This window comes from Amblyomma maculatum, chromosome 2 (genome assembly GCF_055883805.1).
Source record: "Amblyomma maculatum isolate TAMU_Amacu chromosome 2, ASM5588380v1, whole genome shotgun sequence".
Lineage (NCBI taxonomy): Eukaryota > Metazoa > Arthropoda > Arachnida > Ixodida > Ixodidae > Amblyomma > Amblyomma maculatum.
The window spans coordinates 79,790,718-79,847,062 of NC_139345.1; the positions used below are offsets into that span (position 1 = coordinate 79,790,718).

Genomic DNA, 56,345 nt, shown 5'->3' on the forward strand with positions numbered 1-56,345 from the left:
AACGGCCGTCCTTCATCGCCCCTCGTGTAAGATCGCCTGTCCCTCTGGAGCTAACCGAACAGCGGAGACATGTGCTTAGGAGAACGCTGTATGCAGTGCCGCATCAAGACTGCAAACGAAAGCACCAAGCTCACTTTCTTAGATTGAAAAATGCTTCTTGTGTGAGCAGGCGTGTCCTGCTTAATCGGAAATCAGAACGCCTCGCCTCCAGCATGCTCGACGCCTTCTCTGCTGGCACGGAAGCTTTTAGGGAATGGAGGAGCCACCGAACTTTCGAGTACATGTTGATGACGCGGGGTCGGATCTCCTTGCTGCGCCTACGCGTTCTCTCGTCCCAATGACGATGAGCTTAGTGCTTGAAGTAATGTTCTGTTAAAATATAGTAATGTAATGCAAGTAATGTAGATAATGTTGGGCTAGTCACGTTTAGCTCACAAGGCTGCGCAGGCGTTGCTGTCGCGATGACACAGTGTTAATGCATCTAATACACGTACACTCTTAATCTGGTTCCACATAAGCGTTAAAAATTTCTAATTATAAGTGGAACTTCCACTTATAAAAATTTTTCAGGCAGTCCGCGATGACGAACGGGCGTCCAAATCCAGTCATGGTCTCCAGGCTCGTAGGCAGCGAAGCGCCGTCATAACTGGAACGTACGCGTATGGGGAACCAGATTAAGACTGTACGACGGCATGACGTTTTCTTCTTATCGCCTCTTTGAGCCTGTTACAGAGAATACGAGGGAATACGAGCTACTCTTCCGCAACGTACACCTCGCGAATCGAAATCCTCCATAATTGTACACGTGTGATTGTCTTCCCTTTCTTTGCGAAGGCCACGCTAATGATTATCGCTGCGATGAATAGATACAATAAGATCTCACGCCTTTGAATGCATAAAACACGACCAACCCTAATTTGATAAGTTCTTTGTAAGGGGCCTTACTTGACAATCGGTCGCCAACAGCCCTTATGATGAAGTAGTGCGATTGTTTTATCAAGCAACTTTCTTTGTGTTTTTCCGTCTCGCTTCCCCAGAAATCTATTCGGCCCAAAAGATAATACAGTTCGAAGAGCGACAACAGATCCCGTGAGAGCTCAAAGAGCTATTTGCCAAGCTGCAGTTCACCAGCTTGCAAACGACTTGTCGGCACATGTATTACAGGAGCATCAAATATGGTCAGAAACAAAAATTATTAGAGGGCCTCTTATAGATGTCTCTCACGTAAGAACGGCAAAAGCCTGTCCTACCTCTCCTATCATTTGCCTCTTTCTCTTTGCCTCTTGCCATTTGCCTCTTATCGTTTGCCACTTTAAGAAGAAAAAGAAGAGTGTACCGCTCGTGTCCAGAACGAAAAGGGTTTGTGCATAAGGAGCGAAACCGTAACGAAGAAAACAGGCAAGGTTGGAGCCGAATTATCAGGACAATGGCCTGCCTGACAAAACCAGATTTAGTCATGTTCTGCCCAATGGCGTTAGGCATCGTAACTTATCTGTGCTTACCCTAATACGTTCATTGACATTGGAACAGATGCGTTTATCACAGTCTCAAAGTGGATTTCTAGCTTGCTGAAATCTGAAAGAAAAGGCCAAAGTAGCGAGAACAATGACTCTTGTGCAAGATCTAAGTGTCCGTCTCAGTAAAATTGTATCGAGGTCGTAATAAGGTGATATAGAGGCAGCAGTGACGTAAATGATATGATGTAACGTCCCTTTACTCTCTAGCTGTCATTCCTATCTCGGAAGAACGCATGCTTGTATCACAAATACCGTAAGAGGATGAAATCTATTTCTATTCTCAGTCTGAACACCCACTTCAGAGAAGCTCCTAACACTGTGGAAAGCGGTCATGATTGCTAGGTCTTGACAATACCGTTCATCGTCTTCGGTGGGAAGTGGAGCGTCACAAAATAAAGCTCTTCAGTGTTTTTGTTTTTGACATCGCAGTAGCCGTCTTCAGTTTATTAATGCCCAAGAGTATTAATGCCCAAGAGTTTATACATTCAATTAGCGCAAATGCAGGCGGCGACAGCGTACCGAAAATCACAAATATGTTTCCGGCTACAATGGTGTCATTGCAAGAAAAAGTCATGAGCGTGCCATTGGTAGGCGGTAGCTAGCGAGTGACGTGTCCGGGCACTAATTGATCGGTGGCTCGGTTGAGAATCGAACTCACTGATGCCCTTGGGCTCGAGTCAGAAACGCTGCTCGTAGGCCACGCACGCACGTTTGCACGGCTCGATTAAAGTGGGGCTCAAATTAAAAGATGAGAGTAGCAAAGTGCAAATATGTGAGCGAAGTTCCGCAAGGGGAGCTGGCAAATGGAAACCATTAGCGTACGTCGTTGCGTCCTACCTTCAATGACGGTATCCCTCCATTTCTTCGGTGGAGGGGGAGAAGAAGAAATTGAGCTGGCGCACCTAGCGTTTATTCGCGTGACGTCAATTACACGGAGGGTGGTGGCTGCTGCTGTTCTTCCGGAGCTGGGAATCTAGGGACCTTCGTCGTAGCCAACGAAGGTCACTTGATTCCCAGCTCCTGAAGGACAGGAAGGAGCAGCCACCTCCCACCGTGTAATTAACACCATGCGAATAAACTCTACAAGTAAGCCGGCTCGTGGAGAAGGTTTCTTGCCGCCAGGGTATCTGTCGTGCATGCCGTCGTCACACTCGCCGCTTCGGTGTCTATGCGGATTCTGCGATGCGCGCCCTCCTTTCAATCTTTCTTCTCGCTACTCTTTCAACTCCGCACAAGGCTGCGGTGACGGCTAAGACGGAGTCATTTGAAAGGCCCGTGAATTTTAGTACGAAAGCACTAGTTCGGAGGCTGATATCCCAAGCAAAATCTTGCCTTCCTTGTGGAGCAGCTGTGATTGGTCAACAGCTGCATAGAAACACGTTGCCAATGAATTGGCAAGTACCGCAGTATGGCTCTGCAGTCGTATAGCTAATCAATGAAGGAAGATATTTAATTCGTAACAAATGCGTGTCTCGATCATTTCAGCCAACTGTATAAGGATCTGCGAAAGAAGAGCGAAATCTGTGCAACACCACTCTCGCAAGGTGTTAGAGATTTAGCTGAAATTCTCTGCATGTTTTTTTTTCTTCGTGCTTCAGTCGCAACAACAATTACGCGGCGTGCCTAGGCAAACAAACACGGCGCGCAACAAAATGGCGGTTGCATCGGATCGCGGGCGCGTAATTCCGTCTCCTCAACGGTAGGGTCCCATAACTTCTTTCTCCTCACTGGCCTCTGAGCGGGTTAAACGGCAATTGTTACCGAGAGGTGTCTCTGAACGAAACCTAAAGGTAACATGCACTCACTGAAGGCAGGAAATGATTACGATGAAACTAATTGAATAGTGATACCGTTATCGTGCCGTCACCTCGTGGTTCTGTTCACGGTTGGTTTTGCGGCTATCAAGGATTAAAAACATTCCATAATGCAACCTTAAGGGGAACAGCCCCCCGGAATGATCTTGGTAGCTTATTTTAACGTCGCGTTTTAAAAAAATTACAAAAAGAAATTGCACTTGCAGGATTTGAAGAGATGTTTTATTCGCTCATTTCTCAGGTAAGTATTTTCGATCCATGGCGCCATTGAAGCAATTTTTTTAATTGCATGGAAAATCTTCCGTAAAAAAAAAGGAAAAACTCCACTCACTTAAACTTGTCCATGTCGGAAGTTACCGGGCTGCTTAATACGGGCCCCTAGCCCGACAATGCACCATCATCACAATATCAAAATTCTAGGAGGCAAGCACGTGCATCTAGATACGGCATCCAGTTTGGGGGTTCTTCACGTGCAGCATACACACTCCTCACCAAAGCACACTGCTCCCAAAACACGGATTTGGACGATCTTGGTGACTCTGCATGCCTGTCCATCATGCGGCTTTTCCAAAGACTGCACAGTCCCATTAACCCAAACAGATTGTAAAGCACGACAGTGGTTTTGTCAGGAGACAAAACTCTAATTGTATATGGTGTAATTTCAATGTCCTTTTTAAGAGTTCTTTATAGTATGTCCCAAAAAAACATAGCATCATGGCACAGAATAAAGCAATGATCAGTTGTCTCAGGCGCGTTACAGAGACGACAATTCACCGACCAGGGCACAAACATCTCCTTATCATGAAGAAATATCTTGACCGGCAACGTCGCTGTGTGTAATTTGAAAAAGAACGTTTTTGCAGCTGCCTGAATGCACATTTGCTTAACACGCTTTAGGACAGTGGTGTTCAAAAACCCCCAGATAAGGCTGCCGATACAACGGTGTAGGGAACAGACTCAGTGAGAGCCAAGGCCATCTGCTTTCTCGAGAGGCTATACAGGTAATCAGAAACGCACAGTGAAAAAGTTGAAAGTGTCAGCAACCTCCTTAAAGAATCCCCATAAAAGCCCCTCACGAGCCTTCTCAGTCGGTGCGAATAAGTATGGCAAATGGGGACTAAGACGCCTAAAGAGCACAGCTACAAGAAACGGATGGTTTGGCGATTTGAAAACGAAAAAACGGGAAACAAGTTGATGCATAAACAAGTTGATGCATAAACAAGTGAACAAGGACCACTCCACCAGACTCTAAGGGAAAGAACAAGTTGTCACGCCGCATGGGCTCCCATTGAGAGCGTCACACAAATGTTGCAAATATTTTGTGTATGACTTGTACCTTCCTCCTCGCACAAGGCAGTACTTGAAGGACATACGCAAGCTTTGCAAGCAAAATATGGTACAGACCTGTGCCCTAGCAAACACTGAGAGTTCCCTACCCATCCAAGCCTGTGTTTGTCGACGAATAGGTACGATTTGTGAATCCCAGTAGGCTGCGCTGTTTCGAACTTGGTGCAGCGGACCCTTTAGATACTGAAGAGGACTACAGTCCCAGCATATGCCTCCAAACTGGCTTGGTCTAGTGCCCCAGCGGCCCAACCAAAAGCCCTTGGATTTATCTAAATTAAGAGCCGCGCCTGATACATCGCAGAAATGTTCAGTCAAGTGTAAAGCCTTAAATACACTCTTTTTGTCAGAACACAAGAGGGCGATGTCGTCCGCGTAGGCTAAAATCTTAACTTCACATTGAGCCAGAGAGAAACCAGGGATGGATGCACTGTTGATTATACTGAGACAGAAGGGTTCCAAATTTAAAGCAAACAGCAATGGAGACAGGGGACATCCTTGACGAACAGATGATTCCAGTGGTATTGATTTTGTTAGCTCCTGATTAACAATTAGTCTTGTACACGAGTTCAGCCTTATGCCTTTGAGCAAAACGTCACCAATGTTTGCATGCTCTAAGACCGCGAACAAAACATCGTGCCGAACTTTATCAAACGTTTTCACCAGGTCAATTTGAATCAGAGCTACTTGGCCTTCCTTATCTGATACTGTCTCGATTACTAAACTTGCGATATGGATGTGTGTTTAAATACTGCGTCCTCTGTTACCACATACCTGATGCGAACCTATCAAGTCCATAATGACCAGCTACAGACAACAAAGGACCTTAGCAAAAATTTTGTAATCAACATTACAGAGGGAAATTGGACGATATCCTTCAACATTTTTCAACCAATTAGTATCTTTGCTTTTGGGAATTAATATTGTGTGGCCTGAATAGAAAGTTGGAGGCAGGAAACCCACATCATAAGATGCTTGGAAAACTTCTATCATAACAGGCGTTAGGCCAGGCGAAAATGTTTTATAGAATTCGCTAGTAATACCATTTGGGCCAAGAGATTTTTGGCTCTGAAGGTCTGAAATGGCCGATTTAATTTCATCCAAAGTGATGGGTCCCTCGTCTATTCGAGGAAAGTTCTCGAGTAAGGAATTATAATCGGAACCCTGATTTGCATCTTCACAACTGCCGAACGGCTTTCGATGATAATCATAGAAAGCAGCAAGAATACTATGAGCATCACTGTATGTGCAATCACCATACTGAATTTCCAATATTTCCTTCGTAAGAGCATTCTTTCTTTCATCACTCAGGGCCCGCCGTGAAGGTTGCTCGTCAAGAAACCTTCGAGTCCTAGATTTTATCAGGGTCCCCTCGTATCTTTCCGTCGCAAATTGTTGAAGCTCTGCCTTTACGTTATTAATTTTTTCAACATAGGCACCCGGGCTAACCATCTCTAGCTCATGTAGCTCAGTTAGAGTGCGTCCAAGCTCACGAAGGTGGTGTCTCTTCAGGAACGCGATTCTTGCAGAGGCTCCAATTGCCAAGTTTTTGGTCTCCTGTTTAAACAAGTCCTATTTTTGAAAAATTGGCAGATCATGGCGTGACCATATGTCTTTCAAACAAGTAGGTACAGCACGCTTAAAGATTTCATCTGAGAGCAGACAGTTATTCACCTTCCACAGCTCCCACCGAGGGTGAAGTATGTGCCGACTGTACCTCCCTACCTGAAGAAACACCATACAATGGTCACTGAAGATGGGCCGCACCCAGTAACCAAACACATTTGCTAACGTATCTGCATAAACAAATTCTGTCAAGGCGGGCATTATAGGAGAACTGCAAATGAGTGAAATGAATACTGTTGCTTTTTCCTGCCCCACATTCACAAGATTATATTCACAAGCCAAATCGTTAAGTAATGCGGCACAAGAATCATATCTCTTACATAATACTGATCGATCCTCATCCCTACAAACGCAATAAAAATCTCCCAACAATATAATTTTGCGATCTGTGCACAAATGGTTGACTAATGACAAAAAGAAATCCCTTCTACCTCGCTGCTTTGCGAGGGCGTAAACACATATAATTCGCCACTGCACACTTGAGATTGTTAAGTCACAGCATATAAGTTGCCCCCCGTCATCTATGTAATAAGACATGGCTGTCATCTCTAGCGTTTTGACCAGGAATAACATACACCCTCCGGACAAGCCTCTAGTGTGGCTAACAATAATGTTATATTCCGGCAAAAACAGCTCGAGAGCAGCTTCCGTCTCTTTGTCGGAAGACAATTTTGTTTCCTCAATTGCTGCTACAGACACACTCCATTTCTTTAACAGATGCCTTAACTGCTGCTACCTCCGACGATTACGCATACCCCTGACGTTAAGGGTAGCGACTTTATATGCTGCGACGCTAGCCATTTTTGGTACCAGTGCTTTTAAACATCATCCCCTGGAATGGGGTGGCCCTCCTGCAAATCGATGGCCTTTCGGGCAGACATCGCAATCCTCTTTAAAGTCACCCTTCCAGTGGCTTCTACACAGTGTGCCTTCTGGCCAGCACCATCGATACACACCTCATCATCTACGGGACGCTTCAAAGGCACTGTGTTGCCCATGCCCTCCTCTGAGACACTCAAGGCTTCGGCCCAAGAACCTGAATAGAGCACATCGCTCGCTGCCACACTTACAGCCGACAGAGAACCGGACGCGTCAGAGATCGGCGCCACACAAGGCTCACTGTTACATTCCAACGACGAAGGAGAATCAACGACGAAGGAAAATAGGCGAGCATCCATTGGCAGTATCGTCTCCACTGGCTCCACAGGAGGCATATCCAGAGGTCCTTCAGTGACAGGCGGTTCTTGTGCAGCAAGCACAGCACAGTACTGAAGCAACGAGTACGGCAGGCTTTTTAACGCGCTCTTATTCATTTTTACAATATTTCCGCTACCTGTCGCCAGGTGACGCTGCTCAGAGAACCCTACCGTTCAGCGAACAGAATCTCGCATCGCGGGCACGCCAGCAGAAGGGGATACCTTTGTCAACTCCTTTCGACGAACCTATTGCTAAGTGAGCTGTCTCCTCCTCTTTTTCCTTTATGCAACGCTTTTTGGGTTCACGACCACACCTGGGTTTGAGCATTTAGTTTAGTATACTGCAGCAGTTTGCAGGCTGATTTAAGTACAGATATGTCACGCAGCAGTCTCCTCGCCATATCTGACAGTGAATGGTGTCTATGACAATATTTTTGCTCACCGTTATTAAAATGCGAGCATCTACGATTGACTCTGTCCGGTTGGGTAGAAATATTGAAGTGGAGACAGTAACACTAACCAGCGCTAAAACAAAAGAAACTTGTTCGTCTTCATGATTACTGGGAGGCTTAGCGCGGAACAGACAAGGACAAGAGAGGCACACAGGACGAGCGCTAACTGTTCGTCTTTACACAGTGCTAAATGTCCAAAATGACTGTCACTGGCGACACTTGCCTAATTGCATGGTTGCAGGAAAAAATCGGTGAAGTAAAAGCCGCCTATTAACTTTCTTTCTTTGCTACTTCTTTGCGTGTATTTGTAATGTGTTGAGAATTCCTGGTATCAAAGGTCTTCATCTCCCTCGGCAGTAGCTATGAGCACCCTCCACGGCTGCATCACAAGTTGCGTCGCTTTTCATTTTAGCATCTCGTCTCAGCGGTTTGTTAGGTTTTTACGGCTACCTGTGGCAACAAAAAAGCACGCTTGAAAGTCGTCCTGGGAATGCCGCTGGACTGGAAAAAAAGAAACTTTCACCGACACTAAGCTGCAAAGCGTCGCAGCTCCTTGTAGGTCTTCGTCGCTAAACATTCTGCGTTATCTGCGCAATATCCAGATTCGCGAAGTAGATTTTCGCGGGCAATTTGCATCCAGGCAACGCAAAGTACTTCAGTATGCATGAACTTGTCCCGTCGCAACGATGTCTATCGAAGCAGATCGGCTCGTTTACAACAGTTGCTGTTTCTGTGCACCCTATGCATGAATGTTTGTGGTAGATGCGAGGGGTCAAACCGTATTATGTATTTTGAGTTTCAAGACCGTTCCCTATCATATTTCGTTCTCTCTTACAAAAACCATTGTTAACTGCTGTTCAAGTGTCCACCCCTCATGTAATGTCCCGCCTGGGGGCCCTTGAGATTTTAATAAATAAAAAATAAAACAAATTAAGCTCACCATCCCTAGCGAAAAAACAGTATGAGTCACAATAACCTCATACAGATTTCTCATACTAAACTCACACAAGTCTCATACAATCTCATATATTTCTCATACGTCGAACGACATTTTTCTGAGAATATGTGAGATTTATACGAATGTTGTATGAGTTTAGTATGAAAAACTGTATGAGGTTATTGTGACTAATAGAGTTTTTTTCGCTAGGGCAGATATACAAAATGCAGTGCTCCTCGCATTGCGCAAAATCTTACAGTTGCGACTCGATGAAATGTTTTGATGGAATATCAAATAGCTGGCGAGAAAAGCGACGATCACTGAAGAACTGAAGCTAGCCCGAACTAAGGTATAACGCCTTAAATAAAGCCTGGATACAAGAAAGAAAACACTCCCTTTCTTGCGGGCTTTGCTCTTTGCATAAGAGCTTAATAATTTCCAAATATATAATTCGATAATGAGCCTTCAAACCAAGATGCCATACCATAAAAATTGCTGGAATGGCGACAGCGGCGACAAAACAGTATATTGCGACAATTAAGACAATTGAGTGCGTTGTGAAACGAACAAGAAAAAACCAATAAACGCTTTCAGCTTTTAATTTGTCTTTCGGGTTGACTAGGGGCGAAATTTCATAACCGCAACCCTGCTGGATGGATAACGCACAGGTAGAGAAGGGAGGAAAAATTGCGCAGGTTCAACTCTACTTAAACACGGCTATAAAGAAACAACCGCCACGGTGGCTCATTTGCTAAGACTGAACCGGAGTACCACGGTTAGAACCCGACCACTGCTGCTGCGTTTCGATGGATACGACACTCAAACGAGCCCGTGTGCTGTGCGATGTCAATGCGCGTTAAAGATCCCCAGGTAGTCTAAATTATTTCAGAACCCCCAACTAGAGCACCTTTCTCTTTGCTTCCAATCCTCGTTCCTCCCTTTCCTTACGTTGTTGTTGTTGGTGTGGCTGTAGGAAGAAGGAAAAGAAAATGCACGGGCCTGCTACTGGCTCCGTAGCTGAGCCACCTCCGCTGCCTCGTGCAGACAGAAGAGAATATAGATAATAAAGAAAAGGAAGAGGGAAAGAGAGACGCGCGCCGCAACAACAGCCGTCGTCCACCAGCAGCGGTGGCGTGTGCAATGACGGCATAGAACAGATACAGTTGAATCCCGCTATAACGAAATTCACGGTGCACGAAAAAAAATTCGTTCTCGCGGAACTTCGTTATCGCAAAAATTTGACGTGAAACGCAGAAAGAATTGCCCAAGCAGCAGCAAAGGCGTTTAATGCCAAAAATCTAAGCTTGGTTTGCTTACGCTTCACGGCGAGCAACGCCGTCACGCGATTTTCGCACTCGGTCAGCAAACCCATTGCAACATCGTCGTCTCGGACAGCAACGAAATTCCTGATGACATCAAAAGCGTCCATCACCTGTACGGCGGTTGCCGCAGCCGGCGCTTCCTGTACGTCGTCGTCTTCTTCATCGGAAGAGTCCTTATCATTCCGGGCAGCTTTTATGATCTGCTCATCACTCACATCTTCGTGAACAACAACACAAGCGTCAGCGCCGATGTATTCGTCGAGCTCGAGATTAGGCGGCACGGTTCCTATTTCTCCCAGCGTTTTCCAGGCGGCCGCGATCCCCGGAGCCGGTGACGCCTCTTCGTCGTCGTCTGTAACGCCTGGTGTTAGGCCAGCAGAGTGTACGGGTCGACCTTCGGCAAATCCGGCGTGCCTGAAACAGTTCACAATTACTGAGCGCCCCAGTGTGCTCCAGGCAGCAGACATAATCTGCAGTGCCACGTACAAGTCCACCTTCGTGTCTCGGCCGGTTTCAGTGTTAAAAAGCAGCCGCTGAATTAACCTCCCGCGGTAAGCGCGCTTCAGGCTAAGAATCACGCCCTGATCGAGAGGCTGTAAGACAGACGTGCAATTGGGAGGGAAAAACCTCAGCTCCGTGTTAGTGAGCTTGACTTCGTCGGAGTGATGCGCTGAACAATTGTCCAAAAGCAAGCAAACTTTACGGCCCTGCCGCTTCATGTCGCGGTCGAATGCCATCATCCACTCGGTGAAAATAGCGCGGGTCATCCATGACTTGTTGTTCGCCTTGTACTGCACAGGTAGGCTACGAGTTCCCTTAAAACAGCGCGGCTTGGCACTTTTGCCTATGACTAACGGCGGACGCTTGTCCGAGCCATCCATGTTTGTGCAAAGCAGCACTGTGATGCGTTTTTTGCTGTGTTTGCCGCCGTGACAGCGCTGCCCCTTGAAGTCGAGCGTCCTAGCCGGCAACATCTCGTAGAATAGCCCGGTCTCGTCGGCGTTGTAAATGTCTGCAGGCGCGAAGTTGCTTAAAATTCCGGCCATGTTACTCGCCTTCCTTGCAGCTGCTCCGTCCACGTCTGCTGACATTGACTCGCCGCACAACACTTTTCCAACGATGTTATGGCGGGCCTTGAAACGGTTTAGCCAGCCGATGCTGGCTTTAAAATCATCAATGCCAAGTAGGCATGCATAGTTCAAGGCTTTCTGCTGGACGATGCTTCCGGACAGGGGGACGTTGCTGGCTCGTGCTTCCACAAACCACGCATGCACTGCTTTGTCCAACTCTTCATGGAGGGGCCGCGTCACCTTTTTGTGCTTCGAGGATGTGCCTGAAGCAAGTGCCATTCTCACGCTGTCCTTATTGCCTAGAATCGTTGACAGCGAACTTGCAGGAATTCCGAAGTCTTCAGCAATTGCCGCTTTCTTCCTTCCGCTTTCTGCTTGGGCGATTATTTGAGCTTTTTGCGTTTTTTCACTTGCGTTGCCATCGTGTCCTGCGGATGAAAACTCGTCGTTGTCGAAGAGAAAGGCAGCGAGTGAACAACGCGACCACGACACAAAGCCAAAATGGCGGAACTGCAATCACGTGATTTCATGCTTAATGTGGCTTTGGATTTGACTTGGACTTCTCGCCAATAAAACTAGTTTCGGTTTCGATTTTGAACGCGAAAATTTCGTTGAAGCGGAAACGCTCTGCAAAAATGGTTCGTTGTGCAGAGAAATTTAGGCCATTAATTCTTATAGGATACTCGCGGGGAATAAAAAATTATTCGTTGTCGCGGAAATTTCGTTGTGGCGGTATTCGTTGTGGCGGGATTCAACTGTAAATATTCAGTGCCAGGCTAGCCCCCGCCGCAAGCGGCGGTGACCCACCTGTACCAGCCCCATCCAAATTGTTAGCGGCATTTCCTTACGGCGCGCTTCAGATGTCAACGAAGTACGTGGGACAGTTACGGTGCCTTTCCCATAAACAAGTTTACAGTTACTTATATTGTTAGTCTCAGGAGATTCGCTTTGTTTGACCTTGTTCTGATTTCAAGGTCATTTAGTTGGCGCCATGTGAAACGTTAGGCTGTACATGGAGGGGTAGAACTCTTACTATAAAAATAGTTTTGCACAAAGCAGCCCAGACAGTTCAAAGTTTTGTTAGCGTTGACTGGACACGAGTTCCAGACTTTCGGCGACTTTCCAAGATGCCTGCAAATTCGTCGCCTTGAATGTTTGAAAAATTCTCATTTGGTAGAGTACTAGCAGTGTTTGCATGAATGTGAAAGAAGTTGACTCGAGCCGACGGTTTTTTATTTTTTTTTAAGAAAAGGGTAGAAACATCGGGAAGGAAAGTTTAGGATAATTCGTGTCTTTACTCCTCAAAAAACACTCTTTCTCCCGAAAAAATTGACTCAAACCACATTTCGTTGCAATCGTGCAAGCGCGGCTATTGAAATCTTTACTTGCGTTTTAACCGCGACATACGACGCACGGGATATAGGCGTTCGGTTGCTTAATAGTATAAAGGAACCTTCAATATTAAGCGAGCAACCAGTTTTCGCAAAAAGACAGTATTTTGATACTTCTCGACTTACCTTGACAAATAATTGCTTATGTTTGGTAATATTCGCCAAGAGGAAAACTAAGCATAAACCTCAAAAAGTGTGCATATCACATGTAATTACGTTGGAGTAAATATTTGTACGTTCAAAAGTTATCTTTCAGCACGGACGGACCTGCACACTGCGGCAGTTTTTGTGTAACACTCAATACGTCAAAAAAAAAAAAACTAAACACGTTATAACATTGTGTGCATTGTATTTCAGCAGAGTCGCGCCTTTAAACTGATAAAACAAATTCGACGACTGTGGAACATCACCTTCGGCGGAGCGTGATTGCCTACCCATCAAATGAGCGGATAGTCCTGCATGAAGAAGCCAACACTCAGTTTGAGGGATTGTTTTCTACTTCAAATTACATGTCGGAACCAGTTTCGTTTGTTTTGCACAACAAGTGCATTTCTTATTCACCTGTATATATTGGGCAAGACACTCGTGCCAAGCTAAGTGCAGTACTTGCAGGGTTCGTTGACGTGACAAGAAAATTTTGTTCTCATCTTCCTGTCGATTACTGACATTCGGCAAACACAAGCGCCGGCGCACACTCTGAGTCAGTGGGGCTGTTAACGGAGACATAGAACACAAAAACGTTATGAAGAACAAAAATAGGTTTTAATTGCGTCATGGCTGATGGTGACGTGAGATGAACTGGTTGGCATTGAGGCGCAGCGCGTCTTGTAGTCGCATCAGTACGAATTCCGACTCACGAGCCGTATATACTGAAGGTCATTCTGTCGCACATGTGCACTAGTGAACGTCTACAAGAGGTGACTCGGCACATTAAGTGAGAAAACACGGTGCTCACTAGTGCCCCCTAATATGTGGTACTATATAAACCTGCGACGAGCGTCGTGCTCACAATGTATATCGCGAGTACTTATGCGTACACACTGGCTTGAGGGCTTGCACAGGTACCCAAGGAACGTCGAGTTCCATAACTTGCAGGGCGTTATTTATAGCGCGTGCCGCTAAGTTTCTAAGGACGTAGCGTGAGCTACACTCTACCATACGACACTGAAGCTGGATTGAGACACGAGCCTCTAATAAATAACATACAGCGCGCATTGCTAACTGCGTGAGTACTTTTGTATATCAGAATAAAACAAATCCTTGCTCCTGGACACTCGTGGGTAGAGAAACTAACAAACTTTGATATCAACTACTATTTACAACCGCTTTCTTATTATGATATTTTTCAGTTCCCATTAACAGCGTTATTGTCTGCTCGAGAAAAATAAAAGGGAGTGTGGTCTACCCGTTAATCTGAAACAGTTATGTACTTTCTCTAACAGTGTTCCTCATAGTTTTCAGTTGTGTTGGATTCTACAAAGGACTTTTCTTTTCACCCAAATGTCAAAAACATTGCAACTTTTAAATTTAACTTTAAAACGAATATTTTAAACGATTTATTATGCACTCGTCGTGTTCTCTTTGTGGATGTATGAACCGCATGTCTCCTCTAAAAGGCATGCCGACCTTTTGCAATGACAGTGCTATGATGTGACCTTACCATAAAGCTGCCTCAAAACATCTCCATTCGCGACAGTGATGATTACTATTAATAGTGATAAGCCAACTGCTATTCACACTATTGTGAGTGTGCGCTCTGGAGAATCGTATTGTCCCTTGTAGTCGTCAAATAACTGTTTTACGGCGCCCATGTATTTTTCGTGCAGCATGTCCACTTCTTCTTCCGTAGGGTTTTCGTTCCTGTCGACGCGGATGGGTTTTCCCACTGTAAAATAATAAAACGAGTTCACTATAGGATCCGGTTAACGATAAGAATTAAACGAATGAAATCAGGACACATTGCTCAGCTGAAAACCAAGAGTGACTCAGTCGATACAGCGATGCTTACGTATCTCATTAACCGAATAAAAAAAAATGATTGAGGGTGACTGAAGTCAGTCACCGTGAACAAGTATATGAAAAGAAAGGACTGATTCCTTTCTATAAGAGCTGTTGCAATTACAAGTTCAGAGACTGCAAGTGAATTTCAGCAGATAAACCAAGACAGTAAAATGACAAATGTTCACCTCGCAAAAGCAAACTGAAGATGGTGCCTCAACTAGAAACGAAAAAAAAAAACCTTTTTTTAAGCTAAAAGGGGCGTTGCGAGGTAAGGAAAGGTTTGGCTTGCTTTCTGGGGTTTAACGTCGCAAAGTGGCTTAGCCTATGGGAGCCGCCGTAGTGGAGGGTTCCGGGAAATTTCGACCACCTGGGATTCTTTAACATGTACTGATATCGCACAACACGCGGGCGTCTTGCGTTTCGCCTCCGCCGAAAAGCGGCCGCCGAGGCCAGTATTCGATTCCACATCCTTGGGCACAGTAGTCGAGGTCGAGCGCCCTAACCACTGCACCACCACATCGGGGAAGGAAAGGAACGGAGAAACTAATGTGAGCTAAATTCGAACAAGTGTACAGCATCTGCGGTACACTCGTTCATCTTCATAGCATACTATCCTGAACATGCGCAACTGGTAACCCTGTACCGTCACTCTATAGTTAGGTGCTGTGGTGGCATTTCACAGCTGATTACGAGTACACCAGTTTAACTGTCAGAAACCGCTACTGCACTTATTTAGAGCAGGAAATAAAAAGGGTCCTCGTGCTCAGAAAGCATTTCAGAAATTGCAAATCCATACTCATGTGCTCAGTGACCAGTGCGACAGAACTGAAATACCACGTGAACAAAGAACGTTATTTGCTCAAATTTATACTCCAGTGCGCGGTAAGCAAGATAAGAAGCTCGAGTTGCCTAAGTTAATATTTACCTTTTCACAATGGACGCCTGGCATATGTTGTCTGCGAAAGAAAGAACAGTGCACGGCGAGAATATACTCTATTTTCCTTGCTTTTTTTAGCCTACTGCCATTTTTCTGCTGCAGTGTGTATGCTGGCAGGAGTAGATTTTGTGGAGGGAATGGTTTAGTTTCTTTTATCAGTCATAAAGCACGTGGAAGCGAATCGCGTGCAAAAAAGATCACGCACCAATTGTGACGATTTTTTCCCTAAACGGCACGTATCCCCACGTGTACTGGAGAACTCCGCGTCCATAGAAGATGGCCGGCGCGACGCCCGTGAGGCTCTTGAGCTTCTCCTGCAGCCAGCGCAGCCGCGAGCCCCGCGGGTTACTCATCTGGCGGAAGATGTTGTTCTCCCCGAACGAGAAGACAGGAACCAAGTCGGCTCTGGAAAAGAGACGTAAAGAAAACGAGAGCAACGATTGATTAACCATCGACAGACTGAGGTCCTCGAGCAATTGCAGCTGTACCAGCAACAGAGCATGCAGGCGTCTCACCTAAGGCTGTCAGCAAGTTTTGTAAATAGGCTTTTTTATTTATAAGACCGCTTTTTTGCAGCGTAGCGTTGGTAGTGCATGGGGTAGAGCATGAGCATCGTGCTGGCTAGCAGGTTGGTTAATTAAAAGTATTTTTCCTGACTTTTTAATCATTACTTTTAGACTTCTTGTTCAGAGCTAGGCTTGCACGTAATGTAGGAGACTTGAGTAATTGTGACTAAATATGGGTGATGTTTAATTCTTATAAACCTAGTTTTACAGAGCTAAAATCTCTCTGACGACGACGCCGAAGAGTTGGCGCACTCGGCTTGGCGCGCGCCTCATCCATAGCGAAACTGGAGGACAACGCGCCGACGAATCAGTTTTTACCATAGCCTTTCCTAGCCACGTGGTATTAGAGCGACGGAGCCCGGCGAATGCGCTCAGCCGCGATCTCCGTAGCGATCGATATGACAGCACAGTCACAAACTGCGCTCCGTCAGCTCAAGGGCAAACGCTCACCAGACTTGACCTTGGCAGATGTGGAGCAACAGACCTTTTCGCTCAAATATCAAGTCTGTTTTTCATATCTGTAAAATTATATTCTCGTTGCCGCTGCCACACAATGAATTTTTAAGAGCGAAGCCGCGCTGCGAGAAGCCGCACTGCTGAAGGAACGCATGACACCCTCACTGTGTCGCATGCGCGCTCGTAGGCGTGGGTCTTTCTGGCCGCGCGGTGTCGCTTGAGAATGGCGTTTTCGAAATTCTAAAATTAATGTAGAAATTACTTATGGGCCGGCTTCAAGCATCTGTATTAATAAGGAGCCTAAAAGCAATATACTTACAAAGTTAACTATTTCATATCAATTAACCAGCCTGCTAGTTGGCTAGTTATATAGCGCATGTTGGCTATATTCTGACTATGCACTATACCTCTGGACATACAGTGACACAAAAAGCGCACTTCTAAAAAAAATTATTTTTAAGAACTGTTGACAGTCTTGAGTGAAACCCATCGGGTTGTATACTGGCTGAAATGTACATATTTGTCATCTACCGTCTTTACAACCACTGCCAATATTCTACTACATATATATGCTTGGCAAACTTTATCTGTGATAAATTAGCACGGAAAGCTTGACGAACAAAGTTAAAGTTTGCCAAGCATATATTTATATACGTAATATGCATCTATTTTTCATATAAGCGTCCATATCAAGTGTATAACATATACGATGAGTTTCCAATTATTCAGTACATGCTTCTCGTTTTTTGTTTTTTTTTTTTTCATAAATAGAGAAGGATCCGCCAGTGCGGTCTGTGCAGATGAAATGTACTTCAAGGCGGACATTACTGGTACGGTAGAGTGCAATAAAAAGGCCAATTTCGTTTTTAATTTAAGAATGCAAGCTACATCACGAAGTTGAAGACCTTCAACACTGAAGACTAATCTTGTGTATAAAATTTCTGAATCGGCACCATGGCTTGAAATATCGAGCCATAGCATTCCAAGATGGCCTCGGTACGGTCTCCATGGCTGAAATGGCATCCCTGCGAAACTATTCTGCAACTGTTCCGCAATTCCGCAACCGTCTTCTACGTCATAAAGAACCCAAACTACGTTTGTGTTTCACTCAAGATACACGTAGCGCCATTTTGTTAATATCTAGCTTAGAAAAGCTAATTGGAAGATTTTTAAAAACCCTTCAACGTTCGATGCCGCGAACAATGTGTTGACTCAATATTTCAATAATTGGCTCATTGTGTTTGACAGCCTTCAGCATCGCAGTTTAGTCACGTGCGTTAACATAAAAGATGCGCAGACTACGTATCAGTATCTTGAAAGGTTTGTAAAATATGTATTAGTACTGAATAATCAAAGCGCCCGATATATCGCATTGCAGCCCGTATTAGCTCGAGCTAAGGATGTTGCTATTTTTCTCACCCGCTCTTGAGCGCGCATCGTATGAAACCCTTGCGATTCTTGAGGGTGATGATGTAGGTGTCCTTGTGCGCATCCAACGACTCCTGGGCGCCTCCCACCGCGATCAGAGCTGCGTTGCCTGTGCCCCGCTTGGTCAGAATCCACTGAAGGCTCTCCCTGTCCACCGAGCACAACCCTGCGCACAAGGTGCGAAGTGGATGTTAGTACATCGTCAAGCCTCGAATTTCCCGCGTCGTGTGGGCCAAAGATGTCCCAACCGTTTCAGAAGGTATGACAAGAAGTACAAGTAACTAACTACAATATAAACGATGGAACTGTGTTGCTAATTCGACGCAGAAGCTGTGCACATTTCAAGACATTATCTGTCTAGAAAAAATATCCGTAGGGAACAAAATTACAGAGACTGTTTACAACATACGTATGCATAGTAAAATAAGTTTTCTTTTTTTTTTTTTGTCGATATACTACACCACTTTTCGCAAGTCATCTTTGTCACGTGACACAGATGATGTCATTCATTTCTAATTATAAAATACTACTCCACTATCAAAGTCATCTTGATCACGTTCCTTAAGGAAGTCATCAGTACCTAGTTGCGACATACTACACCACTTTTAAGCCATATGACTTAATATTGTTTATCAATTTCTTGTTACGATATTAATCACCACTTGCAAACCATACTTAGTCATATTACTGAATGAAGTTATAATTTCTATTTACAACATACTACGCCACTTTTGCATGTCATCTTGATGTCGTGACTTTGATGACGTCATCAATTTCCTGCGACATACTATATGCCACTTTGCAAGTCAACTTGGCCCGATTACTGATAACGTAATCATTTTTTTTAATTTATGACGTGTACCACGTTGCAAGTTAGTGTTGATCATACGACACTCTTATAACTTGATCATGACGCCATCACTTTTATTTCTTTGTTTTATCTTTCTATTCCTTTATTACTTCTGTTGCTTTGTTTCATTATTTATTCTACTGTTCTATTTTGTTATGCGTCTCGAACACGCAAACGTTAGACGATTTTGCTAGGCTCAGAAACTGCCGATTAGTGTTTTCGTCCTAAAGGTATGACGGTCGATCACAGGAATTAACTGAATTTAATGTGGGCAATTAAAAAGAAATAAAGAGAATACTGCCCAGTCCGCTTGTCTAAAGAATTAATGTGACAAAGCTGCGACAAGAGAGGACTTTTGCCTTCCGCTTAAGAATGGTAACTTTTATTATTACGTCTTTACATCCAATTCCGCCGTCACTTTTTGATTGTCCTCCTGCGAATTCAGTAACCTTCATATCGCAAACTATATGTGCTCTTTATTTCCAACTAGCGACTATAGCAAATAATATTTCTCTAACAACGTACCGGAGGTTGTGTTCCCTGCCATTTTCACCTAGGAGGATTTTGCATTTTATGATATAAGATCATTTTGTTCCTTAATTTTAGCTTCATATTCAGCTTCGAAACAGAATGCATTCGTTGATACGTCGATAGTTTGACAAATCCTCCTATTCGCACATTACTACTTCCGGTAATTGCACACGTTGCACGAAAATTCGCACACGTCTGTTAAGGTTCACTAGCAGATGTGTTGCACTGAAAAACGTAGTTATTATCTTGCATGTGGATTGATATACTGTTTACGCTGAAAAATAGTTGTATTGAGTTAAGATAGCCAGCGGGAGACTGAAAGCGTTGAGTGCACTGGGTGCCTTCGAACGGCAGAGAATTCTTCATGCGCCTCTTTCTTACCTTTGTGTTTGTTTGTTTGTTTAATTATTTATTTTTTTATTTGTTTGTTTGTTTGTTTGTTTGATTGTTTGTTTGTTTGTTTGTTTGTTTGTTTGTTTGTTTGTTTGTTTGTTTGTTTGTTTGTTTGTTTGTTTGTTTGCTTGTTTGTTTGTGTTTGTTTGTTTGTTTGTTTGTTTGTTTGTTTGTTTGTTTGTTTGTTTGTTTGTTTGTTTGTTTGTTTGTTTGTTTGTTTGTTTGTTTGTTTGTTTGTTTGTTTGTTTGTTTGTAGCATTCATTGCCATTGGTGAAGCAATCTACGTTGCATACTCGTACCATAAACAGCCGTTTATGTAAGCTTGAGAGTGCAACAAAACAAGCTGCAGGGCTTGAAGTAATTAAGCGACAATTATACCTGCGCATACGAATGAAGTGTCCCAAGTGGTGCTGCAAAGTACAAAACGGATTCTGCAGGAAGTTCAAGGATGTTGAAATAAAAAACATTCGCTCTTATAAAGAGAGTAAAAAAATCAATACAAAACTCCAGTATAAAAACTAACAATTGCTGTCAACAAGGTAGTTTAATGTGACAATAGAATATCATGCAAAAGTTACTCTCAGCCGGACACCTAAGGCAGCTATGAAACTAAAGCATCCTAAAAAAAAAAAGTGCATTTTGTTACTTGAAACTTATTCAGAGCTACCTTGCATATACAAACAACGGTCTTATGACTGCGTGCTTTTCTGAAAACGTAGCAGTGAATTTTTAAGAAAGAAAAAATGCATCACAAATTATCCACCGCAAAATGTATCATTACAAAACAAAATTGAGGAAGAGAGTTCTGACCCTCCAAGCATTTGAAGCTTCAGGGGTGTTGTAAACGCCATGCTAATATGGCCCACAAGCAAGCACTATGGCCAGGAATACAGTTGTCACAGCATTTAGCGCCTCCGTCGAAAACGCGTGTTTATGAGCTTACCGTGAGATAGCAGCAGTTCCCTCTGAATGGGGAACATGAAGTTGACATTGAGAGTGAGCACGCAGATACGTATGCCCGGGAATAGTTGAGCGAAGTCGGTGCTCTCAGTGCCGAAATTGCACATAGCGCCCATGCATATGATGCCGTGCGGGTGGTATCCCAGGATGTAGTTCCTGGACGGATCCAGCTCGGCCGTCTTGACTAGCTTCACCGGGTAGTAGTCCCGAACGTACTTGTAGATGATCAAGTTGCGCATCCAGTGCCACTGACGGCCACCACGTTTGGGAGTGTCGCGGTCATACATATACCTGGAGGACAATCATTTGGTGACAGCCGACGCCATGAATGTGTCAAAAGTCAACGAAGTACAACTTGCATTGCTTTTCGGAACTTAGCCTGTTCTTTCAAAACTAAAAAAAGACATGCCTGCTTACAACATTTTATTGTATAAACGCGCGTCTATAAAAGGCTAATTTAGGCCGCGCGTCGTTATCCACATGTTTCTAAAGGCCTTCTCTAATCATCGCTTTCGATTGCTCCCGGTCCAGACTAAGAAAAAATAAAATACGTTCCCTAGCATTCCTTGCTCGCTTATTGCATTCACCGAACGTACAAGTCAAACTTGCAATAATATTTGACCAAAATATGACCATATATTAGCAAAACACAGGTATTGTAACATCAATACAGAACCTTAGTCTCCCGAGCATCTCTTCAATCCTCTAACAGTTGCTGCTGACGAGTCCTTAGACATATGTACCTTAACATTTTATCTATTTTTTTTTTGCTAAGTAATCTGTATATTGCGAAATATCTCTTAATTACTATTTGTTCGCTTGTAGAGATTTCGTGATTCATGGACCTCGGCTTTGGAGCGGTATGTATTGCTTTATTTACTCGAAGCCAAAAGTTACGTAAAGCCTAAGAAGGCTCAAAAGAAAGTATTTGTTAAGACACAGAAGCTAGTAAGCCAGCATTCCCGATATGATTGCAGTGATTGTGCGTGGCAAAGTAAAAACAAGAAAAAGACGCAACCAGTTAGAGTGTACAGGCGTACCAGGCCGCGTAGATCAGGAGTACCCAGTAGTATTCTGTGTAGAAGAAGATGTAGGCTACAAGCAGGCTCCATAACAGGCCTCCACAGAAGAAAGAAGCTGTGAGGTACAACACGGCTGCCGTCTGCAAGCGACGCTTCAGAGGCACATTGAGGGGAGCGAACTCCACACCCAGTACCTTCATGGCGCTCTCTGCACAGAGAATAGATTGATAGACGCAGCTTTATGAACCGGACTCTGGTGAAATTTTTCTTGAGCTGCCGGCAATCGACCGTGGCCACAAAGCACAGAAGATCCGGCCTACAGCAAAGCGGATACAATGTTCTCTTTTTATATAATACCAAACCCATTACACGTTACATAACAACAGAGAGCAGCAAAAGCTGGCGCTGTGAGCAATGTTTACATTTTATTTAACTACTATGAGACATAAAATATGCAATGCATAACGACGTCCCACAGCACAGAGCTTAATGGAAGCTCGACCGCAAAAAAGAAAAGTTCGAGGACACATTGGCGACTAAAGTGATGAAAGACGAAAGCCTGAGTGCTGCATTCTGCTAAGCGACTGTTGCGCATGTAGCGATGAATGCTGCTACGAGTAACGCGAGCGACTACTCTTTCACATTCTGCGAGTGCATTTATTCAGTGAATTCTGCAGCGACGAGATTGCGCGCCTTGTATCTTCGCAGTTGTTCTACGTTTACTGTTGTGTGGTTGATTTTAGCAAGTGTGCGGTATTTGTTAGTAATTAATTACAAATCTGTCAAAAAAGTGTAAATTATAATTAATTAGTCATAAGTAAATAATTAGTAGTTAGTAATTAATGAATAGTTAGTAAGCTCTAATTAGAAAGTAATTAATTAGTTAGTTATAGTAATTTATCAATCAGTTATTGATTAGAAATTAGATAATTATTTATTAGTCATTGATTATTAATTGATCATTGATTGGCATATGGCCATATAAGTCGCACATTCGCGCATACTGTGGTGGTGCTCTGTGATTGGTCGAGACCTCAATGACGTCATCCCGTCTCGGCCAATCAAAGCCGCCGCAAAAGCGTGACACTTTTGCTGACGACAGCGATGAAGCAATAAAGGCTTTCGCCTTAAAACTTACGGTAACTTATTAAACGAATGTGGTGGATTGCGCCACGCAATAAAAAATAATCAGAGGCACTTTAAACCACTAAAGTGGTCTAAAGTGGACAAATCTTAATTGGAAGAAGGTTAAACTTGGGTTTTGTGCAGTAGATACAACCAATTGAACATATTATACTGGAGTGTGGCAGTATTCATCCAGATGTCGATACGAACATAGTCGCCCTATCCGAGCCCCTGGGATTTATAGTTAACAAAGGAAGCATGAACGAATCGGTACAGGTTAAGAAGAAGTGTTTGGAAGATTGGTGGATAAATAGCAGTGAGTGGACGCATGTAGCTAAGTCTAAAAGTAAAGTTGTTAAGGTTGAAGGGTTATCCTAGTGAAAAGCATAAAATAAAAAGGTTGAGCGTAGTGCTGACTATCACCACCCCGTTTCAAAGGAGACGCTCCTAAGTTAAAAAGCATAAAATATAAATGTTGAGCATGGTGTTGACTATCAACACCTTGTTTCAAAGAGGACGCTCCTAACATCCATCCATCCGTGAGTAGAGGCAAAAACCTTTGTTTGAATCGCCGCTGATTCGTGGTTTACTACAGGTCTCTTCGATTTGGCTTGCACTGGCTGCACTAGTTCTGAAAAGTATTGCCCCGCCGGGGTGGTGCAGTGGTAAGACGCCCGACTACTGTGCCGGAGTTCCCGGGTTCGAACCCGACCGCGGCGGCTGCGTTTCGATGGAGGCGAAACGAAGAGGCGTCCGTGTGCTGTGCGATGTCAGCGCACGTTAAAGATCCCCAGGTGGTCGAAATTACTCCGTAGCCCTCCACTACGGCTCCTCTTTCTCTCTTTCCACTTTCCTTCCCACCTTCCTCCCTTCCCTTACGGCGCGTTTCGGGTGTCCACAGAGCAAGTGTGACAGTTACTGCGCCTTTCCCTTCCTGTGAACCAATTCTTCATTCTTCTTCCTGCAGCGGTGCCAGGTGGTCACGTGAGCGTGCAGTGCCAGTTCCGACACTGGCGTGCGGCGGCAGCTGCCAAAACGAGTACGCAAGTGTAGGACTCTGCAACCTAGCAGACGCGTGCTGTAACATGATCACGTCCAGTTTCGAAGCCAGCTGCCGTAGGCCTACAGCGCTCGATCGGAAAGTGACGACGACTAACAGTGACACCAGTTGACCAAATACGTGCGACTGCGCACGATCGTTATATCGGACGGTCTGCGAAGGTGCCATTCATGCGCCTGGGTACGAGATAATTAACGTTGTAAGCAGTTGCCACGATAGTACTAGTTTAAATAATTAAGACTGCCTAACAAGACGTACGCTTGATTGGTTTCCACGAACTTGCTTCTGTCCAAAAGCACTAGCTGACGCACGTATGTTTGTACCTCATTGCGCTCTCAGACATTCTATGTGCTCCGTGGGCGACAAGTTTGATGTCGCATAGTCGCTGCGCAAGCTGTCTTGTGGCACACACACTTGGCACGACAGAAACTCGATCGATCGCAACTGATTTCTGTTCGCATCCACCCGTCTTCCGAGGTCACAACGCGATAAAAAAAAAAAAAAAAAAAAAAAAAAGATACTACATAGGACAACGTGCGCGAAGGTGCCGGATCGTGGCCATATGTGGCCACAACTGCATATAATACCGCTCCTCCATCAACAAAATGCCAATCACCAGCATGCAGCCCAGCTACCTTGTATACGCAACCATTTGCGGATCCGTTAACAGCGAACCGTCCGGGTTCTGAAGGAGACGGACTTTACAAAAGCTATGCAGAACGATGCGCAGCGTCGTCTGCTCTTGGCGAAGCGGAGCGTACGCCATGCTGCACTTTTTTCTGCACCTCTTCTGGAGCGAGTGCAGAGTGAGCGAGAACTCGTGCGGAACTAGCCCTGCAATTGACAAAACGAGGAGAGAAGTGCAGACGGCGCGCGCGGCACTGGCAAAACGAGGACGGCGGTGCTGCACTACTTGAACTAGTGCAGCTGGTGCAGGCAAATCGAAGAGACCTTACGTCTGCTTCTGTACGCTGTGTGGCGCGGCGTTCGAGGAAGCGCCAAACGAAAGGCGCAGCATGGACACCTGGATCGGATGCCCGGTATGGTCAGCTTGAATCGCCTGATGAAGACATTGATTATGACGAGACGTACGTCACCGCCGGTTATTAGACATGACCAGATGTGAACCACGGCGGCTGCGTTTCGATAGAGGCGAAACGAAGTGGCGTCCGTGTGCTGTGCGATGTCAGCGCACGTTAAAGGTCCCCCAGGTAGTAGAAATTACTCCGCAGCCCTCCACTACGGCTCCCCTTTTTCTCTTTCCACTTTCAACTCCCACCTTCTTCCCTTCCCTTACGGCGCAGTTCAGGTGTCCGCAGAGCATGTGTGACAGATACAGCGCCTTTCCCTTCCTGTGAACCAATTACAATAAATTACCGGATGTGACGTCATAACGTCACGTCCTAATGGCCGATGACGTAACCAGGTGAGAATGTCACAATCTCGCGGAATCTCGCGAAGAAGTGTGACACTTCTCGCGGACGCACGCACACATGGGCGGACACACATGAGCTTGTAAAGGATTTCGCCTTAAACACCCTGAGGTATTTCTTCAGAACCTTCTTATCGCTTTCTTCAATATCTTTAACACGTAAATGGCATGTAAACGTACCATTTCGGCAACCTCGTGATGGAAATAGAAAAAAGTTCATCAACCGGCTAACCGCTAACAAAATTGACGCCTGTTTGCCGGTGTTCTGTCTCAGTAGAGACACCAGAACTCACTGACCGACGGATATATATCGGGGATCAGGGATATATAGTTGGGCAAAATGCCGCAGCTTTACGATTTTGAGCACTTCCTATTAGTGACATTTGAGCGCAGTTGACGCTGTGTGCTAATTTGTAAATATATGCTACAAAGGGCAATGTGAAAAAACCGATTAAATGTTGTATGGGACCAACCTAAAAGTTCGCAAATGAGTGTTTTGACCAAAAGACTTGTCTTCGCCTGGGCAGCGTGACCATACCTGGCAGGATTTATGTGCGCTTTAGCTTCCGGAGAATAATAAGAGAAAAGCATACTGTTTAGGCTTTGCTGCTTCGGAAGCAAAAGCGTATATAAGCCCTGGCAGGGATGATCTCCCTGCCCGAGCGAATTAGACAAGTCCCCTTGTCAAAACATTGGGTTGCGAACTGCGGCGCCCTCTCCAATTTTGTTCGGTTCTCTTCCAACTGTGTAGCCATCTGATTCCCCTCGTTCTACCCTGGATACAAGACAAAATGACCGACATATATCATATGCTGGCACCCGAGACATAGCAGGGTGAAAATCTTCAAGGTTTTACCCATATGCTTTAGAAGCCACTCAGGTAGCAAGTGTCCGAATCACGATTAATGCACGCGCACAGCAAGACATGCAACACATTCAATGATTCCGATTCATGGTCGATCATGCCGTGTGCCGTCAAGCTGCGCCTTTTTTTTTTTTTTTTTCCGAGCTATGGACTCATAATGTATTATTATTATCCTCTCCCCTTTACCCAGTGGTGCCTTTTGCGCAACGCATACCACCTCAACTCCATGGTCTCTTTAACCTAATTTCCTTACCTCTGGCGGAACACGTCTTATATGAAAAAGGAACGCTCAGCCAGCCCAGTGAATTATTCACAGGAATACTACCGTTTCTTCTGAAGTGGAAAGTTTGCATGCAACGCTGTGTTCACGCGCGTAGGCAGCATGATTTCTAGGAAACAGTGATAAGAGCACCTAAGTCGTATGGAGGTCTCTGAACGATATGTGCTTTCACCCCAAATTCGAAAGCTGCATAGCAGTTGTCGAGCTGCGGGAGCAGAGCAACTTACATAATGATGACTCGCGGGAAACAATAGCCATAGTGTCTTTTGGCCTGCTTTGAAAAAAAACTACTTAGTCACTATACAGCACTGACGGTCGTCATGATCGGTACTTGGCATTTCTTCAGAGCTATATTTTATTCACATCGATATTGCGTACGTTGCATGCATATCGATTATAGTAACTGAAATTCATACGTGGATTTTTTGCGTATTCGTATAGATATTACCAGTGCTGCAAAATGTCAAGTATCATAGCCTCCTTTTATATTATCTGAAAGCTAAACATTTCGACAGATTTGCCTTTCTGGTTGGGTTGATAACTCCTCTCTTCCAAACCACCGAAACCTCTACCTGCAGTTATCATGCACCAACGGATCGGCCTCAGCCTTCTACGGTCTGGCCAAAGTCCATAAACCTGGGACACCTCTACGCCCGTTTATCGGCTTCCGTTTCTTCCCCCTTCGTTCGTTGTCGGAATTCCTGCACAAGCTCGTGGCATCAATCACGGGGAAAACCGCGACCCACGTCCCACACGCCGGGCATTTCATCGAACTCGTATTCCAGTTGAGCCTTGAGGCCGACGAGTGCCTTGTTTCCTTTGACGTGGTATCCCTTTTCACAAGTGTCCCTGTAAAGATTGCGTAGGCAGTCACTCGAGCTTACAACGCGACGATACACTCAGCGCATGAACCCCACTCAGTGTAGACGAGCTATGCCGCCCCCCCCCCCCCCCCCCCCATTCTGGAAATAAGCTTATCAAACACATACTTCTCATTCAGAGGAGAATTCTACAAGCAAGTTTAGAGAACACCAATGGGTGCCTCCATCTCTGTCTCTGTGGCGAATCTAACTATGCAACACATCGAAGAACGAGCTCTCAGCTCTTTCCGCCCGCCGCCAAAGATTTTTCTCAGATATGTCGACAACTTTTTCTCGGTCGTTACGAAATCTTAAGTCCAAAATTTCCTCTCTCGTCTAAATTCCAAACAACCGGTGATTCAGTCCACCCTATAAATGGAGAAGCGAGACGCCCTGCCGTTTTTGGACGTTCTGGTGACCCGAGAAAACAACCGTCTGCAATTCTCCTTCTACCGCAAACCCACGCACACAGGCCGATATTTGCGCTTCACTTCGGGCCATCTGACAAGCCACAAAACGTCAGTTGTAAAGACCTTATTACAAAGAGTGGAAACGCATTGCACCACAGAATCCTACAAAGCAAAAGAAAAACGCTTGATTTTCAAGGAACTAACCCCGAACGGCTACCGAAAATAATTTATCCGGAAAATCATTCTTCAAAAACGCAACGACAGACCGCGGGAAGAAAATAACAAACAGCATCTCAAAAGTACTTCACTATTCCCTATGTCCCAGGCGCCAGCGAAAAAGGAATTCGAGTGGCGCACAAGCCTTCGAACACTTTGGGGAGCGTGCTACCCTTTCCCAGAGATCGACCGCCAAGAGAAAGAGCCCAAGGCGTTGTCCACAAAATTCCCTGCGCCGACTGTGACGCTAGCTACAATGGCGAAACGAAAAAACGTAAAAGAAAGAATTCGTCAACACAAGAATGATGTACGAAATTTCTCAAGAGAACGCAATGCCGTAGCTGAACTTTTAGATTTCGACCACAGAATAAATTTCGAAGAAACGTTCATCCCAGAGACCGAGACCATTTACCGGAAAAGCGCCTTCTCGAGTCATGGCATATACAGTCAACAGCAAATAATATCAACCGGACAATAGGCAACCTTCCTGCTGTATACTTACAAGGTCTGGGCTCCTTCCTGGCCACTTCACAGAAGAAAAGAAAGAAGCCAACGGGCACACCTGCACCTGCGGCCCCGTGACTCGTCTTAACCCCCCCCCCCCCCCCCCCATCCTTCCTTCTCATTTCTTTCACATGCATCTCACCTCCTCCCCCTTCTTCTCCCCCTCGGCCATTCTTTTTCTTATAGCTGCACGAAGCCTCATGCACCCTTGAAGAAACGTCGAATTTTGTAAAATAAGAGTGATGGTTGGAGAAATTTCAAGTTCCGTGCACTTAATATATAAGCTCTACGCATGAGAAACGGACGCAACTGTAGTGGATGTACTCCGAGTAAAACAATTCTAGAGGGAATTATGGACCACTAAAGTGCGATAAAGCGAAAGCCATATTACAGTGCGGTGGATCGTAGCCTTCCACAACGGCACCTATATCTCCCTCTGTTCTTTCACTCGCACCTTCCTCCCTTCCTTTACGGCGTGGCACGTGTGTCCGCGGAGAATTGTGACAGATACGGCGCCTTTTCTATCATGTAAATCAATTTCAAACGCCGCTGATGCCTGCTGTACTAACGCCTCCTAGACATCTGGGTCTCCTTATGTTTGCTGTGTGGTGCGGCGTTCGAGGAAGCGGCAAATGAAAACCGCCGCACGGACGCTTGGATCGCACGCCCGGCGGGGTAAGCTTCGTATATGCGTGAATCGCCTTATGATGTCATGGTCTGTCTGGACGGTACATCGCGCGCCCGTTGTAAAACACAAGCATCATTTCTTTGAACGCATCGAAGTTCACCGGCGTTCTATACTTAGTTTGCAGGAAAGGAACGGCGCAGTATCGATCACTCGCGGAATCCCGTTATCCTCGCGTTAGACAAGCGGAATTGTGAAGAGCTTTCCACTATGCCACTAGTCATAGGAGTGAGAGTCCTTTGTGGGGTTTTCTTAAGGAAGTTGCCGACACATTCCATTTCCTCATCGTACGATTTTCCTTGGATTACCTATACAGTCTATCCAGAAGACAGATGACAAAAGGTCTTATTAAGACATTATTTCCTGTACCGATGTATTGGCAGCCTTACCTCCCTTCTCTAGGCAATAGTGTATTAAAGCGGGTTCGACGAATGTATGTGCAATCAGCCGCAAAGACTTTCTTTTTTAAACCTCACACATTAATCTTACCTGTCAAAACGTGGCTTCGTGCAATAGGGACTTTTGTGCCACGGTCAGTAGACTGTCGCCTGTGTCAGCAGCCAGAAACTATAGATCATTGCTTTGTGTATTGCCGTGATGCAGTGTTCTTTTTTTTTTTTTTTTGGGGGGGGGGGGGGGGGGGGACATTTTTCAACGAACTCTCAAAAATTACACTGATATTACGCTGTGTATTATAAGAATTTGCCTACAATGGAAGCTTCTGAGACGTCATGAGACCTTTTTGTGCTCATGGGACTTTTTAAAAAACCTGTGGAGGAGCCGCATGACAGATCGCCACGTTCATCGAACTTCTCTGTTCAGAGAACAGTGTGCGGGGGGAGGGGGGTATAGGGGTACGGTGCGGGGGTTATATGCTGCGCAAGATCGACCTCCTGCCTGGTTACCTTTACTACATGCATGTTGGTGTAACTCGATGCTGTAACTCGAGACCTCTATGTTGGTGTAACTGTGTATGACAGACTGTGGGATGCGACCTGGTTAAATTGGCTCGGAGTACTTCCATGCAATAAAGAAAAAAAATTCCGGGGCGTGGCGCAGCCGTAAACCTCTCGGCTAGGGATCCAAGGGATAGAGGTTCGATTTCCGATGGAGACAATGTTTATTAATTTGTTTTTAACTCTCGCTCTCGAAAGCATGACACCTCTGCTGATAACCTTGCTGACAGCCTTCTGTCGACAACGATGAGGCATTAAAGGCTTTCGCCCTAATATGCAATCATCAAACATCAAAAAAAAAAAAGTTTGCTGTGGCTCTAATTGATTCAGCCCAAAGAATTGCGAAAGCAATTGGTCCTGCTTATACATAAACCAACCAGTTCAGCTAAACATTCAAGCTACGCCTAGTTGAGCCAAGCGTAGCCAGGCGGTTCTTCTTCTGTTTCTTCAGCACGGCGCGGCCGCTTGGCTGCAGCAGATCCTTCCAGCCTCGCCTTATACGCATCATCCGACATACCGTAAGGCTGCGCCCCGACTACTGCAAGGAGCCGAGCCACAGCCCCATTTATCCTCCTAGCGTGACGTCACAAACAGCGAGCGCCCTCTCTCGGCTGCGACACAGCGCCGTGTATGGACTCGCCGCCACCATCCGATGGCGCGAGCTGGGGCCTCGTCTCTCGGTCTGGCGTGACGTCACACAGTCACATGAAAATGGCGTGACGTCACCGCTGCGGCTCCTGTAAAGACTCACCGCCACCATCCGATGGCGGGAGCTGGGTCCCCGTCTCTCGATCTGTCGTGACGTCACACGGTCACGTGAAAGGTCGTGTATGGAGGCGCCACGACACACCAAAAGCTCGAAGTGCTAGCAGTATTGCTTTCGCAATAAAATGCTCGAAAATTTGCCTCGAAACTAAATTCGATGTCCTACTCAGCGGCTGACGCCTTTCTGTCACGGTGATCTTCAAAACTCTTATAGTCGCTGTACCCTTAGGTGTTGATGCATAAAAATAACAGTCTATAAGCTATCCACATTGACGATTATATATGCACGAGCAGCCATCTTCAGCGGAGCTTGACTGCTGCAGTGTTCGTGAGGAAATTTTCAGAGAAATGTGAAATATGGCATATATATGCCACGCTAGCAACAAATAGGAATAAGAACAGAAGCACGGAGATGAAAAATGCTAGCCTCTTCAGCGTAAGGGCAAACAAAATGCCTCTTCACAGCCACAATGCACTGCCCACTCATAGCACAATCAGTTCCGCTTATCAGAAAAATCCAGACTTGAGCGCAGTGCTCCGCCGGTTCCGATCGGTTAAGTGCCTTTGCGTACATAGCCTCGTTTCGCGTGACGTAGCTCTGAATCTGTATTTCGCCATAGTATTGAGGAATGACATTGCCGAAATACCAACCTGAATCGCTCTAGCCAGTACTACAAACAATATCGAGCCCTTAAAGGTGCATTTCCATGTCTACAACTCACACCCTTCCGAAACCTCCAGAAAGGTGCGTGAGGTACTGATGCACTCTTTTAATGGGCGCAGCAAGCACCACTACCCCGATTAAAGGGTGCATCAGTACCTCAACGCATCCTTTTTTGAGGGTGTGAGGTATAGACACGTTAAATGGGTGCGATTTTGTTTGGAGTGAAGTCCAGTTTCCTTGGGCATCAGTTTTAGTTTTGAGGCAACCGCAGAATACTGGAAGACACTTCTCTGGCGCATCTTGGGGGGAGTGGTTTTGATTTTGGATGCGTGGCAAAATCTTTTGCTTTCTGTTCACCAAGTTTTTGAGACTCTCATGGAAAGCCAATGGGGAGCGTTTGAGAGGCATTTGATGATATATACTGACTGTCATGTCCTACAATATGTGAAAAATATGAATGAGCACTCATCAAGGGTGGAAAGGGAGCCTTAAAGAGGCATATCTAATTCATAGATTTATAACGTTGGAACCAGCAGAAATAGATATCTCGAAACGAACACTAGAATCACTTATATTCCCTCTGCGCCATAACTACTCGGGAAAATGATCCCATATAGCGTTAATTGTATAGTTTGTTTACAGCATGTGTATACTCTACCCCCCCCCCCCCCCCCCCCCCCATTCCCCCCATCCTCCGCAATAGCATATGCTCCATGGCTTTTTCCAAAAATGTCTCCTTATCATACCTTACTTTGGTCCCCACTGGAATTCTTTTCAGATTGTGTAAGGCGTGGCAGGTATAGTTCACTTGATTTATTATTCTGTTTCTTTTTCGTTATCCCCTCCTTGCTGAAAGCTCTTGATAACCATTCCCCTGCCCCTGTATTCTTTATCAGGGCCTTTGGAATGCCTGTCCTCTTTCAAAAAAGGCGTGTCAGCTTCAAACTTGGTTTAGGTGCTGACTCATCATCCACCTAGCATTGTAGTTCTTCCTTCTGCTACCACTTTTTATTTTCTTTTTCGGACGAAGATATCACCGATTCCAGGCTCAGTAGTTCATACCGAAGACAACATTCTTTCACTCCTTGCTCCCCTCCTTTCTCCCCACCTTCCTCCCCCCCCCCCCTCCCTGGCTTCGCTTCTTCGAAAGCAAAAGCGTATTTAAACCCCCGCTAGTGATGATCACGCTGTCCAAAAGAGGACAAGTCACAAGTCCCCTTGTCGAAACGTTGACTCGGCTTACGAAATGGGGCTCCCCCTCAACCCTTAAGTGCCTCTTTCATACTCTGTAGTCATCTTTTTTTTTTTTTTTCGTTCTACCGGCCCTAATGCACGAAAAATGACGTTCATAAACAGCTCCCTGATAAAAAAATTACTTCTTCATAATTTCTACCTATGCGTAGCAAGCAGAAGATTGAGCAGTTGTCGCCATTTGCTCAGTTGGTAGAACACCGGATGTGAATTTCTAAGGTCGTGTGTTCGGATCCCACAGGCGGCATGTGGTTATTTTCCCCCTTCTCTCTAATAAATTACCTGCATACTGCGTTATTATTTCGCATTGACGAACATAAAACATTGTCCCTGCGATTTCCTTGGTGGCAGTGCATGCTGTTGGCTTCCTTCGCGTGTATCTCATAACGGGCCCCTTATTTCCCCCAATTTGCCGATTAGTTCCTTTAAGAAGGTTATAGGACACAATCAACAACAGGAGACATTTCCCTGCTTTATGTATGGCCTTTCTCACTGCCGCTGAACCTTTAGCAGGACAACTAATTTTGTAGTTAGAAACAAGCATCGTACCTATAAACCAAGACTAAAAAGTACCGCACAAAACATTAGTTGTGCTTTTTTTCCTTGATGCTAGAACATGAGACATAGAGCGGGACTACAGGACAGCCATGTGGTCAGAGACAAATACCTTGACTATATATAAGGCAGACCCCGTGGACTCTCTAAAGTTGCATTGTTGTTGTTGTTATGGTGATTACGATGACGGTTTTGACCTATGCGGAAATAAATGCTTCTTCGTCTCTTGTTCGTCGGTGCTGAGGTAAAAGTGTGCTATTTTTGACGCGTTTGTTCTTGTACAAGTTCTTTCATACTTAGAGGGAAATTGGGAGTGCGTTACCAGCGTGCTTTCCGAACCGTTGCTGCTACCACGAACTGGTGAGAATGGGCGGCACCAGGCACACGTGCAGTAAGAGACTTTGCCGCCGATTCTCTCCAGCTTTCAGTTGCAGTGCTTCACAAAGTGCGGCAGTCAGGCGCTTACATACTCTTCTAAGAATGAAACAGCATGTGCCTCTCAATCAGTGCGGAGATATATTCTACCGCTTTTTGAAACGGCATGTTTAGCCATTGAACACCCGCATACAAAGCCAAACCAATACGAGTTGTCTTCTGGCTGGCTGTACTGGTGCTTAATTCAGTACGTCCGCAAAGCAGGACCAATGTTGTTCATCATTTCAGAGGAATTATCTCATTTATGCGCACGCACTGCTTGCAGATAATGTTTGTTCGCACAAAAGTAGGCGACTGAGCAAGCTGGTATATGGGACCACAATGAAAAAAAAAAAAATTACAGCCCCACCCAAGTAAAAAAAAAAAGCGAAGAACCGCGCAGAACAGTAGTGCGCTTAGCCATGGAAACAAATAATTAGTGCCTCACTGAACCGGATATTATCTCACCTTTCTCGTCGAGAGCTTATCTGACATGATAACAACTCGATATATATCGACATACATGACGTCGAGTGGTGCGAGTTCCTAAGAAAGCATAAAAGTGTACCGCATGGAACGCAACCTGACAGATCATGATAACATAAAAAGTGAGAAAACAGGTACCTACAATCGCTGCTCTCATCCTCCTGGCAGCACGCGTCATCAGACACTCTCGCAGAGCCGGAAGTAAGCAAGTTGGAAATTCGCAGATAAATTAGTTTAGATGTCGTTCTTCTTTTTTTCAAGTGAGCAGCAGTAATTTAACATTTGTGGAGCTACCCAAAGAACCAGAAACATTTAGACGACGTCCACAAATGGCCTCTATCTCGAACGCCATTTTTGATATTCATGAAACGTCTGTGTATTCGCGAAAGATCATCAGTTAGTAGACATCAGCTCGACATGATTTTTACGATATCATCAGAATGGGACCTTATGCACACCGTTGAGACGTTAATTGCTTAATTTCTGTGAACAATCATTAATGGACACTAATTATAATGACACTAATGCTGTTTTGTTTTGGTCGCATTAGAACGGCAAAAGCGCGAACAATAACCAATGGCACTTTGCCCGATTGGTAAATGTCACAGGCTCTCATAGGAGGGCCTCATGTGTGGGATTTATAAGCTCATCGAAATTCATCAATATTTGCGCATGCTCACAGTGCGATAATATTCCAGGGCATTTTCTAGTTCAGGGTGTTTCTGTAGCTCGTTGTTTGTTCTATTACTGATTGCTTGACTCTATAGATGCGGCAGAAATGATCGGTGCCAAATTACGTTAACCTATTGTGGAAACATGGCACCTGTCCCGTCTTCTTTTGATCAAAATGCTCTGAAATGTTTTGTTTTATTCAGAACTCGTAAAGGGGAGCACATATATATATATATATATATATATATATATATATATATATATATATATATATATATATATATATATATATATATATATATATATATATACATATACTCAATTCTACCTTGAAGAAGGACGGTCCACCGTCCGAAACTGTTGGAATAAAATAGATAATCGGGAAAGTTGTGTGACACCCTGTTTGAATTTAACTCTGGCCCATTAGTAACAAGCAATCCATGTCTATATATATATATATATATATATATATGATCCGCGCTTTGCCCAGCTGCTGATATAATTTTGGTGCAGTTTTGCAGACATTCTTCAGCCTCCATTCTGAGGCAATATAGACATCTGTTAGACTTACAATGCACTAACGTGGTCATTAGAAACATCCTCTCTATGTTAAATATTACGGGAGGGACAATCTGTGAATGTATAGTACAAAAGATCTAATGCGGTTGTCTCGGTAGTTTCTGGATATTTACCAGCCTGCACAAAAATTGCAAAGGGACCCCATGACCCACTTGTGCAGCGAGCTCTTCAAATACTGCAGCTGCCAACTGGTGTACAGTGTTATAAAAAGGGGTGTTTAAGAACCAAGGCTTAAAAATTTCATCCACTAATCAAACGGCGGACTTTCAGATGCGAAAGGTTATTCATCACAACCCACATTTGTCTCCCCACCAACAAGAGGCGAGCTGCTTTTATCGAAACTTATATTGTGCTGCTGTTTTCTCATGTTTGTCGTCAAGCGGGATAGCATGTCAAAACGTCAAGATCCAACCGTCATCATCAGCCCGACTATACCCACTGCAAGGCGAAGGTCTCTCCCACATATTTCTGTTATTAACTCTGTCTAGTGCTAGCTGCATCCACTTGAACTCTGCAAAATTCTTCACCTTATCTATCCACCTGATTTTCTGCCGCCGTAGATCCAAGTTTCATTCTGTAGTGGTTAAAGTCCCGAAGTGACACATCGGCTCTGACGGACGAAATGGGGAAGTTCACACACAAAAAAACTATGAGACTCTAATAGGATATGTATGAAGCTGAATTATCGGCAACTACAACATAGCACGCTTCGCATTGCCTGTACCAACGAAAACTCTGAGCAGTCACAGACATGTCCTCTTGTGTAGAATAAACTTAGTGGCCGAGGCCTCTGTGTTGAAGGCTGTGCACATCGGCCATGTGCGCGTTGCCACGGGCGACGCCTCAGCTTTGCGTGACAAACTTTTACTGCGTTCGCGAATATTTTTCGCTATAATCGTTTATTGCTCTCTAGGTCTCACATGCAACCCAACTGAACAGAGCTCAAAAAATGGGCGGTTCGTTATTCAATAGGCGCTCCTGTTATTAAACGAAAATACAAATCGCAGTCTGGAAAGTCATATGTTTCCTCCTGCACGTCCCCTTATTCCGTCAGAGATATGTGAAAATGGCGCGCTAAATGTGTAGCACTACACATTCAGCGCACAATTTTCACATATCTCTCCAAAAAGACGCTTATATACGTCAGGAAAAAAAGAACGTCGGTCACGGCACACGCTTGAGAGTTCGAGTCAAAAGAGAAAACGTACATATTCCGCATGGCAGTGCTGCGTCCGTACGGAAATTTTACGGTCCGTTGGTGGTATATGAATGCTATCTATGTATGCGCGCATGCAGTTATGAAGAGCCCGGAAGGATCTGTCTTTCTCTTTAGATTTTTATTTTCGGACCTTGCGTACGCGAGCTTTAGGAACGCAGTTCACCAAAGCCTGTGCATGATGCAAGTCCACGGACATTACACGGAAGCATCTTATAGACCTTTGCATTTTGGGCTCCCTGGGCGCTGCCATATTGTTCACTGGACGGTCGGCCCAGTCAAAAAAAAAAAAAATTAAGCGGGTCCAATTGGGAATTTCCCAATTGAAATGAATTGGTACAAAACCAACTGTGTTTTCGCCACCTATTGGGTCCTACCATTTGATGTGAATTGGTACTCCCAATTGGAAATAATTGGTCACCCATGAAGACCAAATGGTTCACCAATTGAACTCAAATGGCATACCCATTGAGCCCAAATGATTTGAACTCACATAGCTGAAAAAAAAAAAAGAATGAAGATGCCTCGCATGGTTTCTTCAGTCCCAATTGGGACGCCCAATTGGTTTCTTCATTCCCAATTGAGAGTCACGAAACCAACTGGGCAAACCAATTGGGATTGAGTAAACCAACTGGGCTTCCCAATTGGGAGGGAAGAAACCAGTGTTGGACAGCCTCCATTGGACAAACCATTTGGGATTGGCAGAACCAATTCTATCTGACTGGTCTTCCCAATTGGACCCATTGATTTTTTTTTTTTGACAGGGGGGTGCACCCCGCGCAAGCACTGTGGAAGCTACAGCGATACTTGTTTCCGACTGTACAGAGAGGAGGAATTTCGGCGACTCCCTCGCGAGATGCAAAGATCGATAGGCCGACTGTTTTTACCAGATAGCGACGAGAAGAAAGTATTTTTTCTTCATATTTTCCAGCTGTTTCAGAACACATAACAGTGGTTGGGATATTGAATGGACCACGTAAGGCACCTAAGAATTGTATTACAAGCCAGCTTTTGGCACTGCAGTGTTGTCAGAAGATGACGAACTCTAAAAGCATGGTCTATAGTAAGCTGGGCGAGAGGCTTTTGGCGTGCGGTGGACGAAGTTATGGACAGATGATGGTAGCGCTACCTCTCACCTTCCGAGATACCAAACAATTACTGCTGTGTCAAGTTGCAAGGAATAAAACTTTTTATCCATTTCCATGATCGGATTGCTTTTCCTGTCGATTATGCGCGTTCTGGCACGAGCACGGACCCATTCTGCATCTATATGGCATCCCAGCAGTTCTGTTCCTAAAGTGTACAACGAACACTTATTTCGCTCGCCGCTCCTGGTATTATTTCAATCGCCGCTCCTGGTATTATTTCAACAATTTCGTGGCTAGTTACACGACATTTCAGTTTTCGAGCTCTGAAAGACGATGTGATATGAAATTATGATTAACGGTCATTTATAACCAAACCATTTATGCGATAAGAAGTTCTTGTTCACAATCTTTCCACATCTTGAGGCTTTTAGCATTCTAATTTGAAAGGCCTTTTAGAATGAAGTTTGGCATAAATGGAGATTTATATATGTATATATATATAAGTCTCCATTTATGCTAAACTTTTCTTTCCTGCTCTTAACAACGACTGTCACAGGAGCATTTTTAATATTACAGCTGTCCTTACGGGAGCCGACCGTCTACACAATTGTTTCTTTTTTGTTTTTATCGTACACACGACGGTGGTCAGTTTATTGAGCGACTCGAATATTAGCTACTGGAGTGTCTTTGTCGGCTCTAATCGGCAAAATTTCAGAAAACTTCCAACACGACCTTTTTTAGCAATAATACATTCTTTATTTATTGAATTGCAGAGTACATGTATACGGACGTGCCAAAACCAACGGGAGTTTGTGGGGCAGTACACGGCGGCATTTATTGAGAATTTTCTATTATTTCAGGCTCGAGTGATTTTCGCTCAGAGAGCGAATTTTTAACACTGCTCTTGTTTATGCTGGAAAATTAAGTAACCATCATATGTTTCTTTTTATATTTGACTCGAAGCAGACGTTTGGAATAAGAGCAGAAGGCCTGCCGCCCGCGACAGTTATCGAGTATCCAAAAACGCTAGCACAGATTTTAAGTTTTTCTTGCAGTTTGTTCATAATACAATAACCTTCAAGATTAAAACATATCACCAATAGCAGCAACGATTTTTAAACAATTGTAAAAATTCTTATTTACTAGTGATTGAAGCTCTAAATAGCAAAGCTACTCTGTTTCTTTGGCGCAAAAATAATTGGCTAATCCAGTAAAAACTCTTACATGAGTTCAGCTATTAGTAGCAGGCCTTAGCGTATACTAATCAATCCGCGAGTAAAGGTCGTATAATGAGCAGAAGCTTGGATGAGAGACTCACCGCCTTATGTGTGGGACTCAAAAAGGCTCAAGGCATACAGCCCCGACACACACAAACCACCGCCGCTCTCGCTTGCGACTCATCTGGAGGGCTATGAAATGTGCACCTCTGGGCGCCAGCAGAAGCAACAAAGGCGCAAAATAGATAGAAAACTATACGTAATCCCAGTATTCGGACACGCACGCGATAGACGATATGCGTTGCCACTTTCGGCCCCAAGATAAAGGCTATTTGCAACCAGGATGTCCTTATCAGCCGCGACACTTGAAACGCCCAACCAGCCCCTGCTACGTCTTCCAGAGACTGAGGAAGCTGAGTTGTGAGGGGCGTCCTTGTACCTATATATTTTGCTTTTTCATTTATTTGAAGACATAACCAGCGGTCACGCGGGGATTGAACCTTGCAACGCATGTTATGCCATCCATTTCAAGACTACGTCGGCGGATAAATTAATCCTTCCTTTGCATCTCAGCATAAATGTATGAAGCATTGCTGTGAACATCCTTAAATACCAATTTATGCGCTTTAAAATCGCGTAACCGCGTGCTTATAAGCCTTTTCCTATTATTTGGTGAACAAACCCATATACCATGTATCTCAACGCGCTCTGGCCTTTCGTTTCCTCTTCTTGAAGAAAATAAAAGCATGAATTAAACGACTTTTAAATTATTAGTGCTGCATTTATATTGTAATTCGTTTATGAAGCTTGTACATCTCCAACACAAATAAATGTTATGTTGTTGGCTTACTTAGCGAAAAAGCAGATACCTCTGGCATCAATGAAAAATGTTGCTTCTTAAGAAATCCAATCGCAGTCGACATCACGCATGTTTTGGTCGTCTACACTAGTGCGTCGAGTGCGGTCGTCGGCTGGAAGTAGTTGAAAGGTAAGCTGCTTTTACGTTAAATATGGCACACCGTTAATGATTTGTGGGTACGCACTTAGACTAACCAGTCGCTGATTGTAAGGCGCCTTTAATTATACTGCATACGCCATTAGGTGTTCCACACTTCGGCATGAACGACAGCGTCCGAGCTCGGGCGCTTGTTTTAGCAAGCCACATTTCTTACACTTCTTTTATATTTTTGTTTGCGTTATAAGATGACTACAGCTGCAAGACCAACGTTTGAGCCTGCTCGCGGAGGCGGTGGCCGAAATGAAAAGGACTTGGGGGCCTTGTCCAAACAGTACTCTAGTAGAGATCTTCCGGGACACACGAAGCTAAAATACAGGTAGGTAAGCATTGCATATGTCTAGATCGGTGCGAGATATTGAACTTGTGCACACTCTTTAACAGGCAAGCTGGCCAGGGCACCAGCGAGGAACTGAAGTCCAAGGACTTCCGCCGAGAGTTAGAAGAACGCGAGCGCGCCGCACTCTACGAGAGGGAGGGCAAGAAGCTGATCAGAGGTGAGCTGGCAAGTTCGACTGGCAGCACTGCTGTGCTGCACTTGTGTGGCATCACTTGTGTGGCATCACTTAAGTTGCCCTGTCAGAGTTGCCAAATCCTTTCTTCTTTGTGGTTATGGAAAGGCTACGGTCGCATTGCATTGTTTGCTTTCAGCGACAGCAAAACAGTCATTTTGGGCATGGGGTCATGTCATGTCATGCCAGAAAAGTTGTATATAAGAATATGCGTAGCTTCCAAGTTAAGGAGACATTGCACACAGGTTGGCACGTGCGCACTGTACGCAAAATTTTTTTATTGAAGCTTGTGTTGGCAAACTTAAGTTACATTCAACTATTGTTGTGGTAAAGCAGCTGTATTGTGCTCTAATGTAAGAAGATCATTAATCACTGCTTGAAATTGAGAGAGGAGTTTTATTTGGCCTGGCACATAAGATCTGAAAGAATGTTCTGTGAATATGCTTATGAGATTCACTTTCATATCAATACCAGGTCACCTTTCAGTAGTTCGGATGTTCGGTAGTGCCTAAATGCTTTTACGATCATCCTATAGATGACTTGCGCATGCAGTACACTGTCCGCACGAACTAACTCTTAAGAAAAGAATTACGTTGCTGCCAGGAATCGAATTGCCATCCGAACAAATCATTTTCCTTGGCCGAGGCACGAGAGCACTATACTATTGCCGCAGCCAATCACATCTCTTGTAAAATGCAACACACCCTCGCGCTGTGCAGTAAACATTATGTTCCAAATGCAAAACACTCTTGCGCTGTGAGTGAACGTGGTCATCTTTATGAAGTTCCATTGCATTGCTCCTTCATTTAACCGAGGTAAATATGCCATACACATATGCCATCTGGCCGAGTGCGGCTGAGGTCTGCTTGCATATTTGCATATTGTCGGGCGAATTCACCAGGCAGCATGACAGAACTCGCAGAAATTTAACCATAAAGATGATAGCTGCAGTCCGCAAAAGCCATTCAAAGCCTAAATCGTTGTTCGCCGAATCATCTATCAATGGAACCGCCGATTCTCCCAGTGCTCTTAACGAGACACAAGTTTAAAGTTCCACCACGCTAATACCAATGCCTGACTTTGCTTTTCCCGAGTCGGCTCTAAGGGCCCAGTACACCGAAACATTCTGGAGAGTTATTCAGAAGAGTGATGATTCTAAGTGGGCCCAGAGCGATGTCAGTAGTGGCCGAGGAGCGGCTGCCGTACTGGGGGATCCACCTCTCGAAGATGCGTATTACAATCCCGAACCTACCCAGACGGAGCTCTCCAACAGTACAGAAAGCATTGAGGCAGTTACATGCGTTGAACGGCGGGCAGACGCTTCTGTGCTGTGTACAAGTGAGATTATTTTCGGCCCGCCATCGGAAGAAAACTTTGAAAGAGCGCAGCATGTTGATTGTGTACATGATGTTATGCCCTCGGAGCGACCAATGAAAGTAATTCAGAAGCAAACAATAGAGAAAAGATGAAAGTGCATTCAATGACTGCGCAAGACAAAGAAAGCCAGCAGCAGAGAGCCTACCTTGAAGAACTCACAAGTGGAACTTCTGAAAATAATATGCGGAAGAAAGACGCCTCGACAATGATTCTATCAGACATGCCGACTTGTGTAGAGCTTGCGAGAGAGGCCGAGATGGCAAACAAAAATCTTCTCACCAGTGTTATTGCACAAACAAAAGAACGAGGTCGGGCAATGCCGCAAGAACTTGTGCAGGGCGCAAGGAAGAGAAAGAAAGGCAACGAATATCGAACAGCCTGGTAAAGTCGCGGAAAAGTTTTCACAGGCACAGGAAGAAAGGCCAGTGCGCAGGAAAAGAACACGATGGAAACCAAGATTTGTGTCAGTGTGCTGTGTTGTGCTAGTGTGTGTGTGTGTTTGGTGTCAGACTTGTGAGATGCGTCTCAGTGTTGACATGAAGAGGATCAATGACGATTATGCCGTAAGTGAAGTGGGACAAAGTCATAATAAGACCTTCATGCCGGGGAGTAGGGATCCAACCAGCAGTTGCGTCCAAGTCCTGCACCTTGTCCGTGTTGCTCTAGTTTCCACAACTAATTGCGCAATACACGACAGGAACCAAGATGACTGAGACTGAGCAGGAGCTTTACCAGGTGACACCTTTCACACTTCGAGCTACATTACATCTCAGGGCACGGAGCATGTTGCAGATTGGGCAAGAATCTGCAAGCGGAACAATGAGGAAGAGGTTTTGGACTGGAAGGAGTGCGCGATAGATTGATCGCCATATTTGACACATTGACATCCGTGGGAAGAGTCGGGTATTAAATGCAGTGTTAGAGGCTTCTTCTATAACATGTGCAGTATGTGGGAAATCCATAGAAACAAATGTGATGGTATCCATCTGGAAGTCAATGCAGGCGCAGTCACTCTTCCTGAGGCCCTGGGGTTTAGAGATATCAGTGGTCGGGTGAATGAACCTGCGGTGGAAGCTAGCAAAAAACAATTGGGAGATTGGTGGCTTAAAAGCAGAAAAGTGACATAATGTTAATAATGTAGAAACAAAAATTCAATAAATGGAATGATTTAAACCGATCTAAAACAATAATTAAGATATAGGAAAACAAATGAGCATGATAACTGCTACCACCCCGTTTCAAAAGGGACGCTCCTATATTCCATCCATCTATCCATGCTTTTGCATTACTGCACCTAAGCTAAGCAGACTTAAAGGCAACCCTGGAATTTTTTTCTACTTATTAAATGTATGTTAGGTGCAGGAGTTCGTGTCAACACATATTCCTTCTCTTGGTAAAAATGTGTACAGCTATAAGTTCAGGCTTGCACAAGGCTTGTGGCATGCAGTGTCTTTTGACTGGTCTTGGAAACATATTCGTTCAGTTGTAGGGAAAGAACGTGGCAGTCTCACTCTTTTTCTAAGGACTCCAATGTAATGCGCCAGAATAGCAGTACCAGTCGTGTTTTGGGTTGCTCTGAAAGTGCAGTATCCAGAATGTATAAATATTTAGTGGCTTACTGTTCATGTGACAGTGTTCCTCGGGAAGCAGATTTTCCCTTTGTTCTTAGCTCCTGAAAACTCTCATTCACCTGGCTTCACCCTGCGTCTGTTCCATGACTTTTAGCAACCTTAGGCAGGGCTGTCAGACTTCCATTCCTTTGCTGTAATGTAACAGGTCTTCAGACAAGCAAAACACAGTCTCATATGTGATCCTGCCTTTCTCATTATTTCGATCGCAGAGCCATCAAAAAGGCCAAGGCTGGAACAAGCTCCTGCATCAAACCTTGATGCTGATGATTCCATAGACGAGGTGAGCCATCTTTCTCTGTCTTTTTTTAAGTGTTTCAGTAAAAATAGACATGGGATGTGCATGTGCCTTTTCGTCTGCTTTTGTTAATTATTGCTCAACTGTTCCATCTGCTTTTATTAACTATTGAACCTGTTTTGTTATAACATAAATAAAAATGTGTTTGCCAAGACGTGAAATTTAGAGCCATCACATGACACGAAAGTGGTGCAAAATGGTCAGCTTAAATGGCCTTCTGAGGCTGGCAGAAATAAACGAGAAAGCCCACTAATAGTGATGATGGCCATGACCTTTGATGGCTCAGCATTGCATGGATCGCATGACACGGGAAGTTCAATGAAGCTCATGATAAAAACAAATAAAAAATGGTGGAGGTTACACCCTACTTAAACCTTGTTACAATGAATGAAAGCACCCGCAGCGGTGACTTAGTAGATGATGCTTGGCTGCTAAGTCTGAGTATCCAGGTTCGAATCCACTCCGCTCCAGTGGGTTCTTTTTTGAGTGTGAAATCGGCTAAGTCCTAGTTTGACCTTGCGAGACCTTGAAGGTTCTCATATCTCCACTGAAATCCTTCAGGAGAAATACGCAAGGTGAGGTCCTGTGAAGAAAGTATCCTTACGAAGAATAAGATGAAGTGGGGCCTCATGAAGAAAAAGAAAATATGGAGCGGCAGCATCAAGTCCTGGCAAAGGTCACAGCATTCCATGGAAATAGTACCAGCGTCACCTCAACTTGTTTGGCACTTTTACAGCTTTAATTATGTGGGTCTAGCAGCAGACCAAAAGCTACATAGGACGCCGAGCAAAGCAGTCTAGCTGAGAAAAGTGCTGAATGTTGCCGGTTATAAGTCAACCCCCCAACTCAAGAAACCTCCTGAGAAAAAGGAAAAGTTGAACACTAAATATAGGTCGACACTAACTCTTTCAGAATGCCAAGTTAACTTAAAGGGACATTTATTTTTACGCAAGACACTTATGATTCTTCATCGCTCGTGAGAAGGACGCAGTTGCGGTCATTGTCTTGCGAGCCACTGCTGTGGCTGGCTGTTGGAAGGGGGGTTGAGATGCTGAACCTGAAAAACATCCATCAACACAAATCATGCACACAGCTGACAGTCCGCAATCCAACACCAACAAAGTGAAACACAGAAATGGCAAGTAGGCATGAAAAAATGCATGAAGACGCTTCCGAGAGCATGGGTTGAGATTGGATTGGATTGCATCTGAGCCACTCAATTGCCAGTTTTTACATGGAATGTCCATGGTTCATCAACATAACATTTTTGTCTTACGAAAATGAAAATTTGGGCCTATCTTTAGATAAATTTGTTTTTTGAGCTGCCTGCTTTCGTACTGTGTCTGACAACTTTTGAAAAATTTGGCCTGAACGCACATATATTACCCGCAGGTCGGTCGAAACTACTTTTGAGCCGCAAATATCCGCTTTACAACTCTGTGCCTATGTCGACTCTGATTATAAGTTGACCCCCAAACTTCAAAGGGTCATTTTTCAAGGAGAAAAGGTCAACTTATAATTAGTGATGTACAGTAGCTGGTGGCAACAGCTTCTCTGAACTGGTGTGCGGCTAACGCCATCTATGAGCTGCCTTAGAATGCGCTGCACCCCTCCTTGCATTGCGTTTCATGTCTGAATCTATTCTCATGGATGAAATAGAACTCCAAATTTTGTGGTTACCCATCAGATTAAGACGGCGCAATCTTGCACCTGAACTGTGACAAGCTACCTTATCTTGCTGTGCTCAGACACAGGCTTATCACTTCTGCATGCTATCATCTGCACCGTACGATTGATCGATTTGTTTGAAAGTAGCTGAACTGTAACACAGCAAAAAAAAAAAAGTGCTTAACCTGCACGTGCAATTTGGGTTAGCAGGTCTTGTGTTACTTTAGGCTGAGTGTATCTTGCAGTGCAAGAACAGTTGCCCATTCCTTTAGCATGTGCCATCTTCAGACACTTTTATATATGGTGTATTGTTTTCGGTGGTTGCGGTCTGAATATTTAAAAGTCGCCAATAGCATTAACACTGAGATATCTACGTTCTAGACACTTCAAAGATTGAGCATGCTAAATTTAGTCTTGTTGTGACGGCCATGGTCACTGTCTTTGCCAAAAGTAACCACGCTCAGCCATGTAGTAAAGAACTTACGAGACCTCTCAGGTTGATTTCTACACTAAAGAGAACCCTCGCCCTTACCTTTCAAGGCCTTTTGCATTGCCTTTAGGGCTCTAGCACACAGCTGAGAAGCCAGTCATGCAGTTTGGCCCAGAATGGGAATGTGAGAAAACCATGATTGATAATTGCTACTGAAAGAGCTTTAATTTTGTTGGCAAAAATGTTTTTTTTAATATCACTATTTTTATTTGTACTACTTTCTGGGCATATGAAGCTGCAAAGCTTGCTTTAGGAAGAAAAAGTATAGGCCTAATGGCTCGCACAAGCCCTATGGCCGGCGACGTCACAATTTGACGCATGTATTTTTAATGAATAGCTAATCTTTTCTGTGTTTGATTTTTGTACATAAGACAGAAGGAGGATCATTGCTGCTTAAACAGTCAAAAACACCAAACTGATTTTTTTAAATGAAAACTACTTTTTTTTGCGTGTGCCTCGTTTTAACCCTTTAATCGCCAAGCCAGAGCTGCACGAGTTTGCACTGGTTCCATCGCCAGGGATGGGTTAAGGTCGTCAATGAAGTTTGTTGCAATTTTGAGCACTAAAATAAAGATAGTTGTCCATAACAAAAACGCGTTTCATTTTTTGAGGTGTCACCCATTGTGAATGCCGAGACTCAGTGGGGGCAATATTCCTGAGCAAAAGAGAATGAGCTGCTCCTGGGAGCAGTTCTGAAAGCAGCGTCACTAGCTATCTGCAACTTGTTTTTGTATGGTCAGTCTGAATTCACTTCCAAGCTCTAAGCGCTGAAGGAACTCCAGAATTAATCGTTTTTTTCTTATTTAAATTTTTTGTTAATTTTAATCAGAAAGACCGATGATGCCATTTATTTTCAAATTCAGAACTATACATGCAAAAATATATCACTGAAAAAATTAACTGATTTTGGTACGTTTTCTAGGAGTTAATTTGGTGGTTAAAGTTTAACACTGCCATATGTGCGTTCTTGCCTCATTGACTGTGTCCTCTTTACCGTTGTAGGAGATTGACCGATAAGCCAGACTTTACTATTTACATCTTAACCTTGTTTTCAGAAGGTGATAGCAGCCTCTTAGTAAATGGCACATCTCTTTGTCCTTTTATTTCCTCTTTAAACAGGAGGGCTCTCTATAGAAGGATTGTTTTTACTAACATATTATTTGAATTCTTTTAGAGGTGTAGTTTTGGCAGTGTTATGTGGATAACTCGTGACTGGTGTGGTATCTGAAGCCCTTTCTTCACCTGTTTATTTAAGATGTAAATCCTTATATGCAGGATGAAGACAGTGATGACAGTGACGAGGATGACACTGCAGAGTTGATGGCAGAGCTCAACAGGATCAAGAAGGAACGTGCACAGGAAGAAGCGAAGAGGGTACGTTTTTATAAATGGTTGAATTTTTCCTTTGGCACCATAAGAATCCTCGTACACAATACAAGATGCAACTCGGGAATGGCAAACATACAAGAAAGTTTTCATCCACTAGGAGCATTGATTCGCATTGCATTTTGCACTTTACAGCAAAATGCATTACCACATTCCTGCTTCTGACTCGCTCCTCCCCTCACCCCGGCACACTTGATCGGAGAATTTCATGCCATGAAGGAAAGAGCAGCTCACACTCATTCTGGCACTGAGGATCCATGCAATCCTCCAGTTGTCGTGAGTGGGCGTGCTTTTCCGGTGTGCTAGACGGCAGTGCTGGCGCGAATTTCTCACACGTGAAGATACTTGTACTGCATTTAATGCTCGCATCTCGCACTGCATGCATACGTAGATTGGCTGAGGCATACGCTTGTGTGTAACCAGGTAGTGTCCACTTTTCCTTGATACCGTCGAGCATGTTCGATGTCTAGAATCGCTTGCAAGCACAACCGGTGTCTTCTGTAGAAGTGCTACCCAACTGCGGAGCATGACTTGAGAAGCTCATTCCAGCAATTCAGCATTAAAGAAGGCAATGTTCTCATTCCCTTAGGGCCACACAACATCATTATTTTATGTGGGCTGCCAAGCCTTGCAGCTAGTAAAACCTCGTTAATGCGGATCTCATGGGAGTGAAAAAAATGTCCGAATTATCCGAATGTCGAATTATCGAATGAGTAACAAAAACGTGAATTCTTTTGTTGTTTTTTTTATTGTGTACCTTTACTTCGGAAAGAAGTCAGAAATGCTCGTTTGCTTTTTCGCTGAAAGCTGGGCAGTGAGGACCAGTTTGTGGATGTGGGACAACCCTTCCAGGGCGAGCAAGTTGCCAGGAGCATCATAACAGAAGTCCTCTAAAACTGCTAGAGCATTCGCGACTTCTGTAACGGTACGAAGCACCGAGGGCTCATCACACGGGGGCTCATTATCGAGCGAGCCCCCTTCGCCAGGCGCCTCATCTGCCACATCGAGGGCATCGCTGATTAACTCATCATCGCTTACGTATTTACACGATTCTAAGTTGACCCCTTTTTTGAAATTCGAAAATCCGAAGTTGGAGAGTCGATTTACAATCCAAACCAAAGCATGGCTCTGATAAGAGCAAGACAATAACCATATCAGGGAGACTACGGCGAATTTGTTTGCTCTATGGATGGGCTGCATTCAGTTACTGTGCGTGCTTCTCGGGAAGAATGTTTCTTTAACTTTTACTGCGCAGCACAAACTGCGGCTGCGGGTGTGTCGATAGTTTAGGGAAGAGCCGCTGTTCGAATCGCGGCGACGCTCCCTTTTGGCACGTGACACGGCGGTACTTCCAGGGAGTGCCGATGGTTGATGGAAGAGCCGACACCGATTATTCGTTTAGTTCGGGTGGTTCAAGCTCGTTGCACATTCACACTTTTAACCTTACAACCGGCCACATGCTTCGTCACGAGCTCTCCAGTCAAAAAAGCACTCGGCGCTTGTTCCGTGCAGTGTTCAAGGAGGCGGCTATCATTTATGCCGAAGAAAGAACTACGCTGTGGGCCGCAAGTTCGAAGCTTCTAAACGGGTTGCGAGAGTGGCGGCGGTAGCGGGGACAGCGAGACATTTTTAACTTTCCAAGGGAAGCTATCCAGAGCTTGGAGGTCAAGCTTGCCGCGTATATCGCCGAAATACATGATTTGAAGTGGAGACGAGTTGTACAGCCAGGCAATAAATTTTTGTTGTCGAGAGCATCCACCGCAGTATGTTTCCTTTTTTTTTTTTTTTTTTCGGGACATGCATTTAGGGGGTCGACTTACTATCGTGTAAACACGGTAACTGGCCAGTCACAACAACGCCGTCATCGATGGAAGTGTATTCTGCGAGATTCACTTCGATGGGCAGCTGACGAAGGACTAGTCATCGTCTTCCTACTCTGCTGCTGACGCTGCAGGCTCCAATTAAGCTTGTGACAGACTGCGCAAATCCACAGTGCCTGGCGTGTGTGCCCATATGTGAGTCGGAATGTGAATGGCACTCAGAAGCGGGAGGACGCACGCCTGCTTCCGATCCATGCAAAGAAGCATACGCTCCAGCACTTGCCTATGATACTTTTTTTTACATATTGGATAACTCCTTGATCCATAGGGTGAAGCGGGGCGGTAGTGTTACGAGAAACACGAGCCGGACCGTCGGCACAGCAGCGGAGTTCCAGATGGATAGATGATGGCTGTAGCGACGTGCGCCTAAAACCCACTATTCTCTCGTCTGTGTGTGCGTGCACGTGTGTGTGTGGGGGGGGAGCAGCGCCGCCGTTCGTACGTTTTTGAAATAGTGGTCTCCGGCTTTCCTAGTCCTTGAGAATGATGGCCTTAAGGATTCGTGCTCCGAAAACTAATTTCCGCGGCAGCCTCGGCCCGCCTCCTGTCCGAATTAACTGGTACGCATGTAATTTAGCGCCAAATTAGCCAAATTAACGAGAGTTTGCTGTCATAGACTTATGTACATTTTTGAAGGGAGGGAGTGAGCAGGCCGAATTATCCGAATTTCCTAATTAAAGAGGTTTTACTGTATCAGCGCGGCCTCAAAAAAACCTAAATGTGGTCCCAACTTCATGTTTAGGGTTTTCCTTCTTTTTGGGTGCGAGCTGGCAATGCGCAGTCCCTCTTCAGTTTCCTTGTTAGAGGTGTCAGCATCACTTGCATTGAACGGCGTTTCTTCAGTGAGATTGGTACAGTGGAACCTCAATACTGTGTCGCCGTGCAACATCCCGCGTTTTGCGATGAAATAACGCATGCCTGGCGATCCTCCCATATGTATAATGCTCTGAAAGTCTCAGTTATACAGAGCCAAATTATGTGCACCATGCTTCATATGACACCCAGCAGGAACCATCCGGTAAGAGAGAGACTGGTGGAGGAATTTAATGGCAGACTTCACATTACCCTAAGGCATTCCGAATCGCAATTTCGGCTGAGAGATGATTGCACAACAATTCGAAACTGTGCGTAATTGCCTGTAATGGCTGTTTTGCTGACAGCCACACTTAATGCGTGCGACCCATGGCCATCGATCCAAGGCGACACTTTCCTGGCTAGCATTTTCACTCACCTTACTGGGAAAAGTGTTGCAAAAATTGTTTGTGCATTCATTTCAACATTGTTTTCGTCCTTATGGTAGCTGGTGACAAGAATAGACCATGTGTAATCACTAGTGGCAAGTTCAAAAGTGTTTTCCACTATAGCGCCAGTGTGGAGTACATTAGGCTTGCGACACAGGGCAAACAAAACAGTATTGGCCGGCAGACCCTACGTTACTCTAAGAAGCGCATCACACCCGTCAGTGCACTCTAGTCCCGCATTAGCTTCTGGGTTGCATTTTTTTAGCTGCAAAATGGCGGTATGACGGCATTTTTAGCCAGAGTCTGAAGAAGAGACATCGTAGGCATGCCCTGTGTGCGTGTGTGTGTGTGTGTGTGTGTGTGACATCGCTGCTGTAATATGAAAGGCGCTGCCTCTAGCTGAATGTCAGTTCATGGATTGAAAACTGCTTTCCTCAATATTTGAACAGTATATTGCTGTAAAAAAGACTGGGCTTGAAGGAACATATTGTGATCATCAAATTGTATTGTTCAAGAAATCCATGGCGTAACGATTGAAATGATTTTAACCATTGCTTGGATATTAAATGGCCACGTCTCACAGTTTCAGGGAATGTAGACGTGTCTATCTGTGAATCACAAAAAAAAATGACTCGCAAAATCTTGGGAATTTATTGAGTTCATGCTGAAATTTGTTGTTGTTGTTGTTTTTCTTTTTTGCTTATTTCAGGAGGCTGAACGCAAAATTCAGGAAGAAAGAATCCGAATGGAAAACATCTTAAGTGGCAACCCGTTGTTGAATTCCAACAAGGCAGAGTTCAAGGTCAAGCGCCGATGGGACGACGACGTCGTGTTCAAAAACTGCGCAAAGGGGGACCTCGAGAGCAGCAAGGAACGGCACTTCATCAATGACACCCTGCGGTCCGAGTTCCACAAGAAATTCATGGAGAAATACATTAAGTAACCTCACTACATGTTTCCTTCTCACAAAACTCTGGCAACACTACATTTTTGTCATTGATTTTAGGTTCTTGATGAACCACTGTTTTTACGGGACTTGCATCAGATGCGTCGAAGTTGTGGAGTTTGTGCACTACTATACATCACTTCTCTGCATGAAGCTTTTATTTAGGAATGTATGGTCAGTCAATGAAATTATATTGATTAAACATTGTACAAAACTTTGTTTGGCACAAACTGAGGAAAGCTACTGGATGAGAATAAATCATGCAAATAAATGTTTTTTTTCCTGTGTTTCATGTCTATAATGAAGACATTTGCCCTGTAGCCCAGTGTCTTTGCAGGCAGGCAGGCAAGTGGCAATTTCAGTGCTTCCTAGATAATGAGGGATAGAATGAGTAACTGCTAAGTGAGGAATAATGGCATGCATACGTTGAAGGTCGTTTTTTTTTTTTTGCATGCAGCCCTTTAACACCTGCTCTTGGGTTGCGCAGCTTCGGTGACTTTGTAACCGCTGGGTGAACAGGTAGCACAGTAAGGACTGATAGAGTGCAAGTAGAGCATAGTAGAAAATGAAAGTGGGACAATAGCGAAAAGAGCAGGAGAAGAAAAGTGAAGGAGGAGGAGGTACAACAAAGGCATGAGGAGAAAGGCAAAGCAAGGGTGTAAGGGAAAAAGTTTAATTTGTTTGGGTTTATAGGGTTTAATTTGCCTAAGTTACTTGGGCCATGAGGGGCTGCCGTAGTGGAGGGCTCTGAGAATTTTGACCACTTGGGGTTCGAAATAGCATGCATTAACATCACTGAGGGGTATGTAAGAGTACAAGGAGAAAAGTGAAGGAAGAAGGTAAAGTGAGAGCAGCAGAATCTCATGCTGCCACCATAGTGGCAGCTTGCTACTGCAGAATGCTCCGGCCAAGCTGCACTGCATGTGCCATATGCAATTGCCTATAGGTTTACTCGATTTGGCTGAACTAGCTGCACTAGTTTATTGAGTGCGACACCTTCGTAATAGTTTTTCCAGTGCAGGCCTAGTTCAGCGCGAGTTCACCGAATCTCTGAACTGGCTGGTTTCCAAGTGCAGCGAGTGCAGCAGATATGCAGCGCCAGTGGCGCTAGTGTTGTGCTGCACCTGAACTAAACCTGAACTAGCTGAACTAGCTCTGCACGCACTCGGCATCCCCTTAGATCCTGCCAGATTTAGTGCAGAAAGTGCAGCCAAATCGAGTAGACCTTATGGCTCGAATAGTTCATCAGCTGCACTTCAATTTCATACTGTTGAGTAATTATAATCATCTGGCAATATTTTCTCTTGAATCTTTTTCATGTCTCCTGAATGGCACATGCAAAAATGCTAAGCATTGCTCCTCACTGCTTGCTCGAGACTGTGCTAGAAAGCAAGGCATGCCTGTTTGCATGCCGCATGCACAGCCACTCTCGGTTCATCACTGCTCATTTTGAGCTGGAAGAACTGCTCATGTGAAACCAACAAAGTTCAAGTCAGGCTGCCGTTCTTGATCTAATCACATTTTGAAAGCAACTGTGAGATTCATATGTCTTACATGTGCCGACCTTTCACCAAAGCACACACACAGGCTGAGCACTGCTAGACCCTGTGCCAATTGACATAACGGGGACTGCAGGTTCATGGTAGTGACCAAAGCATCCTGGAATGGAAGTCATGCAAGGGCCTTCTCTAGGTTGTAGGTGGTATTGAGCAAGTATGGTATATTGAGGTCAGCAGTGGACAGCATCATTGAGACAGTTGTGGTGTGTGGAGAGAAAGATGGCAAATGTCGAAGACAGCTGCAATGGACTCATTCATAAATGCAAGGCTGGCTTCACCTTAATGCAACTTGTGTGCTAATGCCAGTGGATAACATTATTAAAATGTATTGTAGCCATAGTTTGAGCACCTTTATGTTCACATGGTCCCCTTTGCAAGGCTACATACACCTGTGGTGCTGAAACATGCAATTTTAACACTTTATTATTCATGTGTTATTGATGGCCTGGGACATTGTGCAATACGGAAAAGCCAAATTAAGTGATTGCAAAAGAGTTCACCAGTGTTGAGTGGGGACTGGTTACTACCCACATCACTCAATGCTGGAGAGGTGTTGTCAGTACTGTGACATAAACCAGCTGCATAATATTCACTTTTTTAGGTGCAGTGCAGAAGCTATTGGTTCCAGACTCACTGGCTGCTAAGCATGATGTTGGCAGTCTTTGCTGAATTTCAAATTACATTGGTGCAATCGTGGTGAGACGTTTTATGCATCATGTCTGTGAAAAACGAAGCAGCAGTGGCTAATGTAGGAACTTGCAGTGAAGAGTCTAAAGACATTGCCTTTTAGAGACTGGAGCAGGCAATTTACACGTTTTTACAATGGTGACTGCTCTGAAAGGGTTCTTCAAATTGAATTTGTGCAGCCTCCACTTGGCAGTAAAAGCTCGTTAATTCAAACTATACAGGAATGCCAGCGCAGTTCTAGCTAAGGAATTTCAGCAAAAATTGCAGTACACTGCTGTGAGGAAGCAGTTGGGCAGTGATATTGCACTAACATAGTGGAAGACCTCCTCTTCATCTTCAACTCTTCGGGGGATTAACAGTGTGATGTAACAGCATTAATGGATCCAGTCTGCAGGTCCCCTTGCAGATTTTGCCTTTAAATCCACGCACTTTGCTACTTGCCTGGATACCAATTCCTTTATTTGTGCCTCAATTATTTTGCACGTACTTATTAGCACACAGCCATAAGTTACTACATCATGTGCAAGACCTCCTGACCTAGATATAAAGCCCCACTTTAACCAAGCCATACAAATGTGCCTGCGTGGCCTAAAAGTAGCATGTCTGATACAGGATCAAAAGGTCCCAGAGGTTTCGATTTCTATCTGACCTTTCATCTCTCACAGGAGCTACCCATGTTGGCAGCTCCTGCCAATCTGGCCATGTGATTCGGTCCAGCCATGTGCCGGAAGCATAACTGTTTTTAGGAAGGAAAGCTGAAGTTGCCAGGATGGTCGAAAATTGCCCTGTTTTACAGCCTTCAGATAAAACTACATCATGTGCAAGACCACCTGACCTAGATATAAAGCCCCACTTTAACCAAGCCATACAAATGTGCCTGCGTGGCCTAAAAGTAGCATGTCTGATACAGGATCAAAAGGTCCCAGAGGTTTCGATTCCTATCTCACCCTTTCATCTCTCACAGGAGCTACCCATGTTGGCAGCTCCTGCCAATTTGGCCATGTGATTCGGTCCAGCTGTGTGCCGGAAGCATAACAGTTTTTAGGAAGGAAAGCAGAAGTTGCCAGGATGGTCGAAAATTGCCCTGTTTTACAGCCTTCAGACCCTAAGTCACAAACTACTAAACTATGAGCATGCTGTTTGGCAATATCCTGTTTCATTAATGAAGAGAATTTCAATTTAGAAATGGTCTCAATATTCCTTTGAATTATTTTGGCTCAGACGGACCACATTTATAAAATCACTGCAGAGTGGCAAAGAGTCTCATGCAACATGATGCGAGTGGAAAACTGAAAGATGTGCAGCACACATTAGGGAATTGTCCAATTTGTTTGTTTGAACCTGCAGAGCAGTTCCATCCACAACTGTGATTTTGGGAGTAGGGAGGCTATAATGCATTGTTTTGCTCTATTCCTGTACTGGACAGCTCATTCATCACTGAACAACAAAAGCTAGCACTGCAAGGTTCTAAAACCTTCAATATTAACAGTGACTAGCAGCAGTCGCGTGCAGCTTGGCAGGTTGCACATCTCTTTGCCACAGCCATGCCACTGCTGAGAGCTTGTTCGGCCTTGCGATTTGTTTTTGCCCTCATCACATCACTTCTGAAGAGGTGGTGCAGTGTCATGAGTGCATTGCTCGCTTGCCTGCTTGCCCTGTCCTGCCATGCACAGCAGTGCATAGATCAGTGCCACAACTGATTTTCTTTTGAAATAATTGCCTCAGCAACATACATCAACACATTGGAGCACGAACAGACCAGCAGTACACTTTGAATTATCCAAAAATTTTAAATAATGAAGTTTAAATTAACAAGGTTTCACTGCAGCTTAATGTTTCTACCCTGTCCACTTGTGTGCACAAATCAATTGAACATGATCTTATGAAATCTTATGGAATCTTATGGAATCTCGAAGAACATGAAAAGTTCTTCGATATTCCTTAATATTGCAATACAAGTAAAAGACACTATTGGATATTGTACTGTTTAACCAAAAGCTCAAAAAATGTTTAAAAACATGTAAGGCAATATTTGATTGGTAACCACAGGTTCGCAGGGGTCAAGTGGATGCAGCTAGCACAGGACCGGGTTAGTTGGAGTAATATGGGAGAGGCCTTTGCCCTGCAGTGTGTATAATTCAGCTGATGATGGTAATGAATCAAGAGTGTGTGTGACTCTTGAGCACTTGTACTGTACAAGGAGGTTATATAGAACTTCTGAAGTGGAGGCGGTGTGTGAAAAGTGAAGCCAGCGTCCGCCATCTTGCAAGGGGCAAGAAGGAGGTATCACCAAGGGGCCCTTTCATATATAACGTCCCATTTGCGGCTCTACGCTACTTTGCACTTGTCTGGATATCACGCTCTTTTGGATCGCATGGAATAAAACTCCAGCTAAAAAGTTCTGAAAAATAAAAAAGTGTATAATAATGAGCAGCATTATTGAATCCTACGGCACAGCGCATTTATACAATGTGTATAAATGTGCTGTGTTGATTATGTCAAGTATTAGAGCGTCAAGTGTTATTTCGTTGAATAGCTTATGTC

General features: G+C 44.5%; 2 protein-coding genes across 3 annotated transcripts; one reads left to right on the forward strand and one right to left on the reverse strand.

The window, feature by feature from the left end:
• Positions 1–13,395: 13,395 nt before the first annotated feature.
• LOC146199084 (2-acylglycerol O-acyltransferase 2-A-like) lies at positions 13,396–39,539 on the reverse strand. Of its 2 annotated transcripts, XM_084594559.1 has the most exons (6): positions 39,216–39,537; positions 21,833–22,022; positions 20,776–21,083; positions 18,049–18,223; positions 15,813–16,012; positions 13,396–14,554 (listed from the first exon to the last, which is right to left on the reverse strand). In XM_084594559.1, exons 2-6 carry the CDS (start codon positions 22,012–22,014, stop codon positions 14,403–14,405), a joined length of 1,017 nt encoding a protein of 338 aa, XP_084450685.1. In that variant the 5' UTR covers positions 22,015–22,022; positions 39,216–39,537; the 3' UTR covers positions 13,396–14,402. The 2 variants fall into 2 exon arrangements, with proteins under 2 accessions (XP_084450685.1, XP_084450686.1); XM_084594560.1 differs by lacking the exon at positions 21,833–22,022 and having other exon boundaries at positions 39,216–39,539.
• A 432-nt stretch (positions 39,540–39,971) lies between these two features.
• c12.1 (spliceosome-associated protein CWC15) lies at positions 39,972–51,842 on the forward strand. Its single transcript, XM_084594561.1, has 6 exons — positions 39,972–40,102; positions 40,318–40,448; positions 40,514–40,626; positions 43,859–43,929; positions 47,378–47,476; positions 51,319–51,842. Exons 2-6 carry the CDS (start codon positions 40,318–40,320, stop codon positions 51,550–51,552), a joined length of 648 nt encoding a protein of 215 aa, XP_084450687.1. The 5' UTR covers positions 39,972–40,102; the 3' UTR covers positions 51,553–51,842.
• Positions 51,843–56,345: the final 4,503 nt, after the last annotated feature.

Excerpts from the sequence above, each read along its gene's own strand:
- LOC146199084 (XM_084594559.1), bottom strand. The coding sequence starts at position 22,014 with ATGAAGGTACTGGGTGTGGAGTTCGCTCCCCTCAATGTGCCTCTGAAG. Across the intron at positions 21,084-21,832 it reads CTCCTGATCTACGCGGCCTG|GTATATGTATGACCGCGACA; the intron begins GTACGCCTGTAC and ends ATTGTCCTCCAG. Across the intron at positions 16,013-18,048 it reads CGATGCGCGCTCAAGAGCGG|AGCCGACTTGGTTCCTGTCT; the intron begins GTGAGAAAAATA and ends TCTCTTTTCCAG.
- c12.1 (XM_084594561.1), top strand. The coding sequence starts at position 40,318 with ATGACTACAGCTGCAAGACCAACGTTTGAGCCTGCTCGCGGAGGCGGT. Across the intron at positions 40,449-40,513 it reads CACACGAAGCTAAAATACAG|GCAAGCTGGCCAGGGCACCA; the intron begins GTAGGTAAGCAT and ends ACTCTTTAACAG. Across the intron at positions 40,627-43,858 it reads GGGCAAGAAGCTGATCAGAG|AGCCATCAAAAAGGCCAAGG; the intron begins GTGAGCTGGCAA and ends TTTCGATCGCAG.